The 72,089-nt window shown below is 39.4% G+C and overlaps 4 protein-coding genes across 5 annotated transcripts in view; all 4 read right to left on the bottom strand.

Annotated features, from left to right (window-relative positions):
* Positions 1–14,809, bottom strand: part of ndufs4 (NADH:ubiquinone oxidoreductase subunit S4) — a 28,160-nt gene extending 13,351 nt beyond the window's left edge. Inside the window, exons 1-2 of the mRNA XM_050051946.1 lie at positions 14,656–14,809; positions 11,473–11,551 (exon numbers count right to left, since the gene is read on the bottom strand). Of these exons, the coding sequence (XP_049907903.1) occupies positions 11,473–11,551; positions 14,656–14,738 (162 nt within the window). The 5' untranslated portion in view covers positions 14,739–14,809. The remainder of the gene's footprint in view (positions 1–11,472; positions 11,552–14,655) is intronic.
* A 1,076-nt stretch (positions 14,810–15,885) lies between these two features.
* Positions 15,886–22,010, bottom strand: fsta (follistatin a). 2 transcript variants are annotated; one of them, XM_050051687.1, is made up of 6 exons: positions 21,809–22,010; positions 20,445–20,642; positions 20,027–20,245; positions 19,668–19,892; positions 18,877–19,107; positions 15,886–16,896 (listed from the first exon to the last, which is right to left on the bottom strand). In XM_050051687.1, the coding sequence occupies exons 1-6, from the start codon at positions 21,897–21,899 to the stop codon at positions 16,808–16,810; spliced, it is 1,053 nt and encodes a 350-aa protein (XP_049907644.1). In that variant the 5' UTR covers positions 21,900–22,010; the 3' UTR covers positions 15,886–16,807. The 2 variants fall into 2 exon arrangements, with proteins under 2 accessions (XP_049907644.1, XP_049907645.1); XM_050051688.1 differs by having other exon boundaries at positions 20,451–20,642; positions 21,809–22,008.
* Positions 22,011–25,061: 3,051 nt separating this feature from the next.
* itga2.2 (integrin, alpha 2 (CD49B, alpha 2 subunit of VLA-2 receptor), tandem duplicate 2) lies at positions 25,062–55,751 on the bottom strand. Its single transcript, XM_050051677.1, has 30 exons — positions 55,627–55,751; positions 54,349–54,472; positions 47,974–48,083; positions 47,604–47,695; positions 44,750–44,864; positions 44,137–44,264; positions 43,865–44,013; positions 43,508–43,658; positions 42,763–42,928; positions 42,433–42,509; positions 40,666–40,804; positions 38,412–38,557; positions 38,159–38,302; positions 37,818–38,021; positions 37,549–37,679; positions 37,228–37,391; positions 36,608–36,759; positions 36,318–36,428; positions 35,098–35,183; positions 33,323–33,464; positions 33,095–33,178; positions 32,905–32,981; positions 32,724–32,807; positions 32,500–32,602; positions 32,298–32,408; positions 30,615–30,725; positions 29,804–29,917; positions 29,575–29,664; positions 29,226–29,342; positions 25,062–28,084 (listed from the first exon to the last, which is right to left on the bottom strand). The coding sequence occupies exons 1-30, from the start codon at positions 55,670–55,672 to the stop codon at positions 27,995–27,997; spliced, it is 3,558 nt and encodes a 1,185-aa protein (XP_049907634.1). The 5' UTR covers positions 55,673–55,751; the 3' UTR covers positions 25,062–27,994.
* A 9,955-nt stretch (positions 55,752–65,706) lies between these two features.
* paip1 (poly(A) binding protein interacting protein 1) overlaps positions 65,707–72,089 on the bottom strand; it is a 7,976-nt gene continuing 1,593 nt past the window's right edge. Inside the window, exons 2-11 of the mRNA XM_050051737.1 lie at positions 71,358–71,509; positions 70,891–71,088; positions 70,630–70,742; positions 70,244–70,355; positions 69,796–69,921; positions 69,593–69,699; positions 69,038–69,155; positions 68,874–68,928; positions 67,894–67,972; positions 65,707–66,820 (exon numbers count right to left, since the gene is read on the bottom strand). Coding sequence (XP_049907694.1) covers positions 66,733–66,820; positions 67,894–67,972; positions 68,874–68,928; positions 69,038–69,155; positions 69,593–69,699; positions 69,796–69,921; positions 70,244–70,355; positions 70,630–70,742; positions 70,891–71,088; positions 71,358–71,509 — 1,148 coding nt within the window. The 3' untranslated portion in view covers positions 65,707–66,732. The remainder of the gene's footprint in view (positions 66,821–67,893; positions 67,973–68,873; positions 68,929–69,037; positions 69,156–69,592; positions 69,700–69,795; positions 69,922–70,243; positions 70,356–70,629; positions 70,743–70,890; positions 71,089–71,357; positions 71,510–72,089) is intronic.

Here is a 72,089-nt window from a genome sequence, read left to right as displayed (position 1 = left end):
GGTTTGGAGAAATGCAGACGAGGACCTCATCTTCTGAAAACATTACTGTTCATTCACTTAGTGAATTGAATAGGCCTGTCTTTTTCACTCAATCACTTGATACTCCCTTGGTGCGTACTTAGAAAAAGAGGATTATTCTAAACCTAAAATAAACCATAAAGAGGAAATTCACATCTGTTCTTGCAATGATCCTGGACGGCTCAATTATGATCAGCTCTCCAATAAACCACAGACATTAAACTATGCGAGACAGATGTGAAGTTACTGTTTTGACTTGTAATAACTCATTAATTATTTAAGTCAGTTAATGAAGCAAAAACACCAAACATTCTCTTGTTTCTGCTTCTCCAGTGTGAGGATTTGCTGCTTTTATATCACTGGGAACTAAATATCTTTTGTTGTATTGTCCTGTGGGGCAAAACAACACATTTAAAAGACATAACCATGGGTTTTTCACTATTTTCTGACATTTTATGGCCACACCAAATAATCAATTAATCAAAAATAATGATCTACAGAGGAATTAATAATGAAAATAATCATTAGTTGCAGACATATGCATCTTCTAATCCTGGAGGAGCAGCCTGGATACAGGGTCAAACTATCTAAACACGCTGGTACTGGTGGTCCTATTTTTAAGACTTGTTAGGGTTTGCAAATCTAAACTGAGGCACAGAGTGTATTTTCCTGTTAGTACAGTAACCAAGCAGACAAACAAATAAACAAATAAAGGATGTCTGTGCATGTCTGACTCAGACAAAACATTTCTAGCGTCACTACAACACTGTTATGGGTCATGGTGGACACCGTGACAGCCGTGACAAGAGTACAGTCCAGCCTATCTTAGCACGAACACCCGTATGCCAAAACTGCAGCTCGGCAGCCAGGAGGGGTCATAAGGTCAGCCGAGCTGAATCATGTTGAGTCAGCATGTGGTGAAAGCCCAAACACATCACCCTTAACCCCCCACTGTCCAGCCCACAACCAGACCAAGAGCCTCACTCATCAGCCTCTGCCGGTTCCCACCTTCAGACGTCTTTGAAGTGGAGAAAGCGTGCCAATTACTGATTTGACATAGGGGGGCGTCTCTAATAGAAACAAATATTATGTTGCTTCCTCGTGTGTGGAAGTGGTTCAGCACTGGAGAACGAGAAGCAGCTGGCATGAGGGTCATCTCGAATCTCACATTACACATACCGGCAATCGAAAAAGAGAGGACAGAGGAGGGGTCATTTATGCATATGGTGGATAGAGACACAGTCATCTGTGTGTGTGTGTGTTGTACAACATCTCAAAGAAACCATTTACAGTGTGCTTTAAAAAATAACCTCAAGCTTTCATGATTTATCAAGCAAAAATGCCAAACAGTCTCAGGGTTCAGCTTGTCAAATTTGAGGCTATGCTGCTTCTTTCTGTTTTAATTGTAAACTAAATATCTTTAAAGTTTTGGACTGTTAGTCATACAAAGCTACCAATATGAGGACGTCCCCTTAAGATCTGGGAACTTCTTTGAAAAGCATCTCTTATGCTATGAAACTGAAAATACCAAGATACATAGAATAATAAAAAAAAATGGACTTGTGCATCAGGAGGAGTGTTTCAATTAGTTCCACCTTCATCTATATGAACAGATATCTATGTATGCATGCAGAATCTGTGGGTGACTAGACAAGGCTTTGGTATCAGAGGTGTTCTGGTTTCGGTTTGTAGTCTGAGAAGCATTGACCAATCACATTTAAATGGCTGGTTAACAGTCTGTGAGAAGAGGCGGGACAGATTGGCCGAAATGCAATTTCTCAACACACTTGCTATTGTCTGACAAAAAGTTAGTTTTATATTAGCCTTTTTTGAATTTATTTGCAATCACATGCAAATATCTGCTTTTGCAGAGATTAGCCGAAATGACAGGCACATGGAAAAGGAAGTCTTGGCCTGGATATCTGCCGGCTACACCTGATCAGCCTGAAATATTGGCCCAGCTCAGAGGACAGCTGATGGGTTCTGAGATTGCTTCTACCTTGGCTATATTTAAACATTCAAAGCAACCAAACCAGTGAACGCACATCGGGGTGATGCATTTGAATGAGCATCACATGTTAGATGTGTTTTCATTTGCATCCTTTACATCAATGGGGGAACGCAGACACACTGTCCTAGTCTTACAGGCAACACTCTCTTTATGTTGCTGCTGTCGCTAACCAGAAAACCTGCAGGTGGGTCTTCGGGCTCTGGTGTTTCATTTGCTAACGCCATATCACAACTGACTCACTGATCTACCGATTGTACTAACCTCAGCACATGTTCCTAAAGGCGTATGGCTGGAACTTTCCACTTAAATCTCATGCGTATGAGCATTGGTTCCACATTACATGCATCAATCTACATACTGTATATTCTGCATGTGGCAGTGTGCACTGAACCGTGACTCCCGTGCCATGACAGTACAGTACAAATACACACGCCGTTACAGCCTTCATTGATCATGACAACAACCATTAGTAAATGGTGCAACATCACAAGTTCCCACAGCCCATGGAGATGTCTTGATTTGCCTGAATAACAGTACAAAATCAAAAAGATGTTCTGTATACTATTACAGATGACTGACAAAAACAAACAATATTCACATTTATAAAGCTTGAACAAGAGAATTTGTCTCACTTTTGCTTAAAAAATGTCTATTAATCCATAATCAAGGTTGACGATAAACTTTCTGATGATCAAATTACAAGTGCTCAAGTTGTGAAATTAAAAATGTATGTTAAGTTTTTCTTGTCACGATAACCTACAATAAAATCGTTACATTAGAAACCAGACTTACGAGAGTGCAAGACACCAAAACTAGTTTGTAAAATTAGAAAAAGGGCCTTTAGCTTCCAACTAGCATGAATAAACAGAAGTGTAGGCAAACAGAAGTAGCAAGCCCTTTTTTATCCGCTCTGCAAACACAACACTTAGCAGCTAGACACTTCCTAAAACTAGCCAGCACTGACAGGGCTGAGGAGTCCTCTTAAGAGGCTTAGTCTCTATGGAAGAGAGTGTTAATGAATGAAATACTATTTAGTGGATGATACATAATAAAGCCTCTTGTCTGGCACTCTTCAAAGACCAACATCCTCTGACCCACTACTCCAAACTTGAGCCGAGAGATTTTTTTGCATAAGTGCGCCGTATGAGAGGGCAACCAGACAAAACAGACACTTAAGTTGTCTATGTGCGAAGGAGGGAGGAAGGGTAGGAGAGGAGGATGAGAGGGAGAGGAAGGGGGGTGGGGTGGTGAATGTGGTCTGCTCCACTGTAGGTCACTGTGTGTCTGAGGCTAGACAGGCTTAGAGAATATACACCCCTGTACTGCAGACTTAAACTGCTTGTGCTAAATATATCCTCATAGTTGGGATGGCTGGATTTTTATTGTGGTGCTTTGTCTTCGTTGTCCTACACGCTTATTTTCTTGCAATTGCCAAACGTGAAAGCAAATACCTGCTTGAGGTCGCAGTGGTTCAGGGTGCTTTGCCCAATGACACACTCAAAACACATTTAATTCTGCGGAAATTGAGTTCTCAAGTGTCACACGGCAAACTGGCGTGTCCAATTGAATGGCTCTGACTGAGACTATCGTGTGTTAACCGGCTTCCTTTGAGTGACTTCTGTATCAGGGAATTTTGGAATATCTCTACATGATAAATCTTCACTGACACACTTAGGCTCTTTCAATCTGATTTCAATTTAAGTCTTTAAAAACAACCAACAACCTACCTTCAGACTCAACAGCGTTAACGCAATCAAACCCTACATCTTTTGTCCAGATGTGATGTTACTTGCCAAGCAAGCACTGTGCTCTAAATACGCAAGAAACCAAAGATTTCAGATTAGCAAACTCAACATGCCAAGCATCAAATGGTCCTACCAATTTAATACGGTCTTCCGTTCCTCGTCTAACTCCCTCCCACCCCCTCGATTCCCCACACTCTAATAACTGTCCTCCTCTGTCTCGTAAAACCCCAGTGCCTTTAGAGAACTCTATAACAAGGCTTCACAAGCGCTTTAAGATTATGGTGTTGTCTTTATGTGGAGAGAGGGAGTGCACTTGGCCACGGCTGGAGCAGGAAGAGGCGCTCAGACACTCAGGCATAAGTGGGAGATATTATATTAGTGAATATTGAAGCAGCTGCTAAGGTTATAACCGCAGTTGTTTCTGCAGAGGGCCAGAGAGTAAAGCGAAGGCCTGACTCTAATTGAAGGAGGTCGCAGACATTCCGTGTAAAGCCGTGTATCAGTGGCCAGCCAGCCGGACCCTGGGAGCTGCCCAGCATGCTTAATCAAACAGTAATTACAAACAAAAGCAGGTCGGCATGGGCACTGTGGGGAACAGCTTTGGGCACTGGAGCTCCATCACGCAGGTCTTTTTATTTGGCATTATTTCTGAAATACAGACAATGCCTGCAAAGTTGTGCACCAAACAAATCTCAAACTTTAGGCAGGTTTGTCATTTTATGTGAGCTTTTAAATAGGAGGAAACAGATGAAAACAGTCGAGATACACAGTAGAGCTGCAATAAACAATTGTTTTCGTTACTTAATCTGCCATTTACGCTTTTAAAAATCGATAAATTGTTCTGTCAGACAAGAGTCAAAAATGGCCATTGCCATTTCCTAAAGCCTTTGGTGACTTCATCAAATGTGTTCGGTCCGACCAACAGTCCATAACCCAGAGACACTCAATTTATCACATAAGACAAAAAAAAAAAGCCACATAAATCCTCATACTTCAATAGCATGAACAAGGGAAAGTCTTTTACTTGGAAAATGCCTTTAAACTTGAAATAATTGATTTTTCTTGCTACTTGGGGGTTAAAGTTGATCTGATTGACTTTTTGGGCTGTGCCCCACGCAGAATTATGTTAGTTGAATCAGATGTGGCTGTGAAATACACTGAATAGTTGACTAAGGGGGTCACCAACTGATAATTTGAATCTTCAACTTTCAGGGGGCAGCTCTGCAAACTTGTTCGTAAAGATACGGGGTAACATTATCATTCAGTTTTTTTATGTGTCCACTATTCCATCTCCTTTTAGCTCGGGCTTTTGTCTCCACTAACTTCTGAGAGAATTATCTAGTTCTTAATCTGCAAAAACCTCTACAATGTTCACTGCTGTTTGTTGCCTTTATCTTTCTGGACAGGTAGCAAACATGGGTTTTTACAGCGCTACTGCTGAAAACAGGTGTCTGTTGCTGCTGGAAATGACACCGATGAGAGTTGTGAAAGTGAACCATAACAGTAACTTGACAGAAAACCAAAACAATGAGCTGAAAGACGCCAAAAAGCTCAGAAGGGCAGAGTCGGGTGATACTGCTCACTGCGAGGGTATATCACTACAAGCCACAGTCATTTAATCCATTGTTATTAGAAAAACACTGATTATAGCTACTTTAATGACTAATCAAAACCCATTATTTTCCTGTACGCAGCCTTCAGTGAAATTGTTAACAAATGCCATCAAAAAGCCTATTTACTGGATTAGTTCACATTTTTGACCCACAGGAGAGTCTTGCCCTTCATAGCCTAAATTTGCCTGTAATGGAGATGGCCAAACAAACTGAAGAGACGCAAGTTCCTGCAAGGTTTGCATTTTTTGGGACAGACGAGAACTAAGGACAAGATAATGAGTGTCACACAAACATTCAGACAAAGTTTTTGGAGTGAATTCAAAATATCATTTACCCAGGCCAAAATGCAACCTCATCTAAATGAGGTTATTCAGAAATGTTCACCATACAACGAGCGGCACACCACAGTCTCCTCGGGCTGCTCGAGAGAGACAGCGTGCGAACCCAGCATAACCTCTCAGTGGATCGAGACCTTTGTTTGATTGGTCTAACCAGAAAGCAATTCACACTTATTGACAGCCTGATGAATGACTAGCGTGCTGACATACGCTGAATGCCCAAAAGGGAGAGTGCTCTCATTGCCCTCTTCCATGTGAGATGGAGACCACTGTACTGTAAACAGCTGAGGGCCTCTCTTTTTGGCCTGTCTGGGTGAGCATTAGAGTACTTCCCGCCGTCGCCAGCAACAGCATGCCACAAAGGAACCTCTGTGGCTGACAACACTGAAGTGGCCACTGTCTTTTTCATGAGTCTCAGGGTGTCTCACAAACTTTTTTCCATGCAAGCTTCTTTTCTTTCACCCCCTCCCCATTTTTTAGAGGCCCTTTTTTTCCTCTCCTCTGCTGTTCCTCTCAGTGGCCCCTACTGAGAGGACAGAGACAGACACTCCGCCCAGCCAAAGGTTTGTCTGCCAGTATGGTCAGCTTTGGTCTGGAACAAAAGCGCACTGACGCTGCCCACACACAGCAAACCCCCCCCAAACAAGTCCACAACAGACTCCCACATTCTCCCCAAACTCCCTCTTTCTCCGTTATCTCCTATCTTCTTCGTCTTTTAATGACAAAGCGTTCACTTCAAAGGTCCTTCTTTGTTTTGTACAGTTAGTACATTGCTAACCTTGGCCGCTTCAAATGCATGCTTATTGCTGTTTAGGCTGCGCTTCACAACTTAATGAAAAGAGGCACCAGGGACTCTGTCTGATGAAATATAAAGCTAAATACAGCTGTACCTCATAATTCATAGAAAAGGTCATTCTGACTTCATAGTCACCCGCTGACCTGTGAACTAGCTTTGATTACATGTTTTTGGACTGAAACCTGTTTTCCAAATGCTTTTGGAGCTACAGTGTGCCCGAGCCACACTAGTTGACAAGTGTAAGACCGCAAACAGAATGTCACGAAACAAAGCCACACATGTAGTCTTCAACTGCTAGGTAAAGTGGGAAAAATACAGCATTTTAGCTTCAAAGGGATTTTACCATAAGGTACATTTACATGCACTTCAGTAACTGGATTACAAGCGGCTTTCTCCAGTTACTTTCTTGAACATCATGTTGTTCAAACCTAATTTCCCCAGCAACATTTTCCTGGAGAAAGACGATTTCTTCGTGTTTAAGTAGCACAGTCCCAATTAACTCATTTTTGTTCATCAATTAATATTATGTGAAAAAATGCCATTCACAATTTCACAATCCAAAAAGCCAAAGATATCATTTATAATCATGGAGAAAAGCATTAAATTATGCAATGGAAAAGCAGAAACTAGTGAGTATTTGGAATTTTTGCTTGGAAATCAAACAAAAACAATTAATTGACTATCAAAATAAATCTTTGATGAGTTGATTGACTCACTGATTAATCAACTAATCATCATCATGAATGACAAAGAGTCCCTCCAGGATTTCACTGGCTTTTTTTTTTAATTGTTGCAGTCTAAAATGCATGACTCCACGACAGCCTTTCTAAAAATGTGCAGTGTACACTGTGATGTTTTTAAGCCGTTTTTTGGTAATGAAACTGCGGGAGCAAGTGAAAAAGGCAAAAATAGTTGCAATTTTTTTTTTGTAATATTCATTAAAAATCAAAGGCAACTTGTTCCAGTGATGATAAAACCATTCTGTTATGAGTTTGTGATTTATACTACATTAATAACCACTAACCCTGCACATTTAATCTAACTCACCTCAATTCTTTCAGCGCGTGTAACAGATCTGGATGTGACAGCCTCTGTCATTGTGACTTGTCTTGTCTGTTGTCAGTACATTTCAGCCATTCCCTGGGTGTGCTTTGCAGCACAACATTTTTAAGTCAATCAGTGTCATTTGTGTTCCACCACAATGTCGCACGAGGTGTACACAGTTTACCCCAGCTTTCCTGCAGAACATCAAGGTATTGCCTTGTGTGGTCTCTAGCAGTATTTTTTGTTGGAAAATGTGAGACATTAGTGTCGTACAGGTATGGATCTTCACAACCAGAAACAAGGAAATGAGTTTGGTGACGTTATGCAGGGGACTGCTAAGACTGGTGAAATTCACGGGAAGCTACGACGATGATTGGTCAAATTTGCAAAAACACTGTGGTGATCGGACAAATTGCAAAGTCAGGCAGAATCCACAGCAACAAGTCACTGCAACAAATGCACACTGTCCAAACACTTGATTTAGTCCTCATAAGCTTGATATAAAAGTGGTAACCCTTCTTGATAGGGACAGGAAGAATCTTTTAAAAGCGTCGCAATTGTCTTTTCAACTATTTAGCATCAATGTACAAATCACTGCCTACAGAAGTGTTACCACATGTGTGGCAAAAAAAGTTGTGCTGAGCCTTTTACAGATGCAAAGAGAGCTGCACGAGGTCTGATAAATTACTTCAAGTGATGTAACTGAAGTTGGGGATGAGGACTACGAGTTTGAAAAATTAAACTCATTTTTAAAAATGAGGTCACCATACCTCTGTAGCCCACTCATCATCTCTGCTTGAGGCTAGCGGCTCAAGGCTACATTAGTTGCCAATAGCATTTCACAACTAAATGTCAGGCAGTCAAGTTGTATTTGTAATGTAAGCAACTGGATGGCAGGTTTTGACAAAGAAGAATGCGCAGAATTAAAAAAACAACATTTCTGGTTCTGCTGCATCAATTTTTTAACCGTGAATCCAACAATGTTCTAAAAGTGCTGCGGAGTAGTCTGAATGACTTTCATCACTGAGGAGTAAAGACAGAAAAAATAACAGCTGCAATGCTTAAGAAGACGAGAGAGAATAATTCTGGACAAAATCACCAACTGAACTAGATAATAAGAGAACCAAAGGCAAGATTAAGCTAAATGTAAGCTGCCTTAGGGACAATAGAGCACAGATAACTAACTCCAATCTGTGCGCTCTAATTCACTGTAACAGTGACAGTGTGGACAAATTATGGATTCTTATGAGGACAAAACAGAGCTGGATAAAACCTGCACAGTATGCAAGATATGTCATGTCAATAGAGACAATGCAACTAACATGCATATCAGTCTGCTCTTGTTGTTGCCAAACAAAGACCCCTCGAGCAAATGTCAAAGCTTTGACACCTCTGGCTACATGTTTTCATTTCCTAAGTGTTTACTATACAAACAAGCGTTTTAGCACAGTTTCAGAAATGACCTCTGTCCATACTACCATGCCTGAAAATGCATATTACATGACCATTCATGTAAACTGGGAATGCATGTACCAGTGTAAACTAGTGTTGCATGGTATACCGGTACTAAAATAGTACCGCGGTACTAGAGTATTTCAAACGGTACTANGGTGGGACATTTGAGTTACCAAACCATGACGTCCGTACCGAGGTACTTACCTAACCATGATTTTTTTGGTACCGTTACAACCCTACTATTTATTGTTCTAAAGGTTTGTATCCAAAAGGACTTTTCCTTAGGAAAAGTACCGAAGAGTATCGAAAAGTATCGAAATTCATATTGGTATTGGTACCGAAACAAAGATTTTGGTATCGTGACAACACTAGTGTAAACAGGGAGCAGATTGTCTAGTCTGTGGTTGGTTGCTTAATTACAGAAAATACTAGAGAGGAACAACAGTATTGGCGAAAAGTAAGACCAGAGATTTCTTTGCTTGGACCGAAGACGAGGTGGTCGAGATGGCAGAAAACATAGATTGTGAGTCACTGCAAAGGAGTATGGCGAAATATTACAGCGGTACTGGGAGCATTATCCATCACCAGAGGAAGGTATGGTAAAGGGAGGAATACCCAAACAGCAAGGATGACATAACACAAAGCATGACTTTTGACAAAAGGTGAGAACTAGCTTAAATGTTTTGACTTGACACGTCCAGACTGAAGACCAAACCAAAAAGGGAACATCGGTGTCTGAGCCATTGTTTTCAAAAGTCTCTGTTTCCACCAGTCCAGACTAAAATGCAAGCCCAGACTTTTCAAACTAAAACAGAGTCAGCAGCGCTTTTAAAAGTCTCAGTGTTACAGGTTTGAATATGCCAGAGTGGTGTGGATGCTAGATGGAAACGTAGCAAAAAACATGCGTTTTAATATTAAAGGATAATAGCGTGGATGTTGCCTCAGAGCAAAATAGATCACTAGCATTATGGTGAATGATAACTGCCTCTATCAAAGCACTGATAACCCGGGTTTAGGCTTCGTGTTGTTCACATTCAAGCTAAGATACAACTTACACTTTATGGTGACACACACACACACTATAACAGCAATACCCTCATTCTTTCTATTGTATTGGTGGATATTAGTAACTGTGCTATTGTTGTATCACTATAAACATGGAAAATACTTAGATCCACGAAGATCCATTAAAAAATACTCTGTAATCAAAATAACCTGGAGATTTCCATCCTCTAGTCTTTGCCAATGGTCACTGTCTCTTGAGTAGATGGTTTGTAGATATAACCTGTCAAACTGTGAGTTGGAAATGTGTAGATGACCTCAACCTCAAATCTATTATGCTCTTGCTCTGAAAGAATATGATCAAAAAATAGCAAACCAAAAGCCGAAGGTTACACAAGGTTAATGTTATTTTTTTGTTAATTTTTTTTAGAGTGGTGCTGATTAAACTTCATAGTAATTCTGTTGTTGGCTGAAGTTTGTGGTACGGTTAAAAAATACTGCACTGTACTGACACATATTTCAATATCTAGTGTGATTATTATATTGTTAGATGGGTTAGGGCTGCAACTATCTATTATTTTTTATTGTTGATTAATCTGTCAATTATTTTCTCATTTAATTCATTAGTTGTTTGGTCTATAATGTCAATCGGTGTTTCCCAGAGCCCAAGATTATGTCCTCAAATGTCTTGATTTGTCCACAATCCAAACATATTTACTTTACTTTTATAGAGGAGTAAAGAAATGAGAAAATATTCATATTTAAGAAGCTGGAATCAGAGAATTTTTACTTTTTTTCTTTAAAAAACAATTACTGAAACCTATTAATAAAATATCAAATTAGTCAGAGATTACTTTAATAGTTGAAAACTAGTCAATGAATCGTTGCAGCCTTAGATATCGTGGACAAAGTTAACAAAAACGTCTGTAAAAGAAAACTGTAGATTGTGACCTGAGTGTACATGACTGAGCTGTACATTAACTGGTGGTATTGCCAGTGAAGACAATGCCATTAAATGTACAATATGAGTATACAGTCATTAATGATCATAAAGCTTTATACCATATTCCAGATATGTTGCTTTTTAAATTTAAGTTAAAGCTGATCTGAATTACAGTGGCATCAAACACTGTCATATTAAACTAGTTTTCCAACTAAACTCTATTTATGAAACTATTCACTTGTTAGAGCAACTTCTTAAAAACTTGCCATCAAAAGTTAGGAGGAGTGTAAATAGAGGATTAATGGGAGCTGCCAGCTCACACAGAACTACCAATGATAACTTTTGCCATTACCATCATATTGCTACAAAAGCCTACTGTCTGATACAAGCTCATTTTGGCAGCGGATTAGGAGAGTTCTTTAACTATTTTCCAGGAAGGTAATTAGAAGACAGTAGAACAGACAAACATCAATCTGTGTGTCACGTTGACCACTGAGGGATCCTTACCAATTTCTCATCAACAGTAATAAGTTGCGTGTCTTGTCCTGGTTTCTCTGCCAGCCTTGATGTTGATGTGCTTGTAGACCTGAAAACCATTAGATAGACATTACACGCAAAGCACGGACAGCCAAAGGCAGACAAAGAAGTAAATTAGACAAACACAAAGTTACACTCTGCAATCACTGACTATCTTGGAGGAAGCGATGGGGCGAGGATACAGTGAAAAGGAAGAGACAAGGAGGGAATCCCCCCCACCACCTATTACTTCTGTCTGGTGAATCTCTGGCAGACTCTCGCTCTCATCCTAATGACAGGACGTGCTTAATGTTGGCTGTGGTCAACTGTCAGGCGAGGACTGTGTAGCTCTTTGTGAATGTGCAGCCGTGTCCTGTCACAAAACAGCAATGTGCCATCATGGCTCAGCCAGCGAAGGGCTACTCCAGATAATCACATTCCAGATAATGCCCTGATAATTGCAATTTTGCATTTATTTCAAGTGTGTGATTTTTACACAAAGAATTCCCCCTACTTTATCTCAGATTTAAATTAAAATATATAAAAAAAGAAAATTAAGGACACCATTGTGACCAACACGATGGTTTCTGGCATAAACGTTCTACATTGATGGAATAAAAAAATATATGTATATATATATACATATACATATATATATATGTATAATAATTACAACTGTTTCTGATGAAGGTTGGATGACAAAAAGGTTTTTCAGTCATCAGATAATGATTGAATATTAATAGATAGTACTTCTGATAACTGACTATAAAATGTAGCCAGTTTAGTTTCTACAAAAAGCCAAATATTTGTTGGTTTTAGCTTCATAAATGAGAGCAGCTGTCAAATTCTTATATTTCATTGTATTACAAATTAAATGTTCTGAGCTTTTTACTGCTTATCAGATAAAGTGCATGGTTTCCAAGTTTATTTAAAATATTTGACAAAGCAAATATTTACTGAAAAGGTCAAAGAAAAACTGACTGATCAATCAATACTGAAAATAGCTTTTACTTTTACTGTTTTTTACTCTTCAAATGAGGACAATGTGCAACAGTTTACTTTGTTCAACTACTTATGTGCCTTTTCTGTTTTGAAATTTTTGTTTCAAAAGCCAACTTTCTTAGCCAATGACCTGTCTTATCAAATAAATCTGTCCATTTTTTCTCATCAGTAACTTTATGACCTCACATTAAGGCCGTGAAATTTATTTCTAGTGTGAAAAATTGAATTTTCAGTTGGACAAACCCATATATCCTCTGGTTAAGCAATGCAACCAAACCTAACATCTACTAGTTGATGACCTCATCTCGCACAATCTCTGACTGGAGAAGCTGAGGAGGCTATCACTTGGACTGTGCACAGAGAATGTTTCATGCTGTTTCATTCCGTAAGCAAAACCAAATGGTAAAGTAAGCAAAACTGTCTAAATACATGTCGTTCTGCAACATGCACTGGATCACAACTTATTAAACTTGAGTATGAAAAGCTGCCCTGCCTTAATGTTCACTATTCAAGAAACCTCTGTGCCTGACATAGAGCCACTTTGAGCTCCAAATGTTTAGGAAATTACTTTTCATAATCTAATAAAATTTCAAAGGCGTTCATTCAACGGTGGCAGGCAGGCTAATAATGCATGAAAGGTAAATGTCAGCTGACACCAACTGATGTCCACTTGGCCACATGCTTAGATAGAACTGAGACATAAAATAAAATACAATAATATTCCAAAGTCGATTATCAAATATTCAAAAATAATGATGAACTATTGTGGCTAATGTTTTTGCTATTGGTGCCCCCCCCCCCCCCCCCCATATCCCATCTAGATTAAAGACTGATTATGTGAGCTGCAAATAAAATCATTAGCAATGTTGATATCATGGCGAGGAAAGCAGGGGAGCAATGATCATTTCATTCAGCTCGCAAAATGAGTCAAACATGTTTAGAAAAGAACAAGCTTTATCAGATATTTAGCCTTTGTTACCAGGAAAACATAAAATTGCAGTAACAAACCTATTTCCTTAAATCCCAGGCAGTGTCGACTGTCATGCTGTTGTATCAGATCTTAAAGACTGTCGATCTCTAAGCCAGTCCCTGATAATGCAGATTCCTATTCTGTACCAATGACAGTTTCAAAGCAAATATACTTCTTATCATCACCTACTTGACAACTGACTATTGACTAAATAATGTCTATTTTTGCAGTAGCCTATATGTGCTATAAAAACTATAAAAGAAACTATAAAACATTGTGTAAAACTTTTTCGATTACTGTGGGAAAATGTTTGGAGCAGCACATGACTTATTTGAGCAGGAAACACAATGCATGAAGTAACATTACTATGAACAGAAGTAACTTCAAGGAATATATGACAGTTAAATGCATCTTGCTGATGAAATATGTTTGTGCAGTAGTGTGCAATTCACAAAATATGCTGGGTGTAATAACTAAGAAGAGTACCCTTACACCATCAAATGCAATATGTGTGCAAACCATGAATCAAATAGGAAGGAACAGAACATATCCATCAAATAATGGCATGTCTGTTATGGCAAAAAATGCATTGTGTCTAAACATACTAAGGATTGAATGAGTTGTGTTATTTTAATGCTAGCTATTAGCTTCCCTACAGCTGACTGTAAGGTTAGCTGTTAGGTTGGGGCTAGCTGTGTTGAGGTAGTCCGTGAAATTAATTTTTCCAGTCTGGTTTGCAATTAAATAAAGCTCCCGTCTCGCCGTATATTAGTCATGGTATGCAGCACATGTTGTACAGAGCAATTACAAACGTTTAATTGCGTTAGCTCCTAAACTGAGTTCTAGCTAGACCTAGCATTAGCTAATTACCTTGCTAGCCGAGTGTAGTAAGGACACGGGGTAACATCGACATTTGCAAACAGCCGAGTCACTTTAAAGACTAAATATAAGAGCAGTGAGGTAGTTAAGTGTATAAACTCACACACTGTGCCCAAAAGAGAGCGTAAAACCTCTAGCATGAGTTATTTCAGCACTTTATGCTTTGACGCTTGCTAGCTTACATCACTCTCTAGCCTGTGACATGCCACACACACGGCCTGCTTGCTTCGTCTTTAGCCGACTTGGAGTAAAATAACTCAAACAGAACGACTCACAGTAACACACACCGATATAAAACCAATAAACAATCAATGTGTAATTACCTGATGGGATTCAGGGCCAATCTATAAGCAGCATTGACAACAGATAAACGTCCCAAACCGAGAAGTGACATTGAGGACGCCATGTTTGTTGTCAACAATGTCGTACGGAGTCCGCGAAGGTACAAACAGAGCGAGCGGGTGACGGAGACAGCTGGCAAAGATATGGAGGACTGATGCCAGCGGCTAAAATTACTTTACATGGATGCGTTACATACAGCGGGACATGTCCAGACAAATCTGGGGTCTATTTACGCCGCGGATGTTTGTTTCATATCACAAATAACGATGGGGATGGTGTTAATGGAGAGAAACTCAGCACATCCAGAGGAATTAGAAGCTCATTTCCCATCTTATAATTATTATTTCCTTCAGATTTTGCTTGATAAGATTATAAGTTGGCAAAACTATGGTTCAAAGACAACTCATGGGTTTATTAAGCATGGTAAAATGTCCCATATTTACATTCTTGTTTAATGGTTTTGATGAATTGATTCAAAGGGTCCTTCCAAATGCATCCTATTCACAGTGTGGGTTTAAAACACCACTGTTTAACATTTTACAGAACAAAAACATATAAAGTTATCTCAGTTTTTTATTGGAACATACTGCATAAAGGTGGGCAATAGATAAAATCCTTTATCTGGGTGTATGTCAGTGTCTATGGAAATATTGGTCGCCTAAATGTCATTATAGGCTATAGTTACGATTTTGGCATATCAATTTAGAAACTGTTTGCTGAGAGCAATGTTTGTTTTTTGGCTCATCCAAATGAATGAAATGGTTAACAAACTGATGCAAAAATCATACAAAAATCCATGCCCACAATATAGCTACACCCAAAGATATAAAAAGATTGACTCCACAGTATCAGTGGATCTCTGATGGGAGATAAATGCATCTAATCTTACAGAACATAGTATATCATCCTTTTTTCCCAATCCTGTGCTACATGTAGGTCTAAAAATGTAATTTAGGTCCAACTTCGCCTTTGAATTAAACACACGCATTGACATTTTGACATGTTTAACTTGTTCCACACATCAATGACACAGCAGAGTCAGAAAAAGTGTAAGGAAAAAAAACTTTTATTGTTTCACTCTTCATATCTGTACAAATACCATCAAACTTTGTATGTACATATGACATTTACATAAAAAATACAAAACTATATATTCATAACAGAATTTTGTATTTCTCTTGTGATGTTTGAAAATAAAAATGCATTCTGAGAAAAAAAAAACAAAAAAGAAACAAAGTGATGAAGTCTGATATAGTGTTGAGTACTGCAGTACGTTAGTCCTATTTCAGCTCTGCGAGAGCAATATGGAGCACATTGGCAAGAAGACAGCACACAAATGTTAATGGCACATTGTTTCCAAAATAATCAAGTATCGTCCAAAACTTACCTCTGCTCTAATGTGGTGAGACAAAATAAATGCTATTGAACAATGTCTAAAGTTGTCGTCTCCGTGTTGGAAACAAATCTAAAGGGCTAAAACTGAAGAGTAACCAAAACAAAAAAGAACAAGAAGAAGAAAAGAAAAACAAATGGCTCTTATTTTTTCTCTTCCATTTCATCACTGCTGTGTTGCAACTTTTACAATGCTCTTTTGCAAAACCATTGAGATAATCCCTTTGGTCAGTTATTATGAGTTGTAAACAAACCAGAAACACTTCTGTACATAAAATGATTGATATATTCCCAATAAATAAACACACAGCCTAAACATGCATTTACGTATGTGTGACATAAACATCTGTGATAGAGATTTGACAGAAACAAGCAGATTTTTACAGCTCAGGGAATGCAATTTACAGCTTGTAGAGGACTTATACTTACACGGTAACATGACAAATAAATAACACTGCTTCTCTTTGGACAAATATATTTCTTCATGATAAAAAAAAGAAAGTAAAAGGGACAACAACAAAAAAAGGGGGGAAATGAGTGGTAACACAATATATCATGGTAGATAGTAAGCCTGACATTGTAAATGTATAAATTATAAATCACAAAAAAGTATAAATAAACATCTAGCAGACTGAACTATATGTATACTTCCTTTTTCTTTAAAAAATAAATAAGCATACACATAATGTACAGTATGGACATGATTCCTTGCCCTAGGACTGCTCCCCTAGTGATGGGGGCCTATCCATCCAGTATAGAAGATATATGGACATAGGCCATGTAGTCTGAGTCCTCATCTTCCTCATCCTCCTCCTGGTCTTCTGTAATGGCTATATGGGAGAATATATGGTAGCTGTTGTATGAATATGGACCACAACAGCGCAGAATATCACTGAATGTTCTTTAAAAAAAAGCTCACAGCAAAGCCACTAGCACACAACCCCCCTTATGTTTCTTTTTTATGTGTGTGTAAATGTGTATGTTTGTGTTTATGCATCTGTGTGTGTGAAGAAGAGTCTGTGTGACTTGGCATCAACAATTACTGTGGCATTCTCAATTATGCAACTGCCATTTATATAATCTAGCAAGTCAGGGCTGCAACAAGAGAAAAAAGTGGGGTGCATGGAGAAGAGGGGTGCATGGGAGGTTGGGTAGGGTGGTTGCAAGGTGGGTTAGGGGGGGAGCGGGTATGGGGGCACTGAGACTGATGGTTCCAGTAGCTCGGGTCTCTTTTGGGCAGATATCTTGAAAGCAGACACACATAACACAGAAAAGTGCCCTTGTGTTCTCGGATTTGCTAGTTTCCTTTGCTCTGATTATTCTTTTCTGGCTCAAACGTACAGGGAGGGAGGACTCTGTGTCACAGCCTGGCCTTAGCAAGCAGGTCAGAGATCATTAACACAGTTCTGAGGTATTTTCTTTTTTTTACAGAAGAGATTTACATCGGACACTTAATTAAAAAAAAAAAAAAAAAAGCACACAAGCGAGAGCAAGAGTGACATTACAAAAAAAAGAAAGGAAAAAAAAAGGCAGTCCCTCATCAATCCAAATGGATTTGTCATTTCTGATACATATTCTGGTAGACAACACATTCACTGGAAACAGCACGAACAATAAAAGTTAGCTGGTAAATATCTTTTTTTTTTTTTTTGTCTTCTAATAATGAGATGAGACGTAAGAAAGCGTGGTTCTACAAGCTTCTGATGCTTAATCCTGCACACTGTAAAGTATCACATTTCTATTTAGCTCATGAGGTGATCATAAAGTTGGTCCCTTGGATTCCATTGTATACCTTAGGCACATCACATTAAGGTACTCAGTCAGGAGAGAGATACTGACAAGGAGACGCTCTTCTACATCGCAACTTGGAATGTAAATCCGATACTCCCTTGAGGCTATTGTTCAATTTGATGTTTTTTCCCCCCCAGATATGTGAGCGCATGAATGCCTCACTCTGGTCTACAGATATGTAACGACATGAATATCAAAATCCATCCATTATCACTAACATGGCACCAATGTTACAATCACCTTATGCACATCATATGAGTATATTCAAAGGTATTCTGTTCTTATTGACATGTTGGCAGTGTGGTGTATGTCACAAGAGGCAGTGCATTTTGAATTGATTGATTACAGCCAAAAGCAACAAAAAAAGAAAAAAAAAAAATACAAAAAAAAAAAAAACACAAATAAACTATTACCATGAAATTAGCAATGTGACCATGGAATTTACAAGCTGTAAAGATATGACCACTATCATAAAAATAAACCATTACTGATTAAAAAAAGACTGCATGAGATTTCAGGCGACCTGCTCCTGCAGGTCACTAGCATTAACTTATAGCTAGGCTTTCAGATATCAGGATTGTTCCACTGCAAACAAAATTAGTCTCCTTTAATATTTGCGTTAGTTTAATGGAGTTAGCTTTTCGCAGACTTTTAGATAGAGTCTGCTGATATATATGTAGCTATGCTTTTTCATTCACCTCTCTGTTATTTTGTTTTGCAGAAGAATTGAGAAAAAAAGTAAAATAAAAAAAACAACAACAAGAACACAAGAACAAAAGCCAGCGACAAAGACAACGTCATGCAAGTTCTTCTATTCCCAAGTCCTTTCTGCTTGCTTAAGCTGTGCTTGGTGGTGTGGCTGGGGTGGGAGTTTGGGGGGGAGAGTTGGGATGGAGGGGCACTTTCAAGGGGAGGTTTTTGTTTGGGAAGCAACATGGAATATTGTCTTTTGCTCAGAGAGGGAGGAGGGTGTTTTTGTTTCTTTTTTTTTCATATTTTTGCTTTTGTTATTTACTTACAGTTGCAAGATCCTGAGTGCTTGACTTCCAGCAGCACCCCCAAAGAGCAAGCTGCTTGCTTCATGGCACATTCACTGGGATATGTGGTGTTGTCACTGGCACACACTGCCTCATCCGTCCTGCTCTCCGGACAGGTCTCATCACACAGCGAGCAGCGTCCCCGGCTCATCCGAGCATCCCACAGACACTTTTTCCCTGCGCTGCACTGGATGTCCTCACACGACTTGGCCTCTAGAAGCAGAGAGGAAGAAACAGGGGAAACCTTTGATTAGATGGATTATCATGAATGCTTTTCAAGCAGGATCAGATGACTGCTGAGTTTTTGGAGACCTGAGCTAGGAATAAAAACTAAATCCTGTTTTATAGGGTTAGGGTCTTGTGGAGGGGAACACAAAGTTATGTTTAAGATTGCATTCAAGACTTAGATTGACTGCCTTCTGGATAAGAATCCATCTGACTCAAATATTAACTTGAAGCATGTCTTCATGGCCCCCAGCACTCCCCTCTCTTTCTCCCTCCCCCTCTACTTCCCTCTCTCCCATATGGGATAGTGCTGCCAACATCAGGAAATAATAAGATGTCTATCATTTCTTGAGCAAACACAAGCAACTACCAAACACACACACACTCTCTCTCTAAGACCCCCTCCTCAGTGGAATGTTGGCAAAAATGAGCAGTGAATAACTGCAGAGCTGGCCGGGGAGAACATGCACTTAAACAATATTCAAAGTCAGGGGGTGGAGGCGCTCTAAGGGAGTCTCACACTCTCACGTCTCTAGTTGCACACTTACTGACGCATTTTCCCTCATATGCCACTCCAATGGATCTGCCGAGGAGACAGGTAGCTCTTCTCAGGTGACACGCGCTGGCATAGATGATCCCATCGTTTCCACACAGGTACTGCTCAGGCGACGTCACCTCGGGGCAAATCCGATTACACGTCACACAATATGCGTTGTTTGTCTGGTCCACGACGCATGTGGAGCTGCCGGGGCACAAGACGTCACGGCACGTTTCTGTCGAGACAAAGAAATTGCAGGATTTCGTGAAAACGCGACACAAAATACCAGAAAAAAAACGCTGGATTCTTGGCACATGCAGCTTTGAGAAATGTGTAAGTGGGAAGAATTTAAAAACAATATTTACTTACTCTTGCACTTTCCCTGGTACTGCACGTCCAGGTCGGGGTGGCCTTTACATTTCGCCTTCAGCAGTGCGCATTCGTCTTTGTAGGTCTTTCCATCAGAGCCGCAGACTGGCCCTTTCCAGGTGATGTTGGAGCAGTCTGGCGCGCACACGCAGCGCGGCTTGCTTCTTCTGTTCATCTTGCACCTCTTTCCAGGCCCACAGTCAACATTATCGCAGGTCTCTAAAATAATAAAAAGTCTGTGTTATTGGATGCTGGAGAGGATTTTGGCCTTGTGCGTAAAATAACTCTGGCGGATAAAGTACACATTAAAGGAATAATTTACGCACGATGATGTGCGTAAATCAGATCAGCATTTGGATTTATTACGCGAAATGGCTGAGGATGTGTATTATGAGAGAACGAAGGGAAATGAGTGCACCTCCACCTTTGCAAGGTATGCAATTGGGAGCTCCGCCATTGAAGATCATCCACCTAAAGAGCGTGCTGTTGGGGACGTCCTCCTCAGTCCAGGATGTCCCCAGTCTCCCACTCCGACAGCACTCCTCCCTGCTCATCCCGGGCATGTAGAGCACCTGGCACCTCCCGTTCTTCCCCTGCTGCAGCCAGCAGTTCCCAGCTGTAAACAGAAAAAATACTCGAGTGTCGCATGTTGAACGTCTGAAACCGCTGACCCAGACGCACTAGACACACACGCAGCCCGTATTATCCGAGACGCTCCCTCCCTCCCTTTCGCCCTCCCGGCAGTATTTTGTCTGATTTTTTTTTTCTTTGCTAGACTGTTAACACTTGCCTATCCCATCTGTGACTGACAGCCCTTACAATGCAGCCACAAACCAAAAAAGTAAGAAGAATCTTTGGAGGGGGGTTTCCTTTATTCCTAGAGCCTCCTTGTTATCACTGGACAGAAAGTGGAGCGTCTAGACAGCGTTAAATTGCAGCCAATCTCCTTCAGAAAACCACGGTCTTTAGCTAAACACACCACCGTCTCCAACGCCTCAGAACAATATCCCAGACATGTACCCACCAGACAATGCCTTGCCTTATAATAAACCAGTGTAAAGTTTATTTTAAACACGTAAAAATGCAAAAACAAAACAGTTATCCTATTTCTGTGGTACAAAAAATATCCTTTGATCCAGACAACAGCAGGATGTCTAAACCGACACAGACACATATGACATTAAGTGTTCATGAACTGGCGTGGTTCTTAAATTGAAGACAGATTTCTATTTTAACTAAAAGCTCCGGATGGAAATTATATCTACAAAACTCTCCAGTTTTATTATATTTTGTAGAAAGTAAAGATGTAAGATTGCAACAAAAAAGGTATTTTTGCACACAATGCCGAGTGTATATGTGCGGGAAATATATCAATAACACGACCATAAACTCATTGTGGATATTCTGAAGTTTGTTACAGGATTGACTGCAGCACCGTGAGACATTAAACGCTCATACAAAAGTATCAGAACATGCTCAGGTATTGTGGAGAGCTGGCGCTGCCACCAACGCGGCGTGGCGGCTTGTGCGCCTGGCGAGGGCTGCAAAACTTGCTATAGTCTCACTTTGAAGTGTCCCATATGGCACCTGTTTTATGGACGCTTTACGCACGCACTGTCTGATGGACAGAGAGTTTTTTATCAGCGGGAAAAAAGGAAACTCACTTTGAAAAGTTTCTCGGTTGCAGCAAGTATCCGACACAGGGCGCGTTTTGTGTCTGACAGCATGTCGAAGTTTTTCAAAAACGGCAAGAATAGAAGAAAATGGATGAGGAGAGCTTACCTTGAACTTTTTGATGTTCCATGAGGTGACAAAGCCATATGAACAAGAGAAAAAAGCCCGGGTGAAGGTGGTGTTTCAGCATCCTAAACATGATGGAGAGGCAAAGTGAACTACGTATTTGACACAGGCAGCGCAAAAGTAATCTGCTTAAGGTGGCAGTGTTGAATAAGTGTCAGTCTGAGAATGCAGCCTCTCTTTTTAAATCTATAAGGGGTCTCGGGTTGACTGTCTCTGGTGGGCGGTCTCCTCTTCTGTGGGGGTGGGGAGATTTTTTTTTTTCTTACCAAAGTTCTTTCAATCCCAATCAGGTGACATCGTTACAGGCAACTTTCTCTTACCACAATAATCAGAGAATATGAAGATAGGTCTGAATCTAATAAGAAAAAAGAAACACCGGAAACAGGAGGCTTTGCAGTCACACAGAAGCAAACAGCAGATCAGAATAAATGTGTCAGTTGACATGAATTTTTGTCTTGATGTAAAATTATGTTATTAATGTTTAATTTTAATCGTTTTCGATTTTTCACCAGTGTGAGGCGGAGAGGTGGTTTTACGCACGGCTTGGAAACGCGCCTTTAAAGCTTTTATCACCTAAAAAATATGAATAATAATATAATAACAATAATAATAATAGTGATAATGAATGTCACTGTTACTCATGTATCAAGGCCTTTATTGCTGTATAATCTAACAGGCCCACTGCCAACATGCCCATCCGGACATACCAGCAGTCCTTCAAATTAAGGGTACTACTTGTTGGTAACTGATATTTTTTCCACCAACTGCAGTCAAAAGTGTAAATCTTTTGATGAGAGTTGCCTTTTGGAATATGTCCGAGCCCAGACAATAATAGAATTCATAGTAGTCCGCAGCCGCACGGCTAATATTAGAACAGACAGTTGTTTGGGTTTCTCTCCCGGGTCAAGCTTTTAAATATAATCAAACCTGTTTCCGAAGAGGCTTCAGACAGAGGAGCAGGGTGTTGCATTTCATTGAATGAAACGCACACACACACACACACACACACACACACACACACACACACTGCTCTTCACTCACTGACGCACAGACAGGCTGAACTCCGTCAGAAGTCCTTGCGCGACCTCTTCAGCGGAACTCTGGTTACAGCTCTCCAGAGCAAAGAGCAAAGTGTCGGCTGTGTGAATCAGACACCAGGGAGTTAATTATCTGTCGGCCAGGAAGAACACACTGTAATCCCCCACTTTTTTCAGATTCCAGTGAAACACCATTTAGGCGTCATAATCTAGCAAACATAAGTTGGGCCACATGTACTCCAAGATGAAATGTTCCCATATATCCAGAGCTGTGAGTGTGGCTGCACAGAAACAGTATCAATTAATGCCCCACTACTACCAACCACATATGACACAGGGGTCCTCCACAAGAATTTTTTTAACACGAAACACCTAATTTCCTGCATTCTGGTGATTTTTTTGCACCATTTGTGCCTTTTCTGCATCATATCATGGTGTTAAAGTCTTACATTTTTGTCAAAACTAAGATTTTTTGGGGGGTGGGGGGTAAAAGCACATGTTCTACATATTGAGGGTGATGTGTCCCCTGCATCCCCCCCAAAATCGACACCTATGATCATCATCATAAAGTCTAATCCATGTTGCAATCATATCCCCCTCTTCCATATTATGCACTAAGACCACCCACTGTGTGCATGTTTGATTTGTAGTGATGCACTCATTTCTGAAGAGGTTCTTGCAGCGTTATTTATGGCACGCTCTTTTGCTCTTCTTTGTGATCCAGTGATTTGGTTCGTGCTGCGTAAAGACAGCTGTGCTCAAAGAGAACAAACAGAGGAGGAGGAGAAGGAAGATGTGTTTATCCTCAACTTACAAGACAGCTAACAGATCACATTACGTACTTCACACTGTAATCAGAAACAGTCAGTGGGAAGACTTAAAAACAAGGATGCAATCAATTTTTCAAATGGTTTTGAATGCCCAGAAAATGAAACTGTTAACTGTAGGCTTAGACTGTGTGAGCGTGTGTGTGTGTGTGTGTGTGTGTTTCAGGGGGGTGGGACGCAGATGAAATGTCCCCTTCAATATTTAGAACATATGCCTTTGTCCTCCCTCACCCCAAAAAACATCAGCAGAGGACTTTTATGTTGAGAGAATGAAGACATTTTCCACCTTAAAGATAGAAAAACTCCAATTTGGTGCAGTCAAATTCACCAGAATGCAGCAAATTAAGTGTTTGATGCTCAAAATTTCTTAGCAGAGGACCCTCAAAACCCCACTTCATATGTGCGTCCCCCAATATTGACACAATACCTACGCCGTTGCTGTTAAAACATTTTCTTTCCAGCTGCTGTATCGGCTATTTTGTAATCTTGTGTGGGAATATTTTGTCAATTTGCCCTCATTCTTAGTGATAACATGCAGTCCTCAATGTTCTTCCAAAGTACCTGTTGCTCAGACATTTCCTGCTTGTGGTGATTATTATATGAGTCAAAAAGACATCATGAATTTTCAAGAAATTTCACATTTCTGGAATCAGATTGAACATTTTGGATGGAGTGACGTAAATCAGTGAAATGATTCACAGTTCACAGCTACATTGGACCCACACTTGAAGAAATCTACTCTTTTATGAAGCTATTTTTAATCCTTATCAAGCAGAGTAACCCATTTGGGTGTGGAAATTGATATATTTTTACCCAATTATCCCTTGTAGTGATTACGAATCTGACTTAAGTCACACCAATTGAAATTAGTGAACATGACCATTTAAACTACTCTGATTTCAAACGAGCTAACCGGAAGCTGCATATAAACCTTAAAATAGTAGTTGTCGTGTCTCTCAGTGATTAAGAATGATCACAACATCAAACTGTTGCAAAAGCGGCACTTCGGACAATTAACTTCTCTCAACAAATCTGAAAAATGTTTACCTGATGTTGAGTTATGTTTGGCAAATCATTCAGCGTCTGCTGTGTGTGATTTGTGAGATCAGAGTCTTTGAAGAGTCGAAGCTTCCAAAACACTTGATATGCAAGTACATTTCTGCCCTGCTGCTGTATCAACTTTAAAGTGCTGGCTGTTTTCCTGAAGCCATTAATGGCATCAGCAGAGGGACAACCTGTGCTCCCTGTCCCTGGCTCTGAGCTGAATCTGGTTCAGACGGACCCATACTGCGAATGATTTGCACTGATTGGAACTGTCTGTAACTATAAGTAAGATCAATGTCACAGATTATAATACAGCACTGATCGGTTGCACACACCCCCGATGCCATGGGGGATGACTTTTATTTTGTTGTTTGTTTGATACAGAATTTTTTGCATTAAAAGAAGCCAAAAGTTTTGGCTGTAATGCTGTGTGGCTTTAGCTACTCCCATCTACTGTGACCTTGTATGACATAAGTTTTTATCATCAAATGAAATAAATGAAAATTTAAGGATCTGTCAAATGTATGAGAATCCTCATTTTAAAAAGAAAGACATTTCAAAAGTCTGAAAAGTAGTCATGATGAAACAATGAAGATCACTGTAACGCTAAACGTCTAACAAAGTGCAAAAGAAGGCCAACAGTTATTAAATAATTTGCTATGACATCATTTTTGATTTACAACATTGCAGCCATTTGCGAGCAATCATCCCGTTGTGGCATGGTTGAGTTGTTTGGCTGTAACTGCCAATCATCTGCAGGAAACCCCAAAGGGAACAAATCTACAAAGGTGTTTGAACACTTCCACTGTATCACATTTCAACAACTATTTCCACACAGCTCCCTGTACACATATAGACACAATCCAAAGGCTGTTTCACAACACCGTGGCGCATGAGTAATTGTGAAACAGAGCACTTATCATCTATCAAAATTCTATATATCCCCTCCAACAGGGAGAGCTCGAGCCCAGGCTCCACCCAAAAATATGCTATTTATTAGAGTCAAATAGCCTATTCCACCCAGTCAGATCCAGAGAGATGAATGCTAAAGACTCTGCAGGAGTTGGCTCGTTCAAAAGGGATAACGTTCAGAAATGCATTCCAGCACAGTCGAGGGACAGACTAACCTGACTGTGGGACTGTGGGAGAACACGACAGTCAAAAATGTGAGAAGGAATTAATCAAGTTTGAGGGAAAAGTTCAATTATACTGATGTTTGGAGGGAGGTGGTTCAAGTAAGGTTCCTTGCAGGGTCAAGTTTTTTTTAAAGGTGTTCTAGTGAGAGGAGAGGAGAGGAGAGGAGAGGAGAGGAGAGGAGAGGAGAGGAGAGTGGGGAAATACACAACAGTGCAAACAGGTCATCTATATCATGCTGCCATCTTGTGGCGAAACTGTGCCAGTACACATTTAGATCCTGCAGGATTAGCTTTGATCTGTGCTCTCAAAAACTCAGAAAGAAAGATACAGACTGGGTGTTTTTAGAAAGTAAGTGAGTCTATGACATTTTTTCTCTGTAGTGAATAATACTTGCACATGTTGCCCTGCAGATAAACTATTTTCTGGCTGAAACAATTAATCAAGTAATGAACAAGTTAACTCACAGGAAATGCATCTGCAACCATTTTGATAATTGATTTAATGGATTGAATGAATACCTAACCCCTCAAATAATGTATATCAATTACTCACCCAACGTTGTTTTCTCACATGCCTCCATGGTGAACGGAGAATCCAAAAACTGCATGTTTGATAAATTAAAGTCATAGTGATCCACGTTTAACAGCAAACCTTTATCAAAACATCCATTTACAAACTCTCACATAACTTGTGCAGTATAATCTAAGCATCATTTTACCAGTCGTACGACTTCGAAAACACATTTTCATTAAAATCTTACAATTTAAAACACTTCTGCATGAACGGTCACACACACACGAGTCGTGCACCTGCGTGATCATGCAAAAGTTTTCCAAATTGTAAGGATTAAGCGAAAACGCATGCTTGAGCACAAATGGATAAATGAGACTTGGATCATACTGCACAAGTTGTGAGAGAGCTTGTGAACGGATATTTTTTAAAAGTTTTGCTGTTGTTAAATAACTTCATCAAGAATTTTCAGTTTATGGATTCTTCATTCACTGTGGAGGCATGTTCTGAATTCAACATAACACAGAATGAGTAATTGATATACAAATGATCATTTGGGAAGTATTCTTCTAAGCAAAAGATGCCAAACATTTGCTGGTTCAAACTACTCTTCTTTGTCTTATATGACAGTAATGTGGGATTTGGACTGTATATTGCACACAACCAATTTGAAAACATCACCTTGGAACCAGGAAGTAGATTGTTTTGAACTATTTTCTGAAATCTAATAGGCAGATCCATTAATCGACTAATCCAGAAAATAATCGGCAAATTATGAAAACACAATATGCTGCAAAATTATAGCACCTGCAAACTATGCTACTAATGGAAACAGAAAACAAAATATCATCAATATCAACAACACAAGTAGCTACCCCATGGACCCATATAACCTCAAATCTTTTCAACATATAAAACACAATATCAAAGATCATTTTATCTTCAGTATATACAGTACAAACACAATGAAACAGAGGAGTGACAGATTTCACTCTTTCCAGAATAGCGATCGTTTCCTGTTGCATACAAACTGTTATCCATATTATTAATGCGACAGGAGCCCTGAGTGCCAGAGGCGACGGCGGATCTCAGTTTATGCTACAGTCTGACTGGCTACAGCGTGTGAGCTAAAAACGTCAATGTTTTGACAAATGAGCTATAAACAAAATTATTATTTTTTCCAACTGAAAATGTTATTTGTCCGTCACATTGCCCAGAATTGATCAAAACCAAAGGCAATGCAGAAATTAGATGCCTTAACAGTGTAAAACTCCTAATCGATGTCATAAAGGCCTACAAAATGTGATTTTATATGGTTCTGACATTTTGAGAGAAAAAATATTTTTTACATTTTTATCAAAATCAGTGCACAATAGCAACTAGTCAAGATACAGTCCACAAAGCTCTCAAAAAAATATTTTAAGAATACGCCTCTGTCAAATGGACAGAGGATCGAGTCCCAGTTTTCTACAAACTGAACAGCTTCCTTTTCATTAAAATGCCCAACGTCCAGTGATTGAGCTGAAGTCCATTTGCACTTCACAAGAACCAGTGACAAGTACCAGAACTGGAAACAATCCAGTGAAGAGAGAGTGCTGTGGGTTTTCTCCAGCTCACAACACCTCGTCCACATGTGCGTGGCTCTGCGTGTCTTCATCGCCCTCCCTCAGAAGCTGCTGGTACTTTCTTTTGAAAAACCCAAACTGTAAAGTAAACAGGTTCAGTTCAGACACAGTTTCAGTATCAGCTGCAAAAGTATTTTACAAGAGAGTCCAGTATATAGTCAATTTTCTGTAAGAATATACCCATAATGCACCTATTTTCCTTATATCCAAATGTACATATATATAGTAAATACACAGCATTCTGTTGCTTTGTTGATTGATTATAAGAAAATCAAGTTTCTTTTGAATCTATAAACATAAAGCTGCACATTTCTATTAAAACACAGATCAGGAAAAAGAACAGCATAGGAAATACGAAGGCCCTTTTTGTAGACGAAGTACTTCCTACCTTTGAACAACTGCCAAATAAATTTCAACCTCATTTCTTCTGATTCCTCCAAGTTCGTAGTTATATTAAAAGTAATACACCTTCTTTTCCCAACTTGCCTGAAGAAACACCCATGGATCAAATTTACAAAACTAATCACTTGAATATCTGAGGTCTATATGTGAGATCAACATCTCAAACTTGAGAAAGTAAGATTCACATTAAATGGTTCTTCTGATAAATTTGTGAGAATGTGGAATCCATTCTTGGACTATATAAAAGCTAGACTCTAAACCCTCACTTCACTGACATCTCCATGCGAAGAAAATCACATTAACTTTTTTTTTTTTTTTACATCTTGTCGTAGCTGATCATAATACAAAAGGCCCTGATTAGGCCTTTATCTTCTGTAACTGCCTGTTGCTTTAAAGGTTCTATATGTATGTAGGTATCTGTATATGTGTGTGCTTGTGCATATGCATACATTTTCTACATTCCTTTTCTTTTGTAATGCTGTATAGCAGTTTATATGTTAAAAGAAACACACACACAGATCAGGTTGATTCTCCAATTCAAACTGGTGGAGGTGAATTGCTCATTTTAAGAGATATAAGTGATTTAAGAGATAATCCGCTCCAAAATTGAACAGGTTCTTCCTTGACCCACGCTACACCCTTCCACCAAGTTTCATGAATTATCCAGCCAGTAGTTTTTCCATAATTCTGCTGAAAAACAGACAAACCTGACCGAAAACATAACCTTGGTGGAGGACATACTTAACTAATAGTCCTCTCTGTGTTAAAATTATTTACACCAAATCGTAGACAGACAGACAGACAGACCGACAGTTACCTTCCACAGCAGTCCAACAGCCAGAGCTAACAGCAGCAGTCCGCCGATGACGCTGCCAACTATCACTCCCACTGGAACTTCACCTTTCTCTCCAGGTTTACTGACTGTCAGCACCACCTGGGCAGCAGGAGGACAGGAGAGGTCAACACATGGTCTGTCTCACTCAGATATGGAACGATTAATAAACAACAAAGTTCACACGTCAGAGTTTGCCCACTAAATTTGAGAAATATGTTACATTTTTGCTGCAGTCTGGAGCTTAAAAATTTTCAAGGTTACAGATAAAATGTGACACTATCACAAATCTTTTCCTTCTCCGTTTATGTGAGGCACCAAATGAAAATCTTACTGGCAGCTGTTTGGGGGAGACAATGAGGAGGTCAGGGTTGAAAGTCTCAACATCAACACTGGAGGTCAGCTCGACGGTCTGATAGGTGGCCTGTCAGGACAAATTTATAGAAATGACTGCACTGAAAGCATCACAGTGGATTCATTAATGAGTAACATAAGAGAATTAAATGAATCAAAGCAGACAAAACAACCAGTATTATTATGATTAAATTATTGAATATATTTACCGACAGAAATGTGCCACTCCAGATTCTTGTTTTAACTTTCACATAGTAGTCGTTTAAAAGTTCAGTGTCCTTGAGGATGCATTTTATAGACTCGCATTTTGCACTGTTGCAGTCCTGTTGGTTAAAAAAAGAACAGCGTTAACAAAAGGAAGTCAGTGCACAAGCCTAAATTTTAATGCAACCACAATTTTGAATTTCTTGGTTATTAAAAAACAACAACAACAACAACAACAGTGGGTATAGATATTAGTTACAACTATACATGATGATTTAGAGGTACTAATTTAAGTACATTATAAATACAATATTTATTAAGATAAAGAATTGTTTAAGGATAATTAAAACATAATGTATGCAGTTATAAATAACATACTTATGACACATATTTATGTGGGAATATGGATTTTTTAATATTTTATTCTTTATTATTTTAAGAATTACTTATGTATTATTATTTATGCATTTTTATATTATTATTTTATTTAGTTATTGTGTTTTTTCCCCTCATGTGTATGCACATATATTTGATTTATTAATACTCGGTGACAGTTTTTGTCAGAAAGTTCAATAAAATATGAATGAAAAAAATATGTATGAGAATATGATGAATTGACTTGTGTGCAAAATGTTTTGCTATTATATCACATTTACAAATATTTACATTAGATACGTCATGTGCACAGTGTGCAGATTTTGATTTGTGCATCGTTAGCTTCTCTATGATTCAGGTGAAAATACGACATGAGAAAATGTCTTCTAAAAAACTGACACATATAAAGAAGAAAAATGTACAAAGAAATAAGCGACTGACCAGTGTTTCTGTGCCTCTGAGACTCTCCTCTGAGAAAGACGCTTCATGGCTCTTCACTCCGATCTTCAGAGGATCAACCAGGCCGCTGGAGTCACAGCTGACAGCACCTCCCTACAGGTGGAGAAGCCTCAGGTCATTTATTCTACAGATATCATATCACACTGCAAATCAGTTAAAACTAAAATCATGTTTCCACAGCCTGACTCAGGAAATACTAACTAATGTAGGGGCTATGCTACGCTTGGTTAAAGCTACAGTAAGTGACTTTATATTTACTGAAACTGTCATTATGTCCTGACAGCAGTAGATGAAACAGATGATTTGTGAAAAAAATCTGTCTGGCTCCTCCTCGTGCACCTGATGACATCTGCAAGAATCCACTGTGCCTGAACAAAACAAGAATCAAAGCCAGGTGGAGTCTCTAACGCCGTGTCAATCACTGCTGGTGCACACACCGTACTGCCAACAACAGAGGGCACGGCAAAGACAAATAAACAGACCGATGACGAAAACCAAGCTTACGAGAAAGTGTAAAACCAAGCCTAAAATAAAACAAGAGTAAACATGGTAGTGGCTTTTCAGAGTTGGAGAGAGCTACGGGAAAGGGAGGACTCAAAACCATCACCGGCTCGGGCTCAGTGTAACTCTTTTTAACTTGCCTTTCATTGTCCTTTGCCCTTTTCTGTTTATTTGTCTTTGCAGTGTACACTGTTGTTGGCAAAGCATGGATGAGCGGTTTTGTCATTTCTCAAGGATGTTTTCACACGGCTCTTTTTAGCCCTTTAAACGGACTCAAATCAGTGACCCAGCATTTTTTTGCACATATAGAACTCAGACCCCTCTGACTCCACAGTGTGGTTCACTGTTCATCTGCCATGTGAAAAACAAAGTGCTCCAGGTTCACTTTGCACTTATGAAAACAGACGAAATCACGTTAGCCTGCAACGCTTGCAAGGACATAGGATGAGGAGTAGTTTGGTCCATGGATCATGCTGCTCATCTTCAGATGTGGAATGTAGAATACATCAAATGGCAACAGTCTACAGCACACAGAGGTGCTTAAGGTTTTCCTTTTGGGTTCATCTGAAAGCAACTGCACTGCAGTGCCACGTCAAAGTAAGAACAAAACTAAGTCAATATATATTATATATAGGCTGTGGTGTGAACAGAAAGCTGACCAGACAGAGAACTGGGTCATCTTTTAAATGAACTGACAATGTGAACACACACACAAAAAAAAAGAGTTCCTTTCCTGTTGGTCCACTTTTTGGTGCACTTTAAGAGGACCGAGTTTGGTTTGTTTCAAAAGTACGAGCAGTGATTGACACAGTGTTAGAGACTCCTCCTGACTCTGATTGGTTTTGTTCAGTGGTGGTGGATTCTTGCAAATGCCATTGGCAGCACTAGGAGGAGCCAGAGGGACATTATTTTTTTCACAGATACAGTGACAGTTTCAGCAAATATGACAAAAAGTTATTATAAAATTGACCTGCTGTAGCTTTAAACTCTGCAATAAGTTTACCATCAACTCACTGTTTATATTTACAGAACTGTTTGAATGTCTGTAATGTTTTAATTACAGATTGTATACATTGCAGATTGGGTGTAAACTGAAATATTTTTGAAGTAAAACCGCTTTTAAACTCTTTGAAACTTGCCAGTATTTGGTAACTGAGTACTTACGGTTTGTGTGTCCACACCGGTCACATAGAGGAGCGGATTTCCACCTTTAGTGGCCACTGGCAGAGCAATGGTCAGATACAGGAGGTTGACTGGGAAGTTACTTGTGGAAACCTTTAAATACAATTTGTTTTAATACATTTTAAATAAATATAATTAGAAATTAGATGGTGATATTTTAAGAGACAGATTTCATTTATTGCACCTCTACTGTGAAGTTAAACTCTGGGCCGATATCATCGAGACTTTTCACTGTTGTTACCACGGGAACATCAGCATCCGCCACGTAGAAATTAATATTGGTCTCCCTAGGACAAAGACGCCATGAAAATTAACACCTCGAAGCATTTACCATTGTCAACCATCAACCTTACAGTGCGACTAAAACAAGGAATAATAATGTCACGGTAACAGAAAGTAAAAAATCACCTCGATATACCAACTCCTGCATTATATCGGATAGGAATGGATATGTCCACCTTGTTGTCGGCAGGTCTGTCCTCTTTACCGTCACTGTGAAAAATTGAAAAAGGACAAGACATTATTACATGTCAACCATTTTAAATAAGAGTCACAGTTTTTCATTGAATGTGTAATTATCTCAGTGTACCTCTTGGCCTCAAATTTCACCTCCGCTCGGTTATCCAACTGGTCAAAATTGTATTCAAAATTCATCCTGAATTTCATCTGTAATTTAACAACATGATGTTTTACATTTTTAGTCGAACAAAGAACTTAATATAGGAAAACATTTTAAAAATAGTTAGCACAGGTAAAGATCTTTCTGCTCTTGCACTCACCTCTTCGTCTTTTCTCAATGCTGGGTATCCCACTTGGCAGGTGACAGTTTGTGTTTGTGTTGAGGTGCATTTGACTCCATCCGTCTGCGAAAGTACAGATAAGAATAGTTCATAACTGCGGCTTTAGATGTGGCTTTAATACACTGACAATACTTTACCATACAGTTGACAATCTTTTAATGTTTTTCAAATAACTATTCGGCAGCCTTTGAAGCCTTTGTCACTCACAGGAGGAAAGACGGAGGAGTAGTAGAGGGTGCCGGAGAACGTGGCCAAGACCTGAGTGTTGTATGCATTCTCCTTTTTGTTCTTCACAACCACTTCAAATGACAGCTCTCGGTTGTTTGCGCTGACCAGGTAGGGCTCTGAGCTGCAACACAACACATTACTGTATATGCATTCACGTGATTTCATTTCTGCATGTCACAGATTAAAGTAGCATGTTCACGGTCTGTGCATTGTCTAACTGACCAGAGGGAGAGGAATAAGAAGGAATGGTTAAAGTGATTGACTAAAACATGATGTATTCATATTGTTTAAACGTGTGTTGGTCTTTTTTTTCCCTTAACATCTATAAATACGGGGGAAACACAGCAGCAACTAAAACAGAAGTTACCTAAACTGGTAAGACCATACTGATGACGTGAGGTCAACATTCTGTCTCGCTCTCTGTATCAGACTGGACTCGATGCCACACCAAACAGAAATTAAATCCAATCGGGGACAATCAGGGATCCGCACTGTAGTTGACAACGTGAGTAGCCAATCAGCGACTGCGTTGTAGTTGATGATATGAACTGCAGGCTGCAGCTTGCAGAACAGCAATGCTGGCTCCTGAAGCAACAAGTGCTAACTCAACAATTAAACGAGAACAAGAGAACGCACTTGCAAAGTTTCTCGGAGGAAAAAAAAAATTTCTTCCCATTCTTTCGACTGGATTTGAAAGCTCAATTTATCAGCTTGCTTCAGTGGTGAAGAAGATGCCCCCGGGTTTTTTATGGAGCTGAATGGCTGAAGGAGCTGTCATAGCGAGTACTCCCGCCCACTGAAAGTGTTTGAGGCAGCATGGGGTCCAGGCTGACACAGAGAGCGAAACAGTATTGACCTCACGTCATCAGGATGGTCTTACCAGGCCAGAAGTTACCTGAACCATACTGTAGCTACCTCCACCTTAAAATGCATAATACAGTATTTATATAGCAATGAATCTCAAAGCCTTCCTTTAGCTCGAGAGACACAAAAAGCAGCACATAGAAAAGTCTCCAAACATGACGATGAATAGCAGCTGTGGAACTGCACCATCCTTTCATCTGAGTTAATTCACTGGGCACGTAACACCCAAACTTTGCATGTTTTTACCAAGCTCACAAGTCTGACCCGAACGTTTAATGGGCTATGAAGCTGCTGTGCGAACTGGAAAACTCTAATTTGTGCAGCAATTGGCAATTAAATCAGACTCATAAAACAGAGAAAATAGAAAATGGTGCAATGGTTGTCAGGAGTAACCAGGGCATAACATTAAATAGACACATATTGCCAAATTTGCTCCTCACACAATTCTTTCCTCTCTGTTGTATAGATGTGTACACTGTTGGACACTGCCTTTATGTGACATCATAGCTATGTCACAGACAAGTATAGGGCCTTAAGGATGGTACTGTGTTATCAGGTGGTATATAGCAAAGAGCTGATTGAGAAAATAGGTTTTCAGGACCTTTAGATATTCACTTATCCTCATTCCACAAATGACTCACAGCAAAGGAAAACATCACCTTGCCCAAGCTTGTTCTGTCACACGCTATTATTTCTACTCTCAACTTCAACTCTAAATGAACAGCAACAACACTCTTTATCCTGAGGATACCATCATGAATCAGCACACATCTTGTCTTTACTTTAAACTGTAAGCTGTACATCTAACCTGTGTATTGTACACTTACATGTAACAGACAACAAGCATTACATCTTGTACTATACATCTGAGACAGGTCAGTGATTCTTACCTGGTCCCCTTCGTGTCTGTCTTCACACTGAGCACCAGATCACTGATACACACGTTATCAGAGCCGCAGTCTTTAGTGAAGGGGATCTGAAATGATAACAGAGCAGAAATTTAGTGAGGGATTCTGCTTTATTCTTCGAAGGCTGTATTATCAACAGATGCCTATTCTCCTCGGGTTAGGGGTTGGGGGGGGGGTTAGGCTTGGGATAAAGTTTATCTAGATGATTCCCCCCGTCTCGTCCGTTAACTGGGCAGTTGAACTGGGGCACCAAAGGCAATACATGGGCCAGTGCACATCTTCCACAGGTCTCCATTCCCATATTACCCAGTAAGGAGTAAAAACTAAAATTGTTTTAGTGTCTTACAGTATAATTCTTCAAATAAGGGATGTTTTCCTTCTGAGTCTAAGTGGCTAAGTTCAAAATTTCGCCTCAGGGATTAATAAAGTATATAAAAATAAATAAATAAATAAATAATTTAAATAAATAATTTTTTTTTCCATATTTAAATTATATCTGAATTCATTAAAAATCCTGGATTTTATCCCGATTTTATTTCTTTCTTTTTTTCATATTTGGACTGTTCCTGAATTTTTAGGTTGCTGGATTGTAACCTGATTTTTTAGTTTTATTTCCATATTTGGATTTTGGAACCTTAAGATATATCTTCTTAGCTTGGCTTTTACTTAATGGTGCCTCGTCTTATATTGCCTCTGTTTTTAAATCTTGTCTTTGGCATTTTCTACATCATTTTTTTGTATTCATTTGTTCTTTATAAATATTTTTTATTTTAAAACATTTTATCGTTTGTTACTTTTTCTGTGCTGTTTTACTCCTGCTCTGTGAAGCACTTTGGGCTGCATGATTGTATGAAAGGCTTCTATATAAATAAAGATTGATTTGATTATGTTAGATTATTTTTCAGAATAAGAAATAAAAACATATAACATAAAGGAAATCTATTATATTTTGACTCCATTGGATGAACTCTGATGTTGTTGGGAAACTCCTTCTGATGTAAATCTGAGCTGTTGCGTGACTTTGTGAAACACCTAAGTTTTTAAAAGCCAGTAATCATCACACACTGTGTCATTTTAGATGACTGTACAAATGCCTCTGCAAAATAACAACTATGCTACAACTCTTCGTCACCTGATGTGTTTCCAGTAGACCTTTGACTAACACTGATTCAGAGATGTCATGTACTATGTCAGTCACTTACAAAGAACTCCCAGGCAGTTGGAGAAAACTGATCGAGCACAGGGTTTGCATCTGCATTCTGCTGCTCGACTTCCACTTTCAGACTGAGAGAGTTGATAAAGTCTGGTGCTTCCTGTAGAAAAAAAACATATACAGAGAAATCAAGAGGTCATTTTCAAAACACTTCATGCCTATTTTGGAAAACAACATATGAAGTAATATCTCTACAAGCCTCATCACATCAAGGTGCTCACATAAAAACAGTCATTGATCTTCTTTAAGAACACAAAACTGATGATTTTCATCCTTTACCTGAACATAAACCTGGTAATCTTGGCAAAAGGGTGTAGATGATATTTTTGCCTTTCCTGTGAGCAAGCGGTCGTTGGTTTTAGTAAACATCCCTCTTGATGTCACTCGTGAGGCCTGCAAGTCAGCGTCCAGATTCAAAGTGTAGGATATATCTGAAGGAAGTGAAAACAGTACCCTATGTGACACTTGAAAATGATCAGGATGGGATTTGAATATCGCTGAGCAATGGCCCGACAATTTGGGAATTTCGCTTGTTTGCCATTCTTGCTCAGAGTTGGATGAGAAGATCGATATTGCTCCTATGTTTGTTCATTAAAAACACAGTCAGTTAGCTTAGCTTAGCATAAAGACTTGAAATACGGGCAAACGGTTAGCTTAGCTCTGTCTGAAAGAAACAAATCCATGCAAGCAACCGCTACTCAAGTCTTTATGCTAAGCTAAGCTAACCAGCTGCTGGCTGTATCTTTGCATTTACTGTACAGACATGAATACAGTATCAATCCTCTCATCTAAATTTCAGCTAGAAGAGCACAGAGGCTTATTTCCAAATTGTTAAACTGTTGCTTTAAAAAACAGGAATCTGGATATTCTCAAGAAGCTTAACAGGTAATCAGATTTACCAATGGGTCCAACAGGCTTCTTGGGCCTGAACGCAGCACTGAAACAGAGGTTGGTGTTGAAACACGACAGCTTGCGTCCATTAATGTCGCAGGGTTTGTTGATAATGTTGATTTTATTGGGGTTAAAAGAAGCTTTGGCCGAGACAGACGCCACACCTCTGGACCTGAAAGGCAAAGTGTAATTTTAGATCATTACCAGCCTTGTTGATTCTATAAACAATCATTTACTAACATGAATAAAAGTAATATAATGTAGTAAATAATTACAGAATGCAGTCAATATTTAATCATTCACACTTTATCAAAGGTTGCCTTACTCACCAGAGCTGCACCACTTTTCCATATGCACCAATGGAGATGTCAGGGACTGTATCATCATTCAGATCTTGATAGCTGTCTAGGGATCTTCCAAAATACTGCAGTTGAGGATCCAGTTTGGAGCCAAGGATTCTCTGAAAGAGAGCTTAATGAATTAAATTATATATCAAATGAGACAGTAAGCAGTTTATTTAGCTCCAACTAAAACAACAAACTTCCTAAACTGCTTTCTCTGTCAGTCAGATATTACACACGGCCGTTTCTCTTCGCACCTGCGAGAACTGTTTCTTTAACGCCTTCTTCTCCCCGTTGTAGATGTAGATGACACCTCTTCCTTTGTCTTCTAGTGGAGCTCCAACTACAACGTCATTATAACCGTCGAGGTCCAGGTCAGGAACGGCGGAGATGGCCATCCCAAAACGTGCGTTCTCAGTACGAGGCGGACCATTGAGGAATCCCTGCTCGTTCAGTATACCCTTCAGATAATAAGACACAGAGTGGAGCTAAACGTCACGCTACAGTTCCTTTAAATTCAAGAAATGAAGTCCAGCTTTGAGAATATCTCTGACTTAGTTACAGTACACCCCCCAAGTGACATGTTGCTCTTTTGTACCTTGGTGACAGAGAAGACATAGACCCTGCCTTCCTCTTTCTTCAGATCGCTCATAAACATGGGCGCACCAACCAGCAGGAGGTCCGTCACCCCGTCTTTATCCACGTCCAGGGGGCAGAGGACACTTCCAAAGTATGACCCAATCTGGGAAAAAAAATTCCCGCTGTTTATTAATCACAAGCTAAAATTGTTTCTGCACAGATACAGTTGGTTCTTGGGAAAATGTGAATAACACATCCAGTAAAATCAGTACCTGTTTCCCTCTTTCTGAATCTATGATAGCAGTTTGCTTCTGGGCGTTGACGGTGTAGACGATAACTTGTCCCGAGTGGTTAGAGCGAGGTGCACCAGCCACAAAGTATTCTACTGACCCATCGCTCAGTGTGGTGACGGAGTAACCTGGAAATGACCACAAATGACACACTTTATTAGCGGACTTCTGAACTTGGGGAACCCGATCGTCAGCGTAAATATTGGCAGTGTACGTTTCTGCAAACCACAGATATGTTACATTTGTACACTTCATATGTAGCAGCTATGTTGAAGCTTAACATTTCATTTTTATGTCATGACATCGCTGTAGTTAACGTGTGGTTAGGTTTAGGCACAGAACCACTTGGTAAGAGTTAGGACAAGATCATCTTTTGGCTTAAATACCCAGTTTGGTTGCTACAAACACAGCCAAGCATGTCCCGACCTGTCGTTAAAATATATTTGCTTCGATGGTTTTGAACAGCAGTCTCACACCATCCACCATCCTCTCCTTCTCTTGATAAGAAGCTCTGCTAATATACAGTGGCATGCAAAAGTTTGGGCACCCCTGGTTAAAATTTCTTTTGCTGTGAATTGTTAAGTGAGTAGAAGATGAACTAATCTCCAAAAGGCATGAAGTTAGAGATGAAACATGCTGTTTAAAATTTAAGCAAGATTTGTGGAAAAAAAAGAAAAAGAAAAGGAGCACCATGCAAAACAGTTAAGCTGTCAGACGACTTTGAGCAGGGTCCCAGATCATAATTAGCTTGTTAGGCTTCTGGCTTGTTCACAGTCATCATTAGGAAAGGCCAGGCGATGCAAATTTCAAAGCTTTATAAATATTCTGACTCCTGAAACCCTGTCCCATCAATCATCAGCCATGGGCTAATCTACACTGCTGCCTAGCACTCTGATTGATGCCCACAATTCAGGAGAAGGTTATAAGAAGACACAAAGTGTTGTCAGGTAGCTGTTTCCTCAGTTTGTGATGTAATTAAGAAATGTCAGGAAATGTGGAGGTCAAGTTAAGGTCTGGAAGTACAAGAAAACTTCCCAAGAGAGCTGCTTGTAGGATTGCTAGAAAGGCAAAAATATGAAACATACACAGTAGCATATCAGTGGTTTTCAGAAACGTACAATGCCAACATCTGATGGAAACATTGCACTGCACCACACATCTTTTTTAAAGGTACAATTGCTATGTTTTGCAAAACAAAGGCTCTACACACCTACACAGGTGCTGAAATGTTATTAAAAACAGTGTCCAGCAGCATGCAAACACATATACTTACTCACAGACACATTATTCTAGCCGATTAGACCTTTAGTCAGGTGTAGGCTGGGTGGAGCTATGCTGGGAATTAGGTGATTTCACTAAACACTGTGAATAATAACAGGGTAAGTTGTCCTGCCTCAACAAGTACAATAATATCAAGAGAAGTGTGAAGGAGATTTCACTCAGGAGCTGTTTGTACACACCCATAGTGGTGATAACATCTGTTGACCATGGATTAGGAGCTTTATATACAAAATACAGTATGTGATCATTTTAGAAACTATGATGTGTTATTATTGATTACACCAGTGGTTTAAAAACTGTTTGTGCTCAAGGCAACAGGCAACAGGCAACACCTGTATTCATATCTGTGCACAACAGCTTCTCTAACGTGTGTTACCGCTCTGATCACAACATAAGACAATACAAATAAGATAAAATAAGACAGGTCGCTTTCGTGTTACTGTCTACCAACACTTTTTTCTCTTTTCTTTCAGTTGTAGGTCGTTTTCACTGGTTCTTTGTTATAATTTGCTCCGTACAATAAAGCAATCCACTGTCCCACTCACGGCTTTCTCCTTTTAAATGTTTTCATCCCTCACACTGGCTGCCAATCAGGGCTTTTGATGTGTCACACACTTATAATTCCCATGTGCGAAAGGTGACAAATAGGTCCCACGTTAAGGTTTTTTTAATTAAATTAAATTGAATTAAAGTCAGTTAAAAATATGTTTTTGTATAGGCGCAGTTAAATATTGCAGTAATAATGTGTGATTCAAAGAATCCCACGGCACACCAGTGTGCTGCGACACACCATTTGAGAACCACTGGATTACACCACCAAACTATAGTGAGTAGTCAGAATTTGCTCTGTCTACTTAAATGCATCAGTAACAAGTCAATAATAAATAAGTAATAGTAACACAGTGTCACAATGGCTGCTTTGTAATGAATAAAACATTGCATTAAATCTGCCTACCCAATAACGAGCTGTGGTTTCTGTCTTGAAGTGTTCCCTCAAAGGCTGAGAAAGGGAGAATGTCCACTTTTGACCTGGTCTGATGGACAACAGTCCCGCTCCATGCGTAGGCTCCCACTGCTCCCAGCATCATCACATCCTTAAACCAGCACAGATACAGTCAACAGACACCACACAGATACAAATACTTCTGGAGATCACAGCGTTTATATCATATTTATGGTTGGGGTTATAAACTGAGCAGCTTGAAACAACCAATTTTTCAGTGTCAAAGGTTTCATCTGTATCAAATGGAGTTACTCGGCTGACTTCCCCAGTAAAAACCACAAATGGAAATGTGTGAGAACAACAGCTTAAAGAGACAACTGCGTAGGTTCGTGGTCAGACTGCGGTTAAAAAATACAGCTTCCTCTTTCCTTTTAGTGAGAACGCAACATTGGCACAGCAGGGGGGCTGCTGTGAAGGTGCTGTGGGATCACATTATATGACAGCTTTACTGTCACTTCACGCTATGGTCACATATGGTATTTTAAAAGTTACTACTTAACTGTATTTAGTTATTATCACATGTATTTTCAAAACTCTTGATAGCAGAAACTGTTGGCTGTGAAACTGGGGTGTATATATCTGAATGTGGAGCAGTTACACTTAATATTTGGTCAGTACATCAGTGTTTTTCCATTGTTTACCGCATAGTGTCACAGAATTACTGTATGTGATGTGTGACAGATCACAGTTTAACAAAAAACACAAATGAAACATAAACTGTTTCCAACCGTCAACACACCGCTTTGGATAAATACATGTGAGAGCAAAAAGCAGGTATTATAAAATACCATTTTGCATGTACCTTTTTTAATGTGCTTAAGATTAACGCTGCTGTGATCATTTTCCAGGTTTGTAAAATTCATTCTTTTTTTTTACTCAGGATCAGCCGTTTTTCTGGAGATCTTGGTATCTCTCTCAGAAATCGACTGCAAATTTACTCAACCTGTCTCGGCCTCACATAAAGAGGATTTTATTTCAAGACCAGTCAAGACCACAACTGCGGGGAGATCACAAAAGTGTCTGTGTAAAAGAGTGTTGAATAACGATGGTTATGTTGATTTCAGCTCCTTAGTGTTTGTATTTGTTTTTTTCCCACATAAAAAATTGACCTCTGCATGCCTTTTGATTATCTTCTGGTCTTGTCTCAGTCTCGATGCACTCTGGTCTTGATCTTGACTTAGTCTCAGTTTAGATGGTCTTGACTACAACACTGGTAAAAATTCTCTCTGAAAAGCAGTACAATGTGTGACATCTTGACATCTGATAAGCATTCAAACTGGACTTCCTTTATCATGTTACACAGCCACAAGCAACAGACAACCCTTTAAGTTTTTTTGTGTGAACATCCTTTGTCACAATTGACGTTTGATTTAATATAATTTGGGGCGTAGGTGGCTTAGTGGATAGAGCAGGCGCCCCATGCCCCAGGCTATTGCCGCAGTGGCCCGGGTTCGACTCCAGCCTGTGGCCCTTTGCTGCATGTCATTATCCCCCTCTCTCTCTCTCCCCCCTTCACACTTAACTGTCCTATCTATTTTTAATTCTATTTTTTATTTTTTTTTCACTCTGGTGTAAGAGCGGTAAATGAATATTTTGTCTTGCAAACTGTTTTGCTTTTAATTGTCTGTACTGTCTGTCTGTCTTTTAATATTTTCCTGCCAGTGGACTGCAGATGCTCGAGCTATATAGCTAACTCTGGCTCTAGCTCACAGTCTGTACCTGTGTGTTGGAGTAGTGAGCGCTGAACCCAACCTGGGACATCTCCATCTTGAAGTTGTCGCCCCCTTTTCCAGTGCCTTTTGGAAACAGCGTTAACACAAGAAATAAATACCAGAGGAGAAGATAAAGAGTCATACAAAGTGCAAGATGTGTATTAAAAAAACCCCACATTTCTCTTGATCTCTCAGGTGATCTGTAGCTATGATGGACACGTTGTGACATGCTTGAATGAGGTTCTTTGGAAGGACCAATGAACATGTGGTGTCAAGTAGATTACACACACAGTGCAGCCTTTTAAAAAACAAAGAAGGGAGGAGGAGTAATATGCACCTTCTATGTTGAAGATGCGGTTCCCCAGTGTTCCGGCGATGTTGGAGAGGGCCGCCTCTTCCGACACGTTGAAGAAGTACTTCTCTGTGGGTAAGCTGGCAATGGATTTGATTTCTTCTATGAGTTTGTCTGTGTTGATGTTGTTTCTGCTGTAATAACCCAGGACCTGGGGAAAAAAGGAGACCACAACACCACAAATTCAGAACGTCTAGGTTATAACTTGTCACGTCAAAACATCAAATCAACCAAAAATTTATATAAATGTAAGCTTTTGGGAATTTAACAAAGCTATGGGCGGCACGGTGGTGTCACCTCACAGCATAAGGGTTCCTGATCCAAACCCTGGGGTCAGGGTGCCCTTCTGTGAGTTTTCTCCGGGTACTCCGGCTTCCTCCCACAGTCCAAGCACATAAAAGCTAGGTTAACTGGTAACTATAAATTGCCTGTAGGTGTAAATGTGAGCATGAATGGTTGTCTGTCTCTATGTGTCAGCCCTGTGATAGTCTGGTGACCTGTCCAGGGTGTACCCTGCCTCTCAGCCATGTCAGGTGGGATAGGCTCCAGCCCGCCCACGACACCCAACAAGATGAGCGGTTAGGGAAAATGAATGAATGTATCCAGCGCAATGCAATCAGCAGGCATCTTTTACATCTACAATGATAATTAGAAACCAAACTGCAGCTATCAGCTGTTAAATTGGAAGCAGTTGAAAGTAATTGGTAGTAAATGGAAGATAGTTACTTACAGCGATACCGAAGCGGGTGATGCCTTGTCTCTCACATTTGGCAAGGACTGCCTCTCTTTTAGACACGTCGTGAGACTCCCCATCAGTGACGACCACCATGACCTTTGCAGCGCCTGGTCGGCCGCCATTACTTGTATGGAAACCCCACTCACTGAAGAGAGCAGACACAATACTTCTTAAGAGATCTGACAGACCAACACTGAAAAAATGTTCACTCCTAATCTGTTAATACTAAAAAAGATAAACAGAGAAGACAGACAGACCAAGCAACAGACAAATTATAAGAAAAACAAGAAGACTATCAATCAAATAAACATAAATGTAAGTAAATGAAGGCAGTATTACTGCAACACAAACCTGGCAAATTGTATCGCCCCGAAGGTGTTGGTAGATTGACCGTACATTTGTCTGATTTCGGATGTTGCAGCGATCACCTCATCTTTGGTTTTATACTGGTTCAGTTTGAGGTCAAACCTGGGTGTAGTGCCATACTGAATGACGCTGACCTGGTATGATTAAAAAAACATGGTGTGACAAAGCACAGAAAGCTGTCAGTAATGACAGCAAGATTATCCCCTGCTTCATCTCTGCTTAAATTTCCCGTTTTTGGTCGACAAATATGATATCACCTGCGTGTTTTTGGGCCCGATGTCAAGCCCTGGTATCAATTTCGTGAGGAACGCAGTCATTGGTTCCCAAGGATAAATGCTGTTGGAGCCGTCCAATACAATCACAATGTCCATAGGCCCTCCACATGCTGGAAATGTCATGAGAGGAGACATATAATGAGACATTTAAGCAGCCGTGATGAATGTAACTGTGGTCATATCCTTTATATTAGTGCTGACTATTTTCTGAAGCATACTGACAGTTTTTAATTTACGTTCCACTTTCCGTGCAGCCACTGGGTTCAGATTATGCCAGAAATTAAATTTTATCATTTTGCAGACTTGAAACACGCCTGAAGTATAAGTAATATGATTTTCAGCAGACAAACAATGACTAAAATTGCAAAGAATAATTCAGACTTGTCTGTTTGTAACCCAACTCTGAAATCTATAATGTTACAGTTTCCCATAAACAAAATTGTCCCTAACAGCATTAGCACATACAGACATCGTGAAAGACTATATGTCACAGTGATGGATTTATTCTGATATAAACTAAAGCCTGTCTCAGAGACATCTAATGATACTCAGCTCAAAATATCCACAATCATATTAAAAAAATGACAGCTCTTACTCTGGAGAGCGGGAGCGAAGGCAGGCTGAGGTTGAAAGAGGGGGCTCATTCTTGCACATATTCCTGGGTAGAAGTCCTGATTTCCACAGCGCTGTCCCCAGAGAGGACCGCACATCTGTATCATATGAGAGAAGACTTAATGGAAAGTGTGTCACTGACTTTAAAAGCTCCCACTGAGCTCTTATGTCTGAGTGTTATAGTTAATTAAACTGCTGTTAGCTGGAAATTTGACTTAACTCATATTTAAGTGTTTTTGGAGGTAAATAACAGTGGCAGGAAAAGTTCTAAGATCTCTTACTTTTATTAACTTATTTTTTATTTAACCTTTATTTAACCAGGAAGTCCCATTGAGATTGAAAATCTCTTTTACAAGAGAGACCTGGCCAAGGTAGCAGCCAATCAGACCACATTTAAAATGCAACAAATACAAAACATAATACAAAAATCCACAATAAAACAACAACTATTCAAACATAGTGACCTCTACAGAAAAACAAGTATACCTCTCTAACACCACATCCTTTATGATGACGCCCTTAAAGATAGACTATGCAGGATGTTCCTAAAAAACAATACATGGTCTCATACAGAAGTAATCCCTCTCAGTGTGTGGCTGTGTATGTTTCTGCAGAGACTCTGCTCTCTGCCTGTATTTTCTTATTTTCCGTGTTCGGGACATTTATGGGGGTGTACCCCGACAGTGCTCAGGTGAAGTTGGGGCTTTATAAAAATGGTAGCAACCAGGTGCCAGACCATAAGCCGCAGGCACTGAAGAGACACAGGGCCGAAAAAAGCGCAAATACAGAGAGGTGAAATGCTAGGGTTGCAACGATATGAGATTTTCACGGTATGATAACAGTCTCAGAAAATGTATATTATTATCAGAATGACACTTAAAGGAATGAAAATGGAAGGGTTATTTTTGGATTAACAAATGTTTTGCTACGCTAACTGAAACTTGAAACCATTTTGTCAATGCAAGTATGTGTAAAAAGTCTCCCCTTAAATAATCACCAAAAATCTCGGTCCAGTTGCATTTCTTTTTTTCAAAATCATAATAGCACAGTGTAGAAATACTCTTTACAGAAATACATTTGAATGACCAAATATAAAGTATTCAATATTCATTGTTCATAATCATACTAGTTCATACCCATTGGTAGCTTTGTCACCTTCTACCTATGCCAATCCTCAATGCCTATGTGCAGTTTCACATAGATTGACCACGTCAGTGAGTAGAAAAACGTGGGACAGACAGAATGACTGACTGACAGAATGACACACTGACAGTTTCCATGATTATGTACAGCATACCATACCATGACTTAGTCATACCAAAAATTAGAAAAAAACAACAACATTGGGCCACAGGGGGAGCCACAGCAATCGGTCGCGTTTCAGCCATTTTTAAGCATTTTTCTGTTGTTATAGCGCCACCCAGTTGCCAATTAGAGTTAAATTTCTCCAGTCACCTTGAGGCATCCTATTCTACATACCAAGTTTAGTAAAAATGGATATGGTGGTTCAGCCTAGATAAGAAATTAGCTCTCTAGAGCCCCCATTTTGTTTGATGGGGTCAATAATGGAGGGGTCCCCTCAGATTATGTGTGGTCATATGCCTACAAAGTTGCGTGGTGATGGGTGAAACCCTTGAGATGTTATACACCTTTATGTGATGAGCCACGCCCTCCGCAATATTCATTGCCTTATAGAAGCTCAGTTTTAGTAAGTTTTCCAACTTTTGCCACGAGGGAACTTTAGATATTGGTCCCTGGATTATGTTCACCCAGTTTCATGTAGATCGGTCAAACTTCCTAGGAAGAGATCGATTTTAAGTGTTTTTCAAAAAATTCAAAATGGTGGAAAATCTATATAACCAGAAGTTATGGGTTCTTAGGCATATTTGTTCCTCATGAGGAGAGGCATCTCTGTGCAAAGTTTCATGTCTCTACGACATACGGGGCATGAGATATGCCCATTCAAAGTTTGCAATTTCAATCTCCTTTGGCCAATTGATGTAATATTGCTTCATTCGCATCCTCCCATGACCCTCTACCACTGTGCGAAATTTCACATGGATTGACCAAGTCAGTGAGGAGAAAAACGTGGAACAGACACACAGACAAACAGAGTTTTCGTCATGATATAGTAAGATACATTAAAATGTGTTAGTAACTTTAATGTTGCAGCTGGTTAAATTACTTTAATGCTGGGTAGCATAGCTTAGAACAATTTATCATAATCTATTAAGTGATTTATATTTTGTATTAATGATCTGATTTTGCAAAGTAACCGGAGTGGTCAGATAAATGTAGTGGAGTAGAAGTATAATGTAGCAGAAAATGGAAATATTCAAGTAAAATACAAGTACCTTAAAAGTATCGTGCTGGAATAAATGTACTTAGTTACATTCCACCACTGGTTAAGTAACAACAAAGTGAAACCTGCAAAATTAGTAGTTTTGCAGTATCTTGACACGACTTCCTGCTATAGTAACTTATTAACCGGAAACCACTGACACATTTCCTTCAGCTGAGAGATTTCAACGAAAATCATGAGTGACTATGACTGACTTACTGTGTCATCAAAATCTGCCCATTTTGTGGTTACATGTCAAATGGCAATTAAAGGCCATGTTAATAAACATGTATCAGAATGGATAACCAACACAAAGACAAAAAATAGATTCATAGTAAACGTGTAGTATTTTAGGTTAAAAAGAAAAGATATAATCTATCACAGGAACAATATGACTTCCTTTCTATCTTTTTTGTGAAAACACAAACACACACACACACACACACACACACACACACACACACATGCATACACACACACACACACATGCACATACCATCAAACCATTCACTGCAGGCATCCGGGTGAGAGTCAAACCCAGGGACATGTTGACATCGACGCTTTTAACATCTGGTATACGAACAGAACCTGTGGATAAAGTGGCAAAGACAACAAAATACTCTTTAAGTTCACATCAAAGCTGTTAAATCTGGAATGTATATAATCATCATAAGTACGACTAATACAAATGCTTTGCTGTAAAACAATTTATATTTTAAAACATACAACAAAAAAAGCTAAATGTCTGGAGACCTCCCAGATGTTTCAAGATGACGCATCTGTTCAGTTCAGTTTAGGCATTTTAAGTACATGGCCAATGTTTGGTAGAGAGGTCAAAGGTTAAACAGTAAAACACCAAACCTTACCTTGAAGATTGAGCTTGTCACAGTTGTTTCTGGACCCTGAGACTGGACACTTGTAAACATCCCCCTTCCTGTTTTGACTGTAGCCACTCCATGGGGCACTAACCAGGAGCCTACAGAAAACAACAATATCCGTCACCACTCCCATAAACACAAGAGTCATCTCTGGATGTTTTGGGGTGCAGATCATGACCAGCTTTATATACAGCAGTTGAATGTAAGTCATCCAAATTATTTGTTGTTATATCTTGTTTTTTTTACTACTGTTCCTGCTAGTATACGTCAAAATAAAACAGGAATCAGACTGCAGTAACCTCTGGGCCAATTGTAATAGAAAAGCAATATGTAATATACATAAATATCAGTCTTTAATATTGTAACAGTACTTTATATGGTCTTGTATGGAAGCACATTGCATTCACTGAATAAAAAAAAAAAATCCACCTTATCTCATAGATAAGGATCTCTGAATTATGATAAAGGGATCTCACAGATTCAATTCAGCTTTATTGCCCAATTAAAACATTAGTTAGAAAAATAATCAAAAAGTAATAAAAAGTAATAAGGTACAGTACTATGATGAAGTCATTAAAATAGTTTAATTATGGATTATGGGGCGTCGGTGGCTTAGTGGGTAGAGCAGGCGCCCCATGTACAAGGCTGTTGCCGCAGCGGCCCGGGCTCGACTCCAGCCTGTGGCCTGCATGTCATTCCCTCTCTCTCTCCCCCTTCACGCTTAGCTGTTCTATAAATTAAAGGCAAAATCCCCCCCCAAAAAATATCTTTAAAAAAAAAATTATGGATTACATGTCGAACAGGTAACTAGTAATCTGTACAAAAGAGCATTGCATTGACTGTATATATTAAAAATGGACATCTTATCTCGTAATTACGAGATAATTTTATTTATTCAATGAATGCAATGCACTTCCGTAGTCTTGTTCTGGGCAAGTGGCAACAAGTCAGTTATCTCATGCTTTTAATATTTTAAGAAACAACAAACAAGTTTCAGCAAGTTCACACAGAAAATATCCACTTCAAACACATTTTCTCCACATCTCTACATTCAGATGCTGCTTGCTGCGGATCAAGCTGTTACTTGAAGGAGCAGTGTGTAGGATTTATATGCATCTATATTGGCTAAGTAGTGGGGATTGCAGATTGCAACCAGGTGAAACTTCTCCCAGTTAGATTTTCTTCAGGTTTCAATGTTCAGGAGGTTTTTACTGGGAGCCGAATTATCCACAGAGGTCTCTTTCTCTGATTTAAACTGGATAAAACACTGAATAAAGCAGTTTCACATCACAAATCAGTGTTTCTCTGACAGTGGCTACAGTTACATGATGTCTCTCATTCCGAATGAAATAAATCTGAATGAAATCATTCAGAATTAAAGTTTTTCCAGGTAGTTTACATGGGAAATATTCATTTTGAATGAGGGTTTACACGGGAGATCAGTTTAATCGCCTTTATTTGGGTCTGCGCAAGGTTTGGGGCAGGGAAGGTTTCTGATTGGATAGGGGGCGGGGTGGATGTTACGTGTTTACGTTTACCGGAAGAAAACACTGTAGTCCTCGCTCCGGATAACAAGATGCTTGACGACGCCGTTCTTAGTGCCTTTTTCGGGCTTGTTTTGCTTATATTCTTGAAGCAGCAGTACGACAACAACCTTGTTCTGCTAATGCTTCGTCTGTTGAGGAGGAGAAGGGAGGTAGAAGGTCGAAGAAGGGAGATAGAAGACCGTGCTGTGGCGAATGGAAACCGGTGAGTGCAACGAGTCCGACTGCTCTATCTCAGCCCGTTGCTATGCAGCCCGTTGCTATGCGCGCTATATACGTCATCGCGCCAGAAGGGCAAGGAAACGAGCATGCGCAGAAAGACCAGAATGAACTTAAAGAGGAATGAGTGTATACATGCACACAAAATTCTTTCATTCAGAATGACAAACGGAATAAACCACCCCCTTTAATCGGATTTAATTTTCAATCGGAATGACCGTTTACATGACCACTTTTAATCGGAATGGCCTTTCATTCCGATTAAAAGTGGAATTAAACTGTCCTAGTAAACGTACTGACTGTTAGGCTTGTGGCGGACAGGCCGCTAGCCAAGCACCTGCTACTGTGCGCTCACTTTTCTTTTCTGAGAACTTAAGATCCAGACATTTGGGAGGTTTTTATCTGCAGAGGTCTCATTCTCTCTAAAACAAACAGACCCGGTGATTTAAACCGCTAAAAACAGAGCAAATATACAGCAGTTTCATGTTAAAAATCAGTGCTTATACCAAAGCTGATTAGCTTGTCGTGGTTGGGCTGCAAACTACAATGGCCGAAGTGAAAACACAACTCAATCAATAGCCAGTGTGCTTTTTTTTCCCATTCTGGGCTACTGTAGAAACATGGTGGTGCAACATGGCGAACTCCGTGGACGAGGACCTGCTCCCTATGTAGATATAAACGGCTCACGCTAAGGTAATGAAAACAAAAATTCTTATTTTCAGGTGATTATACACTAAAGAAAACATAGCTACTGTATCACATTCAATTTCCGCCAATAAACCCCCCTAAATCCTACACACTGGACCTTTCAGATTTAGACATTTCTCAAAATCCCAAACCACCGCTAACAGAAATCCCAACACTGTTAAAAGGCTGACCCCAAACCTAAAGATACTGTCTTTTTCCCACAGTGTCAAACAAGACTCCAGAAGTGGAACACATCATTCCTCTCTATTAGCTAGACAGGACAGGAAACAGGATGTGCCACTGCTGCTTTCTCATGGATAGTTTTGTGCAATATGCAGTGACAGAGCGCTATCAGATACTGGACACTCCCCCCAGTCATGCAAATGGGACACTCCTCCAGACAGTGAGTTACTCTATGGGACAGTGACTCAGAGTGCACAACATCCAGACATCACGGAGAAGCTCAGTTAATGTTTAACTAAGTGTTACAAATGTGTAGGAGGCTTTAAACGTGACAGGATTGTTTGTGTGACGTGCAGATTGTAGCAGCTCAAACAAAGCTGAGCACTGAGGGGTTTTTAAGACCACAGTTTCTGCAGTTTTGCAGGAATCTACCCAGGATGCATCAACAGTGTATTGCAACATCAACTTATCAGTGGAGCTAGACTGATAAATTTTGTTTTCTAAAACTCCCAAATTTCTGCATCCACCTTAAAAATCTTGTGCAATACTTACTAACTGCTGTGGAGAATGTGAAGGTGTCTTAAATTATTTTGGAAGGGGGCGTCATCTTGTGAGGATCACACTCTGTTAACTGTGCCTGCCAAGGTGGTCAAGCAATGATACATGGACAAACTAATTACGATAAACAACACAGATCCATATAACTAGCAGGCTGAGGCTGGATTACAGAGCCTGCTGCACCACCTCTACTCACAGGCCCAGATATTTTAAACCATCACGATTTGGACTGAATGCATTCACTTTGGTAAGACAGTTAACAGAACACAAAGCTCACAAGATTTGGCCCCCATCCCACGTGGAGTGAAATACCTTCACATTATCTATAAGTTTAAAAAAATGATTTCCCGACAGTCTTTAGAGAAGGAGAAGGACTTAGAGAAAGCTTGTTTAAGAGCAAGAAAAAGACTCTACAGCCATGTAAGAAAGCTGCTCTGTGAGGCTGTGCCTATCGTGCATTCATCTGATGTTTGAATAATCTGAAAAATTAGTTCCTGACTGGGAAGATTCATGTGAACGCTCCCTCCGGTCAAAACAACAACTCAGAAAGTCTGCCATAACTTTGGTGCATGATTTGTCAACTTTGACATAATCTATGCAGAAACATGGCAGACAAAAGAGAACGTTTGGTTGACTGTAAGAAACTTTTTATACATGCACATACTGCATATCATTTTTCCGCTGTCATGTAATCTGTAATATGGTATTAGGCTGTAACTGCCGGTTGCTGTCCACGTAGAGTGACCTAGATGAGTAAGAAAAGTCATGTATTAGCATTAGCCCTGATAATAAGTCAGTCAAAGTGATATTTTAGTAGTTTGAGGGAATGTATAAATGTATGACACTTTGTTGTCACGCAAATACAGAAAACATCTGTCAGTGTGTTGTTCATACAGATTAAATACAACACATCTTCTTTGTAGCATCCCTTTTGTTTCCACATTACGTCATAAAACTCATAAACACAACAAAGTCTGCAAAACAAATTCTCAACTTGGGAAATGGGACCATCAGAGGAGCACATGAATGCAGCATTAGACACGCCTGTGCTTTGTCAGTATGCTAACATGTTCATATTTCGGTAAAAAACACAAATGCCATTTTACTGGTGTTGCTAGGGGAAAAGTCAGGAGATGAATATCTGTGGATTGGTGGACTGAGCAGCTGACTGACAGGCTGACACTGCCATCCCTAGAGCTGTGCCATGAGCACATCTAAAAAGGTGATAGTACAACAGAGCAGAGACGCATTTAACAACACACTACACCTCCAACCTTAAAGTGTGTTAAGTAGGAAACACTACAATTTTCATTCCCCTCATTTAAAAGCAAAATGATACAGCTGAACTGGACTTGCATGAAACGGGATGTTTTCTTAAATCATGGTGTCTGTGGCAACAAACTGATGACTGCACAGTGAATCCTTGGCTCCATGCTGTCACCAGCACAGGCTTGCAGTGGTGGTAGTGTGACAGCTCTGAGAGTTGTTTACATGCCACCGAACACCAGGACAGTACTGATGACCAGGTGCATCACTCTACTGCAACAGGCCTTCATTTGCAAAATAGATACTTCTGCCAGGAAAATTCTCCACGATGTGACACATAGTACTTCAAAGATACAGAAATATTACAGATAGTGTACACCAACAACAGCCTAAGATCTCAACCCTGTAGAGAAGTGATACTCAATTCACAGTCTGACCTACGGATAGGGAGCCAGGCGGCCTGCTGACCATATTCTATTTCAAAAGCATCAAAAAAGAGCTTGTTTATCCAAAAAAATACCTGACAGATGTCTGGGGTAAGCCCCAAACGTCCTCAAATCCTAGAAACACCCCTGCGTACACCTGACCTGTGCACAGCTGCTGCAACTGGCTTTACATCTTTGCAAAGATGAGTGAGGACAGGAAACACTGAAAGGTTGATAATAAGCAATTCATTTATTACATACTACTAATAATTATTATTACAGTTTGTCTATTAAGCCCCTGGAATCTTGTCATTTTGTAAAAGTGGCCCCCGGGGCAAAGCAATTTGAGTGTCCCTGCATCTTTGAGATTAGCTACAAGGATTTTTTTGTCACACACACACACACACACACACACACACAGCTGTTTGAAGGTAAGTCAGTAAGGACCAACGTCAGTGCTTGTCCTGTGAAACATGTCAAGCACCTTGTTTAAGGATCTGTTTGTGAGATTTAGTGGCATCTAGCAGTGAGGATTGCAGACTGCAACCTGCTGAAACGTCTCCAGGTTAGAATTTCTTGTTCAGGAGGTTTTAACCAGGAGCTGAATCATCAACAGAGGTCTCTTCCTCTCCAAAACAAATGGACCCGGTGATTAAAACCAGTGAAAACACTGAGCGAAGCAGTTCCATGATACAAATCAGCGTTTCTCCAACACTGTTCAGCAGGTCGCAAACTAGCTACTAGCCCAGCGCCTGCTTATGTGCGCTCACCTTTTGTCTCTGATAACTTAAGATCGAGACGTTCAGGAGATTTTTACGAGGAGCAGACTTATCCACAGAGGTCTCTTCCTCTCCAAAACAAACTGACCCGGTGATTTAAACCGGTTAAAACACAGAATAAAGCAGTTTCTCACATTCTCGTCACAGAGAGGCTGACGTGAAAACATGAATGGCCCTATCGAGAGTCAGTCTTTGGTTTTGTCCATTCTGGGCTACTGTAGAATCAATGTGGCAAACTCTGTAGGAAAGGACCCGCTCTGTATGTCGATACTAACGGCTCATTTTAAGGTAAGAAAAATACAATGATTCGTATTTTTTAGGTGATTATAAACTAAAGAAAACATACTTATGATATTATATTCCATTTCTGCCAGTACATCCCCCCAAATCCTACACACTGGGCCTTTTGTTCTGGACTTCAGCCAGTTTAGATGTGCAGGCTTGTACTGACGAAGTGTATCTACATAAGTGTCCCACTGAATGTGTAAAACTGCTCTCTGCATGTCATGGGATATGGGATGTCATTATCTTCCTCACCTTTATTGCTTTTTCAAAGGAGTTGCAAAGAAATATTAACTAAATGAATGATTAACTGAACTGAGAGCCGTAGCACCCAGACAGGATGCCGTTTGAGATGGAAACACAGACAAAAGCAATGCAGTCTAGGACTTAGACAATAAAACAAATAGTTAAAATCAATACCATTTGCCTTCATGGTTTGTCGCTTGCTGGACTGTGTAGCCAAACTCTTCCACAGCTGGTCCGCTGAAAATCTTGGCACCTGCAGTGCCGACGTTGAAGCATGTGGCATGCCAAATTCTGTCAGCTGGAGGAAGAGAAGGATGAGGTTGCATGACAGTGACACTGATCATCATATAACTCTGCACCGATAATAATGACACTGTCTAAACAGTTGTACGTGCTATAACTACTATCAACACCACCATTAATTTTATCTAAATGTTCTAAACAAAATTGTTACCATGATTTTGGTTGTTTATGAAGGGAGGATGTCATGTTAAATCTCCAGCATCATGACTTCCTCTTTAGAGTCAAATGGGTGGTTTTGTGGCTGAATCATGTATGTTTTAAAAACCCACATCAGGTTGACTCATAATGACGGGACAACCCACCAAAGGAACTTTACAACACATGAAGGTCATACAAAGATTGGCTAAGAGACTCGCTGGCTCGTCCTGGAACAGTGTGTTTCACCATAGACACAATCCACCTTCAAACACAGCCTTTCTGAACCCCCTCAGGACATGGAATTTTTTTCTAGTAGTAAGTCTTGCAGAATCACACCCACAAGCCCATACAGGCAGAGCTCAACTATCAGCCTGCCTTCCCCTCAATCAGCAGTCAGAGGAATGTGGATGGGTACTGGACTCAAGAGACCTTCACTTGCACAGACTCCTACCACGCCTGTTTACCTGCAGCACAGAGCAGCACTCTGCAAACCCCACAACACATTAACATCTCCTTTCATTTCAGATACAGGGGGATATATGGGAGAATAATCAAAAGTCTCTGTCTGGCTGCTGTTTGAAACCCTCCCTCCACTGGTTACACAGCAAACATCGAGCAACATTGTGTATTATGTGGCTTCTTTTCTACACTATACAACACTGTGGTGTTATTTAATCCATGTTGGCTGACTATGGATCATGCATGTGTTTGCAGAGGGAGAAACGCTGCAGGGTGATGTGAAATCTATTCCAAAACAAAAGCAGATTCATTCAGTAAAAGGGGCTGCAGACTGAGCACGCACTCATCTGCTGCTCTTCAGATGTCTTTAAAGTGTATGAAAACTTTTAACAATCACATACAACGCTATAACAAACGACTAATAAACTGTACCGACTCCAATCTTATGAAAACGATATAAAACCCTCGCTATTCGTGGCGAAAATATTTGTCTTTTTACTCTTTGGGTGACAACAACACGTTCAAAGTTAAAAAAACATGTTCAATACTTACTGATGACGACTATAGTGAAGATTAAATGTCCCCAGAAGAGCTCCATGGTCGTCTTTATTCCATTTGTATGAGTTGATTAAATGAAGCCGCCGCACTTGTCAAAGTTGTGGCTGCGCAGCGCGGAGACTCAGCGGTGACGCACCGGACACGCTGACCAAATTAGGACATGTGCTCTGCCTCTTACCTGCAGATCCAAACTTTGACCCAAGTCGTATTATCAAAGGGTGTGAAATTCAGTCTGTCATAAAGTCTAGGCGGAGTAAAGGAGGCTATAGACACATCCTGTGGGTTGAAATCCGGGTGTGATCAGGCAGGAAGAGCAGATATACATCACCACAAGCTGAAAGTCCAAATTAATTACTTCTTAAGAAAGTCAAATCTAAGTTCAAAGGAAGCAAAAAGTGTTCAAAAGAAGCCCCCGCCCATCAGTGTTAATTTGAATAACTTTTAATATCCTTCCAGAGCCACATCATGAGTGGACAAACAACACTAAATCAAATGACAAATAACATAAAAATAAAAATAAAAATAAACTTCCTTTAAGTCTTGTCTCATCTCTCATCCTCCTGAACCCTTTAATTTCTGCATTTACAACTCATTGCTGAGCAGAGAGCTCTGCTTGAGACATGAATAAGAAATTCAGAATATGAAGACCCCGAATAACAAACAGTTTTTATGAGATGTTTTATTCTATCTTACAATAGGCTGTCTTACAGTTAGAGGACATCCAAAGCCTTTTTTCTTTGCTGGAAAACAATGATGTAAGAGCTTTTATTGGAGCATGTGTGTGAGAGACTGTAAAGGAAATAAGCAGGGTGGTGAAAGAGTTCAAAGACATTTAATTTTCAATGAGTGGTTTCATTCCAGAAAGCTATTTTGGAAAGAATGCTAGCTGGTGCTTGTTGCTTAACATCCACACAGATTATTACACCCTCTGATGTCATATTGTTTAATGAGAAAAATGAGTCAAATTTTAATAATATTATTATTATTAAAGGGACATTTCACAACAGTGTAGTAGTCACTGGAGGTATAACTCAGCCTGTGGAAGCCGCTGTGTGACATCTTTTGTGGCTCTGGAGAAGTCTGGAGAAGAAAATGACTCTGATGACATCATCTCAGCTACAGATTCTTAACAGAAAGCCTGCATTGTGAAGTGGGGTTAAGGAATTTGAAAGATGTGGGCATTTACCGGGCAGGAAGGGTCGAAAGGAAAAGATGCTTTTGATTGCACTATGGGAAACACTGGATAGGATACAGTGCTTTCTGAGCCTCACATATATACGGGATTAGAAGTCCAGATACAGTATCTCTGCTGCTATGATTATAGTCAGTTTTAAAATGTAAACTTTATTGACTTCACTGAGAGTTAAGCTTCTTTTGCAGAAGTACTGTGATAGAAGAAGCCACCCAGTTCAGTTCGTCTGATCTGGTGGCCACTGAGCAGCTCTGCAGTTGGGAGTAAAAAGGCCACTTTAAAGCACCTCTTTAAAGGGACACTTCACCCCAAAATCAAAATTACATATTTTTTCTCTAACCTGTGGTGCTATTTATCAGTCTAGATTGTTTTGGTGTGAGTTGCAGAGTGTTGGAGATATTCACTGTAGAGATGTCTGCCTTCTCTCCAATATAATGGAACTAGATGGCACTCAGCTTGTGATGCTCAAAGTGCCCAAAAAATTAATTTGAAAAACTCAGCAGCAATGTCTCTTTCCAGAAATCACAACCCAGTTACTCAAGATAATCCACAGACGTGGTTGTGAGCAGTTTCATGTAGGAACTACTTTCTTTTTGATGAATTACACCCGCCAACTGTATCACTGCACAGATGTATTTTTTTTGGCACTTTGGGCACCACAAGCTGAGTGCCATGTAGTTCCATTAATTTTGAGAGAAGGCAGACATCTCTACGACTGATATCTCCAACACTCTGCAACTCACACCAAAACAATCTAGACTGATAAATAGCACCACAGGTAAGAGGAAATATATGTATTTTTGATTTGGGGGTGAACTTTTCCTTTAACCACTCTCACAGTCATGCACTCATTTCACCAGACACCACTGGTTATAATTTGTCCATTAACTTAATGGTCACAGTGTGATTGCTTTGAAAGGCTGCTGTTGTCCTGATAGGCTGACTGACACTCACTAATCATGGTCCTATAACCTCCACTTTTACTTTGACACAGTCTGTTGGAAAGGTGAAAGTCAGAACAGAGATGCACAGGCAGCAGTTTGTGGTGTAAAGACTGGACATCTGACTGGACTTATATCATATATGTAGTTAATTACTTCATTATTTTGTCTCAGTAGAGGAACATTATTCCATACAGTTAAGTGACAATATTAACCTTTGCCTACAGATGGGTTTTACTGTAACACTGTGGTGCTTCTATGTTGCTGTCCTTGCTTAGACCAGTGAACTTACTGACTGATGACACAGATGATTAAACATTATCTATCTCCACCCTCCCAAGTAGGTCAAATCTTAAATCACAGTTATGAACTTAGGCGTACCCTATAAGTTGCCAAACTTTCAGCTTTCATGTCATCAGCCACAAAAATTCATTAAAGGCTCTCTCTGGTCTTCAAAAATCAGCATACAAACTTCTCTATTTCACAGTCTGCGAGGAGCTGTGAGGCAAATAAAAGTTTAGATGATAAAAGTTTTCTAGAATTCCCAATGCAGTCGTAACCCTGGGGGCTGAAATGCACTGAAGCAGCAGATGATCTGTATCAGACTTCAGTTTCAAGATAAACTGTGGTCTTTAGGGAGGCAGGTTGGCCACAGATGCACAACCCACAGCTATGTGATTCAGATAAGTTGATTCAATGGGTTCTTGTGGCCAGGATGAAACAATGTTCTACCTTATTCAGCTTGTGAACCCCTACGCCTACTGCTCTTTTTGTGCAGTCATGATTCGTGTGTAAGTCATCTGGTGAGCCGGAGCACCTTGAGATTTCAAAATGAGCCACTTCATGCATTTGTGTGGTAGTGACACAGCGCAGTTCCTGGAAAAGGATAATCTTTTCTTTTAATTGTTTTGTTGACAAGAGATCCTGAACCGTTTACTTTGCACAGAAGTCAAAAAGGGTAAAAACTTGTGAGGTGAGTCTCACTCTTTTAACAGGATCCTGCATTCCTTCATTTGTATACATAATGTCACGGACAGCGCAGAAAGTTCTCTGAGCTCACCCTGTTAAATTACATTGAACAATCTGAGGAAGGATCTTGAAAAAGCAAAGCCTGTGGTCTTTTTTCCTGTCAGGCCTCGACATAATGGAGCAGTGTGGGGACGTCATTAAAAATCCCCACTGAGGAGGACTATGAATCATTTGAAGTCAGACGGGATGTTTGAGGACCATTTTTAATCACAGCACAAGCCTTTGTCTATTTTTTTACTAGACCATGTTATGACAAAAAGTCTTTTCCACTTGCTTCTGTTGGCATCTTGCCATTTAAGTAGAATAGAACAAAAGAGAATAGAATATATCCTTATTGTCTACCAGGGGTGGAAATTAGTCTTTGGCTCACCAGACACAAAAGACAACATTACATTACAAAACATATTAAATCAGCTCATTGTCTGTGGTTTAAAACTCGTCAGTGACTTTGTTGAATTAAGGACAGTGATGGCACTTGGGATGAAGGATACATTAAATACATTTTAGTTGCTAGAGGGACTCTATATCGCCTCCTGAAGCTCAAGAGCTTGAACTGGCTAAAGGGAGGATGGAAGCTATCTGCCAAGATACTCCTTGCTTTCCTCCTCGTCCTCTCTGTAAAGAATTGGGTCAAGGGTTGTTTTCACTGCCAACTATTTTACTTGCCTTTGTCACAATCCCAGAGAGTGTCTTCTTGGATGTACATTTAAGATGACTGTACTGGACAGGGAGGTGAAAAGTTAACTATAGTTTTGTACACTAATTCTAAGTCGTTTTGGTTTTATTTGATTTGATTTCTTTGAAAGATTACATTTAAAAGATTAAACGGTAACATATCCACAGAAATAAAGTTAGATCCTGTTTCTGAGACAATATCTTTTTTACTCCCTCCAGGGTGTTACGACATTGTGATGCCAGCAACTCTGTATAATCTTGCAGTTTTGTCCAGTTACCACAACTTCTCTGTAAATTTGACCAATGATAGTAATTTCCGCATCATCAGTCTGACTTCCTTGTTTGAGGTTGTGAAGATGCAACACAAAAGTCTCACATTTACCAACAAAAGTTACTACTTAAGACCAGTGGTATGGTGGTAGTTGATAAAGTGGGTGTACTACTATGTAGATGTAGGTTACCAAGGAGAATGAGGGTATAATCTCCTATATCCAGTAGCTTTTTGGATGATAGGTGGGTATACTCTCAGCAACACAGAATAATTTGTAAACATTATTGCAAAAAAATGACATTGAAGTCACAGATTTTGTCTCTGATAATGAGGAAAAAATAGGGAGTACTGCACTGGATTAAGACTCTGCGTTAGTTCTTTGAGGATGGGGCAAAGACTACAACGACTGACCAGCTCACTCAGTGTAAAAGTCCATAGTACAGGCAGGCAGTCCAAAAATGCATCTGAGGTACTCTGACTGTAGTTAAAAATCCTTTATCAATACATGGATAATCCATCGTATTTCAACTAGAGAGTCTTCATCACGGTGTAAAATGTGTTGGAAACAGGTGTGACACAGGTCACATGATATATTGGTACAGCCCTACTGAACAAAAAAACACATTGACAGAAATTGCAAATGAAAATGACATAAATGTATACTTTGAATAATTAACATATTTAATAACAAGAAAAAAAGTTTAAATGCCAAATAAATAAAAAGGGACCAACAGTGAAATAAAATAAAAACTGTTATATATTGTGACAAACCTACACTGAAAAATATTAGATATGTATGAGAAGGACAAAAACAATATGTGCGAACGGACAACAAATTCATAACGTGTATAAAATTGAAATATTTATGAAATGTATTAAACAGATTTTGTCTCTAGCGCTTGTTTGACGGCTTTTGTCTCAAATTCCTATGTTATAAAAACATTATGCAATATGCAGAGACATGAATACAGTTACAGAAACACACACACACACAGACAGACAGACACACACACACACACACACACACACACACTCACACACACAGAATTCTGGGTGGACTGTAGCACAGCGCTAATCCCTCTTTCACACCCATCTGCTGACCAATGGGAATCTAAGGCCCAGGTTTTCCCTGCTGCATTGTGAGCCAGACAGCAGTCACATCCAGCCGGCTCAGAGGGGCTCACGAGTCAATGACTGCACACAGACATGGTGGCAATGTGACTTGCGGGTGAAGCTACTGTCCTGTCACATGACACCCCCCCACACACAATTTTTTTTGTTAGATTTGCACAGGTGCATCCCAACAATCCTCAAGAGAAGCGCAGGAAGTGATGAATGCTGTAAATGTGGGTAAGAGGATACATTATGTTATGCAAGTCATGAGTTGGCAGCCAGTGGTTTGCAGATTAAGATATCAGCACGGCGCAATGTGCTTCCTCAACAGATGACACACACTCACACACATTAAAAACACATTCACATGCAAGTTAAGATTATTTCTGTCTTCCCAGTCAGAGTATATACATCTATAGTGAAACAGTACGCTGTGCTTGGTCTTGATAAGTGCCACAAGTGTTTGCTGGCAATAAATTGGAGACAGACTTGTGAGAGAGTGTTTCCATTTTTTAAACCAAAAATGGTCCACAGTAGTAACAACTGGCAGATGCTAACAATTTACACGACCTCCTGGCGAGGCATTGTAAGTACAGTGAAACAGTATGCTAAGAACATGACATCCTACATTTAAAATGTGACAGGGCAACCACAGTACAGTGTGCTACCTAGCTTCAAGCAGTGCCCCATGATTGATTTTTGTTTCTGACACTCGATATGAGAGGAGATGACACGCAACAAGATCCCAAACAGGGCTGGAACCAGAGCTGTTGTGGTTGTATGTCATGCATCCTACATCCCTGGGTCACCAGGATGCCTCAGTGTGCAGTACCCCTCACAGAAATTAAAGAAATATAGACTGTAGCACAGAGAAGAATGCAATTTTCTTCGGTGTAATCCAAGATGTGTGTATTACACTTTCAACATACATGTGTGCTCGGAGAGTTTGAAAGCACAAAGGAGCTATTTTATTGTAGCAGGGAAAATAGCTGTGGTGTGTCATTAAGGGCAAAGCAATGTCATGGTATGTCTGTTTGTCATTTTCCTCTGAGCTCAGGCAACCACTAGGAATTTTCAAGGCCATTCTGAACACACGACAAATTTCTGACATGGCAACGAAGATGTTTTATTTTTTATATGTGGAAAACAAGAGAAGGCAGACGCTTGCATTCACTTGTATTACTTGACCAATATAAATCAGGGGGGCTCAAAGGTTTGATGACTAATGCCAATTTAGGAAGCCAGCATGTGACTGTGGGCTGCACGGTAGCTGTCCACCGAAATCACTAACTTTAGCTAACAGCACCAGCATTGATCTCTTAGTAGTGTATTAAATATAAGCTATTGAAAGTAAAAGGACTGAAATGGACTGCAAATGATTGAAATATAATGCATGCATTTCAGATAATGTTCAGAGGGCACATAAAATGTTTCCGAAGGCTGCCATTGTCCCGCAGGCCACACTTTGAGCAACAATGGTATAAATAGTGATGATCAAAATAAAGATCTGTCACCAGTTGTGCAAAAAAAAATTAGTTTGGATCAGTTTGGAAACTTTTCAAGATTACTAAATCCAGATTAACAGTGCTCTAAATGGGACAACACGTCACAACATAGGCAGCCACCAAAGATTATAACCAAATATTTTTTGTTTGATAGATCTTTGGGGATTATGTTATCAGGACAACATCTTTTTTAACTTTTTTTTTTAAACTTAAAACTAAAAATCTATTTAGTAATCCTGATTTCTTGGATCAAAGGTATCCCAATCCTACTGAAAGGTTTTAAGCAACACATATTGAGGATATGAGCCAGATCAAAATCAAGACTTGATTACGTGATCTAATCTGATTTCAGAATCCTTTTTTGAACATCCTATTTTCAAGATTCGATTCAATCTGATATCCAAAATCTCATCAGATTACTTCTGACCAACTGGGCCACGATGGTTAAACACTCATTACTCAATTTGGTCAGCAGGTGGCGGCAAAAGCTTAAACATAATGTGCACACTGAAGGATTTTTAAAATAATATTCCTCGGTAATTGGTGTTCATTTATACAAAGGTTAATTAATCTCATTACCACTTACCACTGTCTTTTTATTCTGTATCTTTAATTTTTTTTAACCCTTTGGTAAAAATGAATCTTTGCAAACCTACTCTTAAAGATATACTCTGCAGAAGTTTCCTAAAATAAATGTATGAACTCATACAAAAGTAATTCCTCCAAGTCATCATTTATGACCCATTAGAAGTGTGTGGTGGTGCATTTATCTGTCTTTACCCAGAGACTCTGCAGGGATGTTCCTGTGCACAGTGTGCAGGTGAGGTTGAGTAGCAACCAGGTGCTGGGTGCCATAAGCAACATGCATCCAACATGACACATGTTGTGGACACAGCACAGACAGAAATGCAAATTGTAGTAAATCTGGGGCTGGTGTTCACTTCACTTTTGCTGGGGAGACTGTTTACAAAGAGTAGCTGACAATTCCTGCATACTATACCTTCAATATTACAATTTCATTTACTGTCAATGTTTGCCCATTTTGTATGCTCATAGAGCTGAAATGCTGCAAACTGGAGTACAGGTAATACGTGTTAAACCAAAATAACAAGCATGTGGAATTAAGAAAATGAATTACACAGATTTGATTAATTAGATAATTAGAGTGTACAGGTGTTTTGGGGTGTCTAATCCCTGAATGTTTGGGCTCATACTGTACTGTATTCAAAAACAAGTGGTGAACTATGACTTAAGATTCACTCTTGAAATATGAAGCAACAAAGTTGTATTGTTGTGTAAAAATATTATCCATATCTATCAATATTTCAATTGTTGTTGTTTCTGATGAACCAGATACTTTAAGGTTTGCATAAAGCACAAAACAATGGCTAACTGGGCCATTTAAAAGTCTGAAACTTGTGAATGAAATCAGCTTTCTCTTTCCATGTACTAGTTTGCTGTAAATAAGCATGCTGGAGTATCTCTGCACAAATCTTCTTAAGAACTGCAAATTGTTATCTGCATTACAGATACTGTAAGAGCATGATGTTTGTTCTTGCTTTTATCAGGACACAGAATATATTTCCAAATCTTAGAGTTTTCCTGTCCTAATAGCAGTGTCTTAATCATCAGAGGTGATTGTTTGTGGAAGTCTGATCTGCAAAGTGTTGCACAGACACAAAGTCACCACATGATGGCAGAGATGGTTCAGATTGACTTGTTCCAAGTTGGGAAATATTTCTGAATTCATTACACAGCATATTGATGTAGAGCAGAACAGGACAGGTTACTTTCAAAATAAAATTAAAGCAATTATCCGATTACCTTTTTACAGCATGATCAAATTTATTTGCTGCGATATTTTCATTAATCCTAAGAAAAGGGACTTATTTATTTAAAAACAACAACAAAAAACAGTATCTATCACGTTATTTTCATGTGGTAGAGGTGCTATAGATGTAAATCTATAGTCTTTTTTCATTGACAGCATTGAAAGTAAAAAAAAAGATACACTTAAAAAAAAGGTTGGAATCACTGCAATTTTAATATATTATTTTTATATGAATTATGTTCTGCTGCACCTGGTAACTCAGTATAACTGTGCCTGTGATCACAGCCATTAAGTCCCTTCACAAAGAATCTCTGGATTGGAACATTAACCCTTTGAAACCTGGAGCGACATCACTTTTCTTGTGCAGTATAGTAAGTATTGAAAGCTTTGAACACTGGTTCAATTTCTGCCAAAGACATGGGAAAAAAAGGCAATGAGCAACTTGGTAAGAAATGTCCCACAAATTGCAATAAAAAATAGATTTGGAAAGTTATCTTTTAAAAATTTGGGGAAAGCTAGGGAAAGACTATATGTATAGTAATTATTACATTTTAAAATTATGTCAGAGAATTATTATAATCTTTAAAGCACTCTTTCCAGGTCATTTCCTTGTTTTGTTTTTGTTGTTTTAACTAATTTTTAACTAGTTTTTAATTTTCTCTTTTTACCAATTTCTTGCTAATTATGTTGGTCATTCCTTCTTCCGTTGCTCACGACCTGCTTCCTCTGTTTTTACAAGAAATCAAGCCAGTTTGTTCACGTTTAATGTGACTGTAGCATAAAAATAATTATTCTTTTAGGCTGCAGCACATACAGAATGAACTTCCCTTAGTCCATAAGCCAGACCCCCCCCAGAATGTGGCTGTCATGCTAATTTGGAGGGACCATGTCTCATGGTGATTTATTTTTAAAGGTCTACAGTATGTCCCTAGTGTTGTAAAATAGATGATAGCATTGCACCAATGGCAGCTTAGTACTGTATGTGCTATCACTCCTGTTTTTCATCCCTCCTTCATTACAATTATGTTTTGCCCCATTTCACACATAGAGCCAGTATAAAAGAATAACACACACATAATTTCATTAAGTCATATGTCATTGCAAATCTTAAGAGGATAATCTATCAACCAGTCACATTTTCATGACGCTAAGGACGACAGAATTTGACCTTTAACACTGCAACAGGACAAATTCTGCAAATGCCCTTTTCACTAACTATATACCAATCTGATGTGACCACAAGAAGACCTTTAAAATGACATGTTACAGAAATTACGATGACATTTCTTAGTTTATTCTGATATGAAATGTTGTTATTCGTATATTATATAATTTTAAAGCTCTTGTTGTGATCACATCAGATCAGGATGGAGTTAGTTATACAGGCAAAAACACAACTTCGTGCAGTTTGTCTCTGACAGGATGTTAAGAGCTTTGCATTATTGGGCCGGTTTCTCGGCATCAAATATCTCTTTCTGACTCAAAAGGGCTCAAAAACAAATCAAGCAAATAAACTCTCACATTATAAAGAATTTATTGCAGGCAAACAATACCATAAATAATATTTACAAACTATAAAACAACATTCCTTTTCATGGGCTCCATGGATTGCTGGTAAACAGTCTTTCAGTCTTGGGATAACTTTAAATCCTTTGTTGCAGCTGCATTACGTCACCTCGACCACTGCAAACTGCAAGATGTCTAGATATTTAAAGCTACATTCAGGAAACAAATTAAATTTAGATGCATGTATTCTTAGAAATTTGGTTATTTTACTTTTTTACTATATTCACTTTCCTGTTTATAACTGAATTTAAGTATTTGTTTTCTTACAACAGGTTTCAAACTGCACAGCCTTTCACAGAGTTCCCGACCACTCAACTGCAGCCAGATGAGAAAGTGAATAGCGTTGAATATAGTGTTGAATATTGGCAATCTGACGAGAGACGCTAGTTCTCAAAAGTCAAGATGAAGGCTGGAAATGCAACGTATATGTAGTAAAGCAACCACCTTACCCTTCTACAGTGCGTTTTACATTAAGATCACGCATCTCTGACGATGTTTTTTTTTTTTTTTGGCCTGCACTGTTTGCGTGGGGCGTTAATTAGCATTCAACAAATTATGCACACATCTGATAAAATCTGTCTTTTCAGGAAAAAAAACTCTAAAAAAATCCACAGCACACTATTTCCCTCTTGGCATTTAGTTTAGGCGTAAAGGAAATAAGTTTCTGAAAGAATTTAAAACAACAACGAAAGAACTTTCATGTCAAAAAAAAAAAGAAAAAAAAAAAAAAAGTTAGAACTCAATATTCCGAACAGTAAACCCTGTTGATTGTCCCCGTTTACTAATCAACACTGACTGAAAAAAGTGTCAGAAGTGCAACTAAGAACAGCTCTTTTTGTTAAATTGCTTGTTTGCAGTAAATTAAAAGTCTGAACCTATCTGATGCTAGTTTCCTTTCGCTTTTCAACATTCCAGCAACTCGAGTGGGAGAAGTACAGTATGTGCCTGTTGTGTCACACGGATTTTTCACTCTCACGTCATTGTTGTCGTTTCCTCTCTGATTCTAAACAAAAATTCTCAAAAGCTTCTTCTATCTCAGGCTCCATCTCGTCTTCAGAGTCGTATCTGTGAACACAACAAAACCAGTGATTTACTTTTAACTGTATGTGCAGATGGAGTGTGCATTACTAATGATAATATGTGCAAGTAACTGGCATTTACACGACACACAAAAACACAAGCTCACACACACACGCACAGTTCTGAGAGAGAGGACAGGAGCGAGCTAAGCCCTCTTTGACACTGAACTGCTGACTACACTGAATCTGAGGGAACGGTCGACCCTGTTGCATTGTGGGCCAGTCAAACACTTTTGCCAAGCTCAGGGGCCCACAGGTGGTTATATGACCTGTGTGAAGCCACAATGTAGTCACATGACCCAAGATGTACCAGCACGGTGGTACTGTTGAACCTCTATAGATATGGGTTGAAAAATAACAATAGGCTGGTGAAGAATAACACAGATATGAGAAATGAAACTGTCCCAACTTGTTACTTTGAGGACATTTTTAAATGCACGTACTACAGCAGAAATATACAGTATATATGATAGGACCAGTTTCATTCAGTGACACTCAGCTTCTGTGTTGCAAAGGGACAATGACTCTCAGACTTGCCTTGTACATGTTGCTGTGAACCATTTCATGTAGGAGCTACTTTCTTTCTACTGAACTTCACCTGTCAACCGGATCACTGCTCAGAAGGAGGCGTGCGTCTACGAGAGGCTCATGACAGTGCGAGACGTAAACATCTATATGGCATCACCTCGCGCTAGGTGAGCTAAGAGATGCACACTTCCTTCTGCACAGTAATGTGGTTGGCAGGTGTAGTTCAGTAGAAAGACAACAGTCCCTACATGAAACTGGACTTTGAGCACAAGCCGAGTGCCAACTAGTTCCATTGTACTGAAGAGATGGCAGACATCTCTATGGCTGATATCTCAAACACTCAGCAACTCGCACCAAAAAAAAATCTAGATTTATAAAAATCACTACAGATAAGTGGAAAAGTATGTGTTATGAAGGGTATCCATAGCAACAAGCATCAACAGGTCATCCAGTAAAGTTGGTAGCTGTGCACTAAAAGAAAATCATGCATGCCCCACCTATATTATTTTTACTCCTTTGATATGTACTTACAGGTCATTTCCATTTTCTCCATCAATGTCATGGAAATAATGCTGCCTGTCCATGATCTCCTGGTATTTTTCAGCATATTCTGTAAAAGCAGAGACAATGACACTTAAACACAGAAGAGCCTGGAACATGACTGCAGATGTTTTCCCATTTAAAGTAGGAGATGACTGCTTTTTCCACAATTTAAAGGACTTATTGAGTGAGATGGCCGAGAAGAGTAAACAGCATGAATCAAGCCAAAATGCAAATTTATTACAAATATTGTTATCTAAAATAAATTATGCAGTGTGTTTGTGAGGAAACGTCCGTTTTCTAACCAGCATATTTTGTAGTAACGTTTCAAATAAATAGTAGTTTAGCTGGAGAATAACATATCACATAACAAATAAATATATTTTAAGTGCTAATAATAAAAATAACAAAAGTATTCATAAAAAGCTGTTTGCATACTGCTTCATGTTGCCATCTTCCAATTACAGAACTGATTTTTTTTACAATCAGCACAATAACGCATCACAAATAAATGTAAAGTCCATTTCTATCAACACTGTTTCCATTTTGAATTTTTGCCTAGAATTAAAAGGCGGCATAGCTTCAGTTTTAACTGTGCACATGATTGATATAAATGAGTATGCCAATTTTTCCTTTGCATCGATTGCAATATACTAAACAACATTTAACAACAGTACAATTTATAGAACTGATTCATTCTTTCACTTATAAAACCACTGTTTTATAGATATAACTGTTATAACTCTAATATCAAAAAAATAAATTAGGAAATGTTACCCCTTCTTTTTTTAGTCTTTTAACCGTTTTATTTTATTCTTTTTTTTACTTATTACTTAAAAGCAGACACCAGAGAATTATCTTGCATGTCAACTGTGCCTGTGACTGACTAAACACAGCTAGCTATAGACAGGCTGATACACAGCCAATGCTAGCCTGTCCTGATCTGTCATGTACATATTTTCTTGAGTCACCTGGATCTGCTGCTGTGAAAGGAGTGCCGTCTTCTGTGTAGAATGTAGGTTCATTCTAACAGGAGAAAAACAAATGACAAACAGAAATACAGAGATTATGAAAAAGAATAATAATATTTTAAAAAAGGAAGAAAAATGGTGAGTATGGTACATTTGACACTCACCATAAAGTAGTTAGGGTCGTTGTCTGGTGTGGCGTTGCTGGCTGCCGCGGCAGCACGGACTCTGCCCCAGTCACTTGATCTCAACTCCACTAGTTTTAGAAGCATCTGTCTGACATCTCTGAAAAACAAAATATGCTCGTATCAACACAAGTTACCCAGGACCTCTATGAGGGTTTAACTCTGAACTGCTCAGTCTTTTGCCAGGTTATAGCTGATTTTTGAATGATGGCACATGTTTCAAGTGCAGTGTGTGTTAAAACATAACACTCTGGTAAACATTGGCTTCATTACCATTGTTCATAAAACTCTGAACCTAAGACCTCATCTATATATACTTGATTCATTTTTTGTGAAATATTTATTTATCCATAGCTTTTTGATGCTGGATGACTGTCACACATGATCATTAGGTGCAACTATATTAGCAGACACCTCTGTGAATGTCTCTGCAAAGATGCAGCATCTCAGATGTTCCAAGCTTTTTAAATCTAACGTAACCTTAAGCATAAGCCTGGAGTATTCGATGCACACAAAAGACCACATTGATATACACACCTGCTGCAGGTGGCATCCAGTAGAATAGTCTCTATTCTTTGGATCAGTTCATCCATGTGTGGTTTCCCACTTTCTTTCCACGCGTCATCCAGGACAGAGCCTGTCAGCTGCAAATGCAAAACACATTCTCATTACTGCCCTAAACAACAAAACTACCTGGAAAGCTTTCAATACCAATGTGTAAACATATTGAGATATGAAACCTTAAGCAGTTTCACAGCGCAGATGAGATTTGCATCCACAGGATTTGAGAACAGGCTGTTCATCAGGTCCTTCAGACCATTGAGGAGGATATCTGCTCGAATTGGAGGTCCTTTCCCTCTCTTAATCTGAAGACACAAAAACAGATTGGCACAAATTACAACGACTGACTACTAAAATGAAAAGATTGAAGGCAAACTCTTCTTGTGTTAATGGCTTATGAACCCAACTTGCAAAGTTAATCCCTCCACTGAGATCTACAACATGTATACAGGTGACCAGAATACAACGGAAAGCACCAGCAGCATCACCAGACATCCTAAACGTCTGGCAGCAATTCAAGCAGGGTGTTACCCAAACAACCACGGTCCAAATAGGAAGTCAGGATTGTGTTGTGTAAAATTTAATACACACATTAAATAAATGCATTTAAACAAGAGAACCTCTTACCTCCAGGTTAAGGTATAGCTCTCCCAGAAAGAGCACAAAGGAGTGGAATTTCTTCTGGGTTTCCAGTTCTCCGCGAACAGCTGCATCCCTCTGTTCATACTCTATTCGACATCTAGAGCAGACAACATTCTTCCTTTTTAATATTCATTTGAACAGAGACAGGTCAAGATGCTCTGCATGTTGACCTTATTATTATTTTAATTGTATTACTGCTCGTGTGATACCAAAATTTCTATCAGATGATTTTGCATCATCTTGTAACAAAACTGTCACCTTCGTTTCAACATTCTAATTATAAAGAAATTGTATTTAATGACAAGTTAAGCCAATATTTGTTATGAGATCTTTAATCCACATTAAATCCAGTAAAGACAGAAAAAAATCACCTTTGCAGGAGGAGCTGTCGAAAGTTGCCACTTGGTGGGCTGATAGTGAGGTGATGGGACAGGTAGTTACAGAGCCTGGCGCCCGTGTAAGAGAAGTTTGGAATGGCCGTCGACTGCAATGAGAAGAAAACTTAATACCCAGTGTGGTACCTTATACAATCGTGTGTTTTGTCACTAACATACATTTATATTTAAATTCAAAGTGAATGCTGTGTTTAGACAGGTTTCGTTTCAATTTGGACTGAATATGTCGCCCCAAACCTGTGTGTAGATCAGTTCCACCAGCTCATTCAACAACTCTTCAGTAGTAACCCAGGAATTGAGCATGGCAGTTATCTGTTCAACATCTGACTCGAAGGACCCTGGTGAGGAGCTCAGGTGGCCGAGGAAGTCTGTGACCGTTTCAGCCAAGGTTGGTTCACCGTAGTAGCTTTCATTGTCATCATAATAAGAGGGGTCCTACACAAAAATCACAGTAAAAATTAATAAAAAAAATCCAAAGCACTTTGTCTTGCTACTTCAAATTAGCCAAGTAACATTTAAGTTAGACATCTAAATGTATAAGATATTCTGATCTTTACAGACGTAATTAGCGATGCAACACTGAAACAGTTCCTGACTCCAACTTGGAAGCTTGGAACCATTACAACACATGTTGTTTAACAATATAAAACAATAAGAGCAATAGTATCAGAGTAAAGGCAGTGATAGTGTAAAATGCCTCTTACTTCATACTGGCTGACTCCCGAGGGGACAAACTCTGGGGCACTGGCTGAAAGCTTTGATGACTTGACCAAGGAATCCACCTCATTAAAACCTATGGAGGCAGACGTACTGTTGGCATTCGCACTTTGTTGGGGTTTGTTCTGTCTTTTAAAGTCTGAAAGAAGAAGAAGAAAGATGTTCTCAGTCTGTGATTTGAGCCTCTGTGACACTACTTAACCCACATGTTCACCTTCTCTTTTTTCTTTTCAAGATAAAGCTGGAAATACTATATATAGGCTTGCTGTTGTAAACTACTGATTCAAAAATGTTGATCCTTCAAAATGGTTCACAAACATACATTAATTCCCTATAACAGCTGGGCACTGTAGTTTTGAGCAAACTTTACTCAAACAGGAGTACGTTGTGCTGTTTTTTGAGACCATTTTCAGCCAAAGACTTTTTGCACCAGCAAGCATTTGCAGCAGAAGGTTTCTGTAAATGGGACTGACTCAACATAAAGAAAAAAAAAAAAAACCTACAATGTCCATGTTTATAGTAATGAAGACACGTCACCCATTGCAAAAATGTGGCTCATTGATGTGTTTTTGATACTTCCTGGACAGCAATGTGAGACTATTACACAGAGGAATAAGCTATACCAGACTTTAGCTACTCAGACCACAGACTACTTGTTAGTAGAATAAATTCTTCACTGGTTTTAGCCGTTTTATGAGATCTGACGAACACGGATCAAT

This window comes from Epinephelus moara, chromosome 8, assembly GCF_006386435.1.
Source record: "Epinephelus moara isolate mb chromosome 8, YSFRI_EMoa_1.0, whole genome shotgun sequence".
In the NCBI taxonomy this organism is placed as follows: Eukaryota; Metazoa; Chordata; class Actinopteri; order Perciformes; family Serranidae; genus Epinephelus; species Epinephelus moara.
Note: the sequence above shows the minus strand (reverse complement) of the source record. Positions and strands in the feature narration are given on the sequence as shown.

What these genes read in the sequence shown, in the direction of transcription:
- itga2.2 (XM_050051677.1), bottom strand. Translation starts at nt 55,672, where the DNA reads ATGGAGCTCTTCTGGGGACATTTAATCTTCACTATAGTCGTCATCA. An exon ending in CTTCGCTCCCGCTCTCCAGA is followed by an intron (nt 44,265 to 44,749) that starts GTAAGAGCTGTC and finishes TGACATTTCCAG; the next exon opens with CATGTGGAGGGCCTATGGAC. An exon ending in ATGTCTTCTCTGTCACCAAG is followed by an intron (nt 38,022 to 38,158) that starts GTACAAAAGAGC and finishes TATTATCTGAAG; the next exon opens with GGTATACTGAACGAGCAGGG.
- fsta (XM_050051687.1), bottom strand. Translation starts at nt 21,899, where the DNA reads ATGTTTAGGATGCTGAAACACCACCTTCACCCGGGCTTTTTTCTCTTG. An exon ending in GGAACATCAAAAAGTTCAAG is followed by an intron (nt 20,643 to 21,808) that starts GTAAGCTCTCCT and finishes TTCTGTTTACAG; the next exon opens with CTGGGAACTGCTGGCTGCAG. An exon ending in GCACTCAGGATCTTGCAACT is followed by an intron (nt 16,897 to 18,876) that starts GTAAGTAAATAA and finishes TCTCCCATATAG; the next exon opens with CCATTACAGAAGACCAGGAG.